The sequence below is a fragment of the Nuphar pumila genome, chromosome 2 (assembly GCF_984573655.1).
Source record: "Nuphar pumila chromosome 2, dmNupPumi1.hap1.1, whole genome shotgun sequence".
Classification (NCBI taxonomy): domain Eukaryota; kingdom Viridiplantae; phylum Streptophyta; class Magnoliopsida; order Nymphaeales; family Nymphaeaceae; genus Nuphar; species Nuphar pumila.
Window position 1 is genome coordinate 104006630 of NC_143250.1, and position 72089 is coordinate 104078718.

A 72089-nucleotide genomic window follows, 5' to 3' on the forward strand; every position below is an offset into this window, starting at 1 on the left:
CCAATCCACAGATCCGTTTCACATTGGATCAGTACAGGTAGGTGGCAAATCCAAGAGGTCGTTTCCATTGTAAACTTTAAAAGTGAAGTGCGTGTGTAACCAACCATTGACGAGGAATTATGGTTTGATAGTTTTCTTCTTTTGTCTAATTAATCTCACCCGGTCAATGAATTGGATACACCTGCACCAATTTTTCTATTAGGCGATCAAGCTGAAAATGGGCCAGTCATGGATCTTGAGAAAGATTGGACTTGATTGGAAAATGTGAAGTCAATTAACAAAATCGGCCCCAAGGGGGGTTGGGTAGTGCGGGGCCTTGGCTGCTAGACGGGCAGTCAAGGTTCGATTCTCGTGGGCATCGCTCCTCTGCACAAGCCAATTAATGCATAGCATAGGCCCCAGGGGCAGGGGTCCTAGTCTCAGAGTTTTACGAAGTTAGTATGACTATTGTAGGTATGGCAGGCAGCCAGTGCGATCAGGTCTTCGTGCCAGGTACAATTTTTTTGAGTTATAAATCTAAAAAATAAAAATAACAAAATCAATTAGATGGCCCTGCTATGTTACTTTTGTTTTCTTTCTTTTTTTAACAATCAAACTTGCAGAGATGATCTCGGTAGGATTTGAACCCAAGACCCCTCAGTCATGATAGTGCCGTTTAACCATCCAGCTATCTCATTCGAACCTTGAGTGATAGTGAGGGAGAGAAAAAAATGGCTTTCGTTTTATTTTACTTCCAATGTAAAAAAAAGGAGGATTTTATTGGAGTCATTATTAATTAGGTATATTATTTTACTAAGTGTGGTCAGAGTGAGTCTGGTTCATGTAATTCTTATATGATTCAGGTATGCTTTCTCTTATGGTAGGTCCGGTTGGTCTTGGGTTTGGACCCGATACCAACATTTCAAATCAGACTGGGGTTTGGTTCTACCTGAGTCCGCACCAAACCCGACATGTTGACACCCCTACTCTAGGACCTCTCTCTACAGCACCCTTGTGTCATTGTCCTGATGTTTCCACATTCAATGTTGTCGCCAATCAGAGGTGGGGTGCGATGTTGATGCCATTGTGTGGGTCCCACCACCAGCTGCCATGGTACCACCGAGAGGAAGTAGTGGCAAAAGAGGGCTTTTATCCGAAGCAGGTTATATGTTACCCCCCCCCCGAACAGGACATCGCATGCTCGGGGGTCCCAAAAAGCACCATGTATTTAAGCATGTGTGTCTCGTATCCCCATGTTTGTCAACATTAATTAGTGTTGGATTTTGATGCGATTGCAAAGACTTAAGTAGCCTCTCCTCCATTGGTGCAAAAAAAAATGACGATTCTAGAAAAAGAATGGTTGTAAAGACTTAAGTGCCCTGAAGATGATTATTTAAGACCCAGTCTTTGCACTGCAGAATTATCCGAGAAAAAAATCTCCCCTAGATGAGGCCATGAACAACAACCCTCTAACACTCTCTCTCCCTCCTCTTTCTGTTTCTATGCACATCTAGCAGAAGATCCTATATTGCTCCATCAAGCACCGACTGACCTGCACATTGACTGTTGTGGAGCCTGATTAAGAATTTTTACCCTTACAGAAGGAGGGTTTGGGGGCTCATCTCAGCGTGGGTAGCATCATTCAACTAAATGAGTTGTGGATCCTGATTCAGAGTTTTTGCCCTTACAGGAGAGGGGTCTGGGGGCTCCTCCCAGCGTGGGTAACATCATTCAACTTGATAAGTTGTGGAGCTTGATTCAGAGTTTTTGCCCTTATAAGAGGGGGGTCCGGGGACTCCCTCCCGGCGCAGGTCCTTGTATAATTTTTTTATTTTTTTTCCCTCTTTTAACTATCAAAAAGAACATTAAAGCGATTTATAGTGTCTTCCACAAATCACTATAGCGATTTGTAGTGTTATTCAGTAAGCAAATCGCTGTAAATCGCTACCCGAATTAGGACCAACTTGGCATGACCATATCTCCTTAACCAGAGGTTATATTCCAAATCTGTATAAAGTGGTGTCTTCGTTATTGAGTCTCGTTTATTCCTGTAAATTTTCAGCAATTTCTATGGTCATTTCATTTTCTATTTTAACTAAAAAATAGACCCCTATTATTCTGTGTTGTGCAACCCAAAAACACTATAAATCGCTATCATGATTTACGAAAAATACTATAAATCGTTGTTAAAAGACCGGATAACACTATAAATCGCTCTGAGGCTTGTAAGAGACCTGAAAACACTACAAATCGTTGTAAGAAGGCCCGTCAATACTACAAATCGTTGTTGAAAAATTGAATAACACTATAAATCATTATTGGGCTCGTTGGAGACCTGAAAATACTACAAATCGTTGTAGGAAGACCCGACAATACTACAAATCATTGTTGAAAGATCGGATAATACTATAAATTATTGTTGGACTCGTTGGAGACCTGAAAACACTACAAATCGCTGTAGGAAGGCACGACAATACTACAAATTGTTGTTGGAAGACCGAATAACATTATAAATTATTGTTGGGCTTGTTGGAGACCTAAAAATACTACAAATCGTTGTAGAAAGGCTCGACAATACTACAAATCACTGTTGAAAGGTCGAATAACACAATAAATCATTGTTGGGCTTATTGAAGACCCGAAAATACTACAAATCGTTGTAGGAAGGCCCGACAATACTACAAATCATTGTTGGAAGACCGAACAACACTATAAATCGTTGTGGGGCTCGTTCTGTAAGGGCAAAAACTCTAAATCAGGCTCCACAACTCATCAAGTTGAATGATGCTACCCATGCTGGGAGGAGCCCCCAAACCCCCTTCTGTAAGGGAAAAAACTATGAATCACGCTCCACAACTCATCAAGTTAAACGATGCTACAGTCAGTGTGCAGGTCAGTCGGTGTTTGATGGAGCAATGTAGGATCGTCTGCTGGATGTGCACAAAAGTAGAAAGAGAAGGGAGAGAGAGTGAGAGGGTTGATGTTCATGGCCTTCTCCAGGGGGAACTCTTTGCCTCCCTTGATTTCTTCTTTAGAGAGAGAGAGGGTTTTACAGTGTTTTACAGAGAAGGAAGAAGAAGAAGAAGAAGAAGAAGAAGAAGATGAGGATGAAAAGTTCAAACAAACATTTTTTATGGCTTAGGTTCGTTTCGTCGGATGACCATCGTTTCGCCGGATCACCATCAGCGAAACGATTAAGGTTTGTTTCGTTGTGTAGACTTTGAAGAGTCAACATCATCCTCGACTTTCTAGATAGATGACATGTTTGTCTTTTTTTGAATCATTTGTTTTTTCTTTTTTGAATGAAGGGCATTTTTGTCATTTTCTCAAACCATCGTTTTATGAAAAAAATTGCAAGAAAGGGTACTTAAGTCTTTGCAACCACACCAGACTCTAATGCTAAGTGATGTCAACATACACAGGAATAGGAGCCCCATGTGCTTGTATATGTGGTGCTCATTCAGATCCCCGAACACAGACGTGGGATTCAGTGAATCATCGGGAGAGAACATACACCACCCTCCCGCTTTTATCCCACGTTATGGGCTCAAACAAATGTTCTGTGGTCTGTCTCGTGAAAGAGGCTCTCGTTCACAGAGAAGAGGGCTTATATTAGAAGAAAAAGAGAGAAAGATATGTAGAAGATGGAGGAGGGAGAAACAGAAGGCGAAGGGAAAGCAAGGAATAACAACACTCAGGAATGGCCTCAACTGGGAGGTCCTCCAGCAATCAATGCTGCATTATGGATGAAAGTAGAATTTAATGGGGAGGAAGTAAATTCCCCTTCACCTACACCTCTGCCCCAAGTCTATAAGACCTGAGTGAACGTGGTCGAAGGAGATTGAAAGGAGTCTCAAAACCCTGTCCAGGTGATCCAGAGCCACACAAGCAATGGAAAACCCCGTATAGCTATACCAAAGACCCGCTATGAACAACTGCTTGAACCTTACAGGTGGTCGGCCATTGCAGGGATTCCAGAGAGATTAGGGGAGAGGAACCTCTCGTATAATTATATATTTGAGAAGTTACAAGCTTAGTGGATGATGATGCCCGAATTTACAATATCTATGCTTAGAGATGGGCTTTTCTTCATCTTAGTGAAATCTGAGGAGCACTTCCACACTGTTACCCATAGAGGAGCCTGGCGAGTTGCTGGCAGAACATTGATGACTAACTGATGGCATTTAGGGGCACCAATTCCGTTGGAAAGGAGCACCACTCTGCCTATGTGGATACAACTCCCCGACCTCTCCCTGGAGCTATGGTCGGAGGATGTTTATGAAAGCATAGTAGTTGCAGTCAGGGGTGAGTATGTGGATGTTGATGTCTACACCCAGAACAGAGAACATTGTCATTTTGCCTAAATCAAAATGAAGGTCCCGTTAGATTTTTCTCCGCAACCGGCGGTAGAAATCACGATTGAAGGGGGGAGGATGTTAGGTGTAAGAAGTGAGGAGAGAGAGAATTCAAAAGAAGAAACATGGATTGTTTTAGAGAAAGGTTGGTTTTGATGACGTGGAATAGTCCCACATTGATCGTGTTTGAGTTTGTTGTGGGATTTATAATCCACATGTAAACTCTTACACTTGTTCCTGAGAACAAGAGGGTGGGATGACTACCACACACACACACACACACACACACACGCACGCTCGTTGTGCTGTGCCGTGTCGGGTCGGGCTTGGGTTCGGGTAATTGGCCCTTTAGGGCCATATCTAATCAAGACCAAGTAGTTCATGCCCGTTATGGCTCTTCAGATTCCTTTAACAGATCTCGACTCTTCGATTTCCGTTAACGGGTCATGTCTCCTCGAATTTCGTAACGGGTTCCTTCCACGCTTTGTAACCGTTTGTGGGTTATAAAAGCGTGGTTAGGGTTGGGGTTACGACAGATCTAAGATGGTCTAATCTCTGAAGAAGAGTTGCGATTTTCCATTTCTTTGTTGCTCTCTCTCTCTCCTGAGTTATCTCGAAAGGGGTTTTTCTGCAACTTCGGTTCGTAGAGGTTGTTTTCGAAGGACGATCTGTCGGAGCGCATTGGTTTGATCGTCGAGGCTATTGTATCCTGGGGGAAGGACGTCGTACCCTATTTTGCACTGTATGTGGGGGCGAATCTTCTCTAAGGGGAGTACTTTCGTACGCCTTAGCCTTTTACATAGTATTAACATGCTTCTATTGTTTTTATTGTGTTCTGTGCATTTGTTTGTTCATTTGCATATGTCTGTATTTTGGTATATGGTGGAACCCTACATGCCTGTTACCTGTTCTTGTTTCGATCGTCTGTTGTTCATGATGTATATACTATTATATTTCCTGATTTATATCATGTTTTATACCAGGATGATGATTGCGAAACTGCGTGATATGAAAATCGATCTGACAGTCTTAGAGAAGATTTTAAGCATGTCGACCTCTTCCGCTTTTATACCAAAAGTGGACATGACCGGTATGCCAGAAAAGTTTGCCGGTCAGAATTTCAAGCGTTGACAGCAACGCATGAAAATTTGGTTCACTACGATAGGGCTCTTGTCGGTTCTAAAACTCAATTGCCCTTCAGTTTCTGATACTGACCCTGCTACGGTCACTGCGGTTGTAGAGTAAAAAGAAAATGACAATATATGCCGTGGTTGCATACTGTTGGCTCTGTCCAACACGTTGTTCAATGTGTACTGTTTCTCGTCTATCACTGCTAAGGGCCTATGGGATCAACTTGACAAGAAGTACAATACCGAAGACCAAGGTCTTAAAAAGTACTATGTTGCTAAGTTTCTGAAATATCAGATGGTAGAGGGCAAGTCGGTCACTGAGCAGGCATACGAGTTTCTGTTGTTGCTCCATAGTTTGGCTGAGGCTGATATGAAATTTCCTGAGAAGTTTCAAGTTATGACCATCGTGGAGAAATTTCCTAAGTCTTGGGTAGACTTTGGTATGTCTCTCAAGCACCGTAGAGGGAAGATTTCTCTTGATGATCTTATGGTAGACATCGCCATTGAAGAAGAGCATAGGAGCCAAAAACAGATCGTGATGCCAACTGAACAGCCTAAGGTGAACATGATGACCGAATCTTTTAAGGGCAAGGAACAAAAACTGAAATCTATAATGAAAAACCAGTTTAAATCTAAGGCAAAAATCCAAAAAAAGGCAAAGAACAAACCGTGCTGGAACTATGAGCAGGTTGGGCACTGGGCTAAGGAATGTCCTTCCAAGAAGGCCAAAGCTCATGGGACCACAGAAGGAATGCCTCAAGTCAACATGGTGATTGAGGTCGTTGGGACCAGTACTGGGTATGTTTCTGTTAATCCGCAAATCTATCACGTTTATGAGCCAACTGAGTGGCTGATTGACACTGAGGCTAATATGCACGTTTGTGCTGATAAGTCTGTCTTTGTATCATACCAGTCTGCTGCTGGCATATCCGTGACTATGGGCAATTCAACGGCTGCAAATGTGTTAAGGATTGGACACGTGGATCTGAAGTTTCCTTCAGGACGAGTTCTATCTTTACACAGAGTGCACTATGTGCTTGTAGTTAGAAGAAACATTCTAAGTGGTTCATGTCTTGTTAGAGAGGCTTATGCATTTAACTTTAAATGTAATAAAGTTGTTATTTTACATTCTGAAACCTTTATTGGCAAGGGGTATTTAGATGATGGTTTGTTTAAAATTCGTGTTGAAAATGTTTGCAGTGATAAATTAGAAAATAATGTTTCTTTTAATTCATTGTCTAATGTTGCATATAACATAAAATCATCTTATTTGTGGCATAATAGATTAGGTCATGTGAATTTCAATTCTGTGAAACGCATGATGAACTTGAAAATGATTCCTGAGCATTCCATTGATAAAACTAAAAAATGTAAAATTTGTGTGCAAGCAAAACAATATAGGAAACCATTTCATACAATTATTAGAGATTCTGAAATATTGGATCTGGTGCACACAAATATCTGTGAGTTTAATAGAGTGTTAACCAGAAATCATAAATAGTATTTTATCACTTTTATAGATGATGGCACTAAATACTGTTATGTGTATCTACTAAAATCAAAAGATGAAGCTTTTGATAAGTTTCTTATTTTTAAGAATGAAGCAGAAACACCAACTGGTAGAAAACTGAAAAGATTGAGGTCTGATAGAGGGAGAGAATATACCTCTAATAAACTTGATGAATATTGCAAGTCTGTAGGCATAGTTCATGAGTTTACTGCTCCATATTCTCCTTAATCTAATGGGATTGCAGAAAGGAAGAATAGAACCCTAACTGACATGATAAATACTCTACTTGGGAGTTCTGAATTACCTACCTATATGTGGGGGGATGCTTTGAATACGGCTTGCCATATTCTGAATAGAGTTCCTCAGAAGCATAAGGATAATAGCCCTTTTGAACTCTTGAGAAATAAGAAATCTAGCTTGAAATACTTTAAAGTGTGAGAGTGACTTGCAAAGGTACTTGTCCTAGAGCACAATAGGAAGAAGTTGAGTTCTAAAACAGTAGATGTTGTCTTTTTGGGTTATGTAGAGAACAATTATGCCTACAAGTTCTTAGTAATTAAGTCTGAGATATCTGACATAGATGTAAACTCTATTGTTGAGCTTCGAGAAGCTACATTCTTTGAGAATTTATTTCCCATGAAAGTTGGTGTACCTCATAATCTTCTTTCTTTAGATATACCTTCAACTTCTGGTTCCATTTCCGAACATATGAAAATGATGACAGATGTGGGGGTACAACCATCTTGTTCCCATCCTAGACCCATTGAGTCTGAGGAAGTGGCTGAACCTAGAAGGAGAAAGAGACCACGGATTACCAAGGATTTGGGAATCGATTTTATCACTTACCTTATCGAGGATGATCCTCCCACTTTCTGAGATGCAATGGCTTCACCTAAAGCAAAACATTGGAAATACATCATCAAGAGTGAAATGGACTCCATTATCTCTAATGACACTTGGGAATTGGTTGACCTCCCTCGTGGTAGTTCCACAATTGGGTGCAAATGGATCTTTAAGAAGAAGTTGAAACCAGATGGATCCATTGACAAGTACAAGGTGAGACTGGTTGCCAAGGAGTTCAAACAAAATGAGGGAATAGACTATTTTGATACCTATTCTCCGGTTACCCGTATGACCACAATTAGAATGCTTATTGCACTGTCTTCCATTTATGATCTCTCATTCCATCAAATGGATGTGAAGACTGCCCTTTTGCATGGCGAACTTAAAAAAGATATCTATATGGATCAACCTGAGAGTTATGTGGCTCTTGGTAATGAAAATAAAGTTTGTAGACTTGTTAAGTCATTATACGGACTAAAATAAGCCCCTAAACAATGGCATGAAAAGTTTGATAATATTATTTTATCATTTGGCTTTGTTGTCAATGAATTTGATAAATGTGTTTATTGCAAAGTTAACATTTATGGTTGTATTATTTTATGCCTGTATGTAGATAACATTCTATTATTTGGTTCCAATATGAGAATTGTGAATGAGACAAAGTCGTTTCTTAGTAGTAAGTTTGATATGAAGGATATGGGTGTTGCAAATATGATCTTAAGCTTAAAGCTGACTCGTTCGGCTGAGGGGATAGTCATTTCTTAATCTCACTTTGTTGAGAAAGTACTTGAGAAATTTGGCTATAACCAAGGGAGATCTGTAGCAACTCCATATGACCATTCTATTCTTCTTCATAAGAATACGACTGGTGTTCCTGTGTCTCAATTGAGGTGTTTCCAAATTATTGGAAGTTTGATGTATCTTGCAAATTGCACGAGACCAGATATTTCATTCTCCGTGACAAAATTAAGTAGATACACAAGTTGTCCAAATCACACTCATTGGAAGGCATTGGACATGGTACTTAGATACCTGAAAGGAATCATTTCCTAGAGTTTGCATTATAAGAGATTCCCTGCAGTTCTTGAGGAATATAGTGATGCGAGCTGGATAGCCATGAACTCTAGTAGTTATGGCATGACAGGGTATGTATTTACCTTGGGTGGCAGTACAGTCACCTGGAGATCAGTAAAGTTGACCATCTTGTCTCGGTCTACTTTTGAGGATGAACTATGTGCTTTAGATGTCACATGATTGGAAGCTGAATGGTTAAAGGGACTTCTTGAGGAAATTCCTTTAATGTGCAAACCAATTTCTGCGATATTTGTGCATTGTGACAATATGGCCACTATTACAAAGATTAAAAGCACAAAATATAATCAAAAGCAGAGGCGACACATCCAAGTCAGAATAAAGTTTGTAAGGAAACTGGTGTCTCAGTTAGTGGTTGTTGTGAACTATGTTGGATCCAAAGAGAACACAACTGATCCATTAACAAAAGGACTAGATAAGTCATTAGTCCTGAAATCCAGAGAGGGGGTGTGACTGAAACCCATCAGTAGTTCATCTGCAGTAGCAACCTAACCTATCTGAGTGAAGATCCCACAAAGTAGGTTAAATGTGGTAATAACAAGCTGTAGGGTGAACTAGATAGCACCTTATTTATGAGATACTATGTATCTGTGTCTGTTCCCCTGATTACTCTGGAAAGGTATTGTAGCTGCGAGTTAAGAAAGAGTTAAAACTCTGAATGGGTTCAAAGCCTTCTAGGCGAGATGTTAGTAGTGCATCTCTAGAGAAGCCCACCTATGTGAGTGTGTTTGTGTGGCCGCAGTATAAAGAATTGGGTTATTTTTGAAGTCACTCATGAAACAAGATTCGGGCGCATGACCTTTAACGCGCCGCCCCTAAAGATTACAACCATAACCTTTATCATGTTGTTGCTAATGAACACTCCTACACCAAAGGTTCAAGTTCAAGACTTCAGTTCACTTCGTTCCCGTGGGGGTAAAGTTAGTCAACTAAGGTAGTGGTTCAAACCGGATGGTACCATTGCTGAAAGCATGATATGTCCTGTTGCAGATTGTCTTATCTTGCATCTTGGTTTCCTCCTGTTTCATTCTTTGAATTTGTGGGAGAATGTTAGGTGTAAGAAGTAAGGGGAGAGAGAATTCAAAAGAAGAAACATGGGTTGTTTTAGAGAAAGGTTGGTTTTGATAACGTGGAATAATCCCACATTGATCGTGTTTGAGTTTGTTGTGGGATTTATAATCCACATGTAAACTCTTACACTTGTTGCTGAGAACAAGAGGGTGGGATGACTACCACACACACACACGCACGCGCGCGCGCGCCTGCTCGTCGTGTGCCACGTCGCGCCGTGTCGTGCCGTGTCGGGCCGAGCCGGACTCAGGTTCGAGTTCGGGTAATTGGCTCTTTAGGGCCATATCCAATCAAGACCAAAGTATCTTTTTGCCCAAAGTTTCTGTGAATATTTGAATTCTTCAACGGGTTATGAGAAATGATAATGGGTCACGACTCTTCGTAGTTCGTGCCCATTATGGCTCTTCGGATTTCTTTAACGGATCTCGACTCTTCGATTTCCGTTAACAGGTCACGTCTCCTCGGATTCCGTAACGGGTTCCTTCCACGCTTTGTAACCACTCGTGGGTTATAAAAGCGTGGTTAGGGCTGGGGTTACGACAGATCTGAGACAGTTTAATCTCTGAAGAAGAGATGCAATTTTCCATTTCCCTGTTGCTCTCTCTCTCATGAGTTATCCCGAAAGGGTTTTTTCTGCAACTTCGGTTCGTAGAGGTTGTTTTCGAAGGACGATCCGTCGAAGTGCACTGGTCTGATCGTCGAGGCTATTGTATCCTGGGGGAAGGACGCCGAACCCTGTTTTGCACTGTATGTGGGGGCGAATCTTCTCTAAGGGGAGTACTTTTGTACGCCTTAGCCTTTTACATAGTATTAACATGCTTCTATTGTTTTTATTGTGTTCTGTGCATTTGTTTGTTCATTTGCATATGTCTGGATTTTGGTATATGGTGGAACCCGACATGCCTGCTCCCTGTTCTTGTTTCGATCGTCTGTTGTTCATGATGTATATACTGTTATATTTCCTGATTTATATCATGTTTTATATCATGATGATGATTGCGAAACTGCGTGATATGAAAATCGATCTAACAGAGGACATATACCCAAGATGTTATCTACGAACAGAGCATAAAGCTTTGTGTTTTCTGTGGTTCAGTCGGTCATATCACTGCAAGATGCAGCCAAGCTCCTTCAGTAGGTCCCAAACCGCCGAAAGAACAACAACGCGGCTAGTCACATATTTCATAGGCAAAGCCTGAAATGAAACATTTGCGGGGGAAGACTATTGAAAACTTGACACAGCTTGGCATCATCATTGGGAGTAACCAAGGAGAGGGTCGATCTGCAGTGTCTCATGCTGATATCAAGATCTCATAATCCACTACTCCAGTTTTTCCAGTTTCTCATGAGCGTGTCCCAGTTCCTCAGGAGGATGTGGAGGACAATATGGGCTTTGGTGATGCCCGACCTCCCTCTATTCCTGAAGCAGAAGGTGCATCTCATTCAACAAACAGTCGACCTAGGCCAAGTCTTTGTGCTGAAAGGTGGAGTAAAAAATGCAGGGCTGCAGATATTCTTAGAGAAGCCCTGGCTCCTTTGTCTGTTGCAATTCAAAGCCTGTCAAAGTGTATTGTCCAAGACCAAGAACTTCTTATACAACAAAATGTAGCCAAAGAGTTGGAATCGCTTGGCCTTAGTGCCAAAGAGTACCTCTCAGCAGTCACGATCCTTTCTCAGCAAAAAAACATGGCTAATTGTTTCTTATGTTTGAAGCCAGAGATGAGAAAAGAGTGGATTCTAAAAATATTGGGGACAGACCAAGGGAGCTCTTGATCATTTTGTTAGACGTGAAATGTTGGTTCTTCTTTCACATAATGTGAAACTCTTTTCATTTTGTCTTAAAAAATTAACAGGAAACGAGGGTGGAGAAAACCATCGCTGGTGTTCAGGCACGAGAGATTGGGACCGTCTCGATGGTTCTCCTTCTTTTCGATCAATGAAAAATGAAGATTATGGTTCGGGAGGAGGCGGTGGGGTTAGTGCAGATCAGTGGGGAATGGAAATGCAAAAAGTCTTCTAGAACCTTAACAGACAAGAGGTCAGAGGTGAACCAAACAAACCCATTAACAAGGAGTACACGGATCGAAGCCCCCATTGATTTTTTCAAATCCACTTCTAGACCTCCCCCAACGAAGTTACTAACTTGGAATATCAAGGGCCTTAGTCATCAGTGGACCTGCCGATAAATTCTGGATGTGTTAAGGAGTCATAGAATTGATTTAGCTTTTCTTCAAAACAACGTCACATAAGATAAATTTTAGCATATCATCAAGGAGTTTGAAGGGTCCAATCTAGTTGGGAATTTTAACGCAACATAACACAAAGGTAACTTGGAAGAGAAAGAATGTAGTGGGTGGCATGAAATTCCCATACAGGTGGACCCAGGCGCAAACATAATATTGGAATTGATAGGGTTGATTTGCTGAGCACAATAATTTTTTTAAGGGGGTAGACCATTTAAGCCCTTTCCTATTTGCTATAGTGATGGATGAGCTTACGAGATCAATTCAAGAAAATGTGCCATGATGTATGTTGTTTGCTGATGATATTGTTTTGATTGATGAGTCTAGAGCTGGGGTTAATGCTAAGTTAAAATTATTGAGACAGACATTGGAAGCAAGAGGTTTTAAGTTGAGTAAGAGTAAAACATAATACATGGAATGTCGGTTTAGTAAGCAACGAAGTAGTGATGAGAGTGTAGTGAAACTTGGTGAGCAAGAAATACCGGTGGATGATTGTTTCAAATATTTGGGATCTATCATTTAAAAGTATGGAGAAATTGATGAAGATGTAAATCATAGGATAAAGGTTGAGTGGATGAAATGAAAAAGTGCAACTGGAGTGTTGTGCGATCGTAGAATGTCATTGCGGTTGAAGGAAAAGTTTTATAGGACGACTATTAGGCCCACTTTACTATATGGTACAGAATGTTGGGCTGCCAAGAGACATCATATTCAAAAAATGAGTGTAGCTGACATGGATGTGTAAAAATACAATAAAAGATAAGATTCAGAACGAGGAGATACGTAAGAAGGTAGGCGTTGCACCCATTAAAAATAAGATGAGAGAGAATCGTTTACGGTGGTTTGGACATATTCGACGAAGGCATAATGATGCTCAAGTTAGAAGGATAGAGAAATGGGAAAATATATTAGTTAAAAGAGGTCGGGGTAGGCCTAGAAAGGCATGGATGAAGGTGATAGGAAATGATATGAATGCTTTGAACCTCATCGAGGATATGGCATTGGATAGAAATGATTGGAGGAGAAGGATTCATGTGGAAGACCCAGAATGATTTTCTTTTTTGGTTCATATCGCCGACCCCAATTATTTTGGGATGAAGGCGTAGTTGTTGTTGTTGTTGTTGTAATAGATTAGTTGTACAGAAACTTCAATAAAGTTCTTGCAATATACCAAAATTACGAGCCATATTAGCACTAGGGGGCTCCAAAAGAGTTGGAAAGATTGGTTCCCTTTTAAGAGAGATTTATAAGTAATTGTATTGATGATTTTGTTATAGTAATGATATCCGATAGGGGTCTTCCTAGTCCCAGCTTGCCTTTCAAAAAAAAAAATAAGGCTTATTTTTCAAGAGGAGTGATATAAACATCTAATTGAGAAATATATGAAAGGCTCATCTAACAAATACAAAAGAACATTTTTTCTTTCAAAATGAGTTCACACATCTTTCCTTCCTTCCCGAGAATTCCTTATGATGAAAAGTAGCTTCTCTTGAACATGGCTCCTAAGAATTTAATCACACTAAACACATATGCATACCAAATTATGACCATGTGTTATATATGGAACATAGCCCCAAATCACAGATTTTGGCGATTGTGATATGGTCACGGTTTTTAGTGACTGTGATATAAACAAAAAAAAAATTGAGTTTCCCATGATCGACGGCTTCAGGCAGCGAGTCTCTGTGCATACCGGTAACCACTCTGATACTAATGTAAGAAATTTAGAATCTAAGTATGCACAAAAAGAAAGGAGAGAATGGAGAGAAGAGAAATGGGAATTGGTGAATTGAGAAACAACCTGGTGTCAAGGGGGATTCATTACTGTAGGCAGGACAAGAGGATATGTACTCTTCCTTGGGTAGCCATTTTTCTGCCCATTTAATGTATTTATTTTTCATTAATATATTTTTAATGCAACCATTTTGGGTTTCTTGTAAATTATGAGCCCACCATATATTGTGGTTCTTTGGATTCTTGTATGACTACACTGTATCCTTTATCTAGATCCAACAGTTAGGCTCTATTAGGAAACTGGTAATTGAGTTCGGAGAGTGTGCATTTTGATGAAAACTTAAGCTATTTTGGTGGTTGATGTTTGGAAGGTGACAAATGAGATGACAATTTATGCATTTGAGAGTAGGGATGACAGTGGACCGGGGGAAAGCGGGGCCCCACCTCGCCCCGTTTGGACCGGGGATGGAGGGTATGAAACGGGGATGGAGGCGGGGACGAAGGTTAAAATCCATCCCCGTCCGGGGGTGGAGGCGGGGATGGACTGGCACGTTCCCCCGCCCCGCCCCATCCCCGCCCCCAACCCTTTATATTTTTCTACATGTTTACTAACCCTAACTCCCTTCCCTAATTTCCTAACCCTGGAGCCGCCGAGCCGGGCCGTCGCCTCTTCCCCTTCCCCATCCGCATTATCATTGGAGCTGGGCCGTCGCCGACCACCGTTGGCCGTCGCCGACCACCGTTGGCCGACGCCGACCACCGTTTGCCGACACCGACCACCGTTGGCCGACACGATCTCTCCCTCCTTCCATGGCTGATGCATTGTTTGACATCTTCTAAGATCTTAAAAACAACTTTTGACATGGCTGATGCATTGTTTGTTTGTCAGCGTATGAACTATCAAAAAAAGAAGGTAAGGTTGGGACACCTGAGAGACCACTCTCCGATCTTGGTAATCTAAGTTATCGTGGCTACTGGACTAGGGTTTTGCTTGACATTCTGAAGAAGCATAAGGGCAATATTTCCATCCTGCTTTCTTTCTGGACCTTCATGTTTTAAATTTGTGTTGCACTCTGTGGTTTTGCTTGTGCTGTCAAATCTTCTCATATAGTGGACACATTTTTCTGTGATTATAAAGCAGGTTTCAATAGGTTAATTTTTTCATTTATAGTGGTTGTTTGATTTGACTTAATTTTTTTTAACATTTCAGATCAACTTATTTGCATATTCATTTTTCTAATTATTAAATAATATTCTCCAGTTCAGAAAAAATTGGAGGATGAGGAACTGAGTCCATTCAATATCTTCTAGAGCATGATCCATGGATGTTATGTATTAGTTTACTAGGTACAAGTAAAATTTAATTTTTGTCTGGGCTATGAAGGCGGGGAGATCCTGTTTTTCCATGTGGATGAATTCATTTATCATTAACTGAAATATTAACGTGAATGATTTCTAAGTAGGGATGCAATTTGACAAACGGGGACGGGGACGGGGACGGGGACGGGGTGGGGACGGGGACGGGGCGGGGGTGGAGGATAAAATTTTGAGGCGGGGCGGGGGTGGAAACCTTGTCCCCCGCCCCGCCCCGCCCCGCCCCACTGCCATCCCTATTTGAGAGAGGAAGTGACTGTCTCCTATTTGTATTTGCATCAAATCCTAAAGTTGGTAGCTACTACATGGTAGCTGCCAAATCTTGCTGCCACTTTATCAAATGCATAAACTCTATCCGACTGTCAGTTTTCAAACAGTCTTGGTATTGTCAACTAAAAATGCTCTGTAGTGGCTCACAAGGGATTCCCTCATCTGGAAGGGGCGACTTATTTCCTGTGAAAATCACCAAGTTGATGGGACGTCACAAATTCAAAACCCATGGGTGGTGTCCTTTGCTGCAAGAGGGAAGTTGGGTGTACTCATTGGTTGACAGGGAGGTCTTCAAGGATTCTACCAACCTGAGGCCAGCCAGTGTGCAGTCAGTGATGCTTTTTTTTCCTTAGTTTATCTAAAAAAAAACTCTATGGTGGCTCATGTTTGATAAAGCACAAATTCTGATGAAGGCATTTTATTTAGACTGGATCGTTCAAGGTCAACTCATACTTAGACTTGTGGTTCAGCTGGCAAAGAGCTTCATCCAACTCATAAAATAGGCTTAACACGCTGAAATGAACATGTGTTTCGCTTGTTTCGGTCTACATGGGCTCATTAAGTAGTAATGAACATATTTTGGATTTATTTTACCTCATATATTGCAGTGTATCGTTAATTATAAATGTTTAAAGTATCTGACTTGCAAACAATAGATCTAGAGTTTAAATCATATTGCTTTTAGCATTGAAATATTGTATTTGTTTTATAAATAAGTTTGATTGAGCTCAGCTTAATATGTTTAGAGTTCAGATCTCTTTACTTTTTTTTTGGTAAACTAGCTAGATCCAACTTAGCTCTTTTACCCCAAGCTCTCCACATGCTTCAATTCAGCTGGTTTCATCATAATAACAAACCAAACTTGAACACCTCAAGCTTGACTCGTTAGGCTCATTTACTAGTCCTACCTAGGATGTTTCTAATCACCCGTGATATGACAAATCTCTAGCCACTCAACATTCCTCTTAGACTAGACCATCTCAGTAGTTTAGCATATATATGGGTAAATATTGGTTACGAATGAAGGTAGGAAACTAATGAGCTAGAAATCATAGGTGCAAGTTGTATTGACTCAATGTAACCACATAGATACGGTCTGTTTGCTAAGGATCAAGCCATGGATGATGTTTTTCTGATGTAATGAAATTTTGACATATTATAGGCTGTGGATTTTTGGATCTTTTAAAAACCTAATTATTTGTCATAATCACATGATTTAAAACAAGTTTCTTGTTAAACAAACTATAACATTTGATCTACAAAATATTGAATTTTTTTTAATAAAAGATTGAATTCTACTCATTAGTTCCGTAGCTTCATTAGTAGTCAGTATTAACCCTATATATATATATATATATATATATATATATATATATATATATATATATATATATATATATATATAAAAGAAGGGTGTAATGTCAGACGAGTGTGTGCGCATGATCGCACATGCTATCGAGGGTGCATGAAAAAAAGGCCTTTAGTGCTTGCGAGCGCCGCTAAAGGCATTGCAATTATCACACGTTACAACTGCAATGCCTTTAGCGGCGATTGCAAATACCGCAAAGGGGACCTTTTTGCAAAAACAATTTTCTGCCGCTGATTGCGCACATGATCAGCGGCAGAGATTCATCCCAGTAATGTCGAACAAAAACCTTGTTTGACGTTACTCTTCAAACCTGTGCCCATTAAGAACCCGGTCAAAATCCGGCTCATTAGTAAATGAGCCGAGCCATCTCCGGACTGGGTCTGGCTGCACTTAAAACCGATGGGCCCGAGCTCTAAATGGGTTTTGGTCGGCCCGATGCCCACCGCTACACACACATACACGGACTCGATGGTTCAGTTGAACGCACCATTTTCAAACGCCGGACGCGACACTCGCTGATTCGCGGTTCAGTCCCCAATCGCAAAATTTGACTTTGCTTCACTGAAAGGTACAGACAACTGACGAGTCTGAGCGTGCCAACATTGCGTAATAGTCGCGCAAAAACTTTTTGGTCAAAGACCCCGCGCATGCATCACCGACTTCTCCTCCCTTTACCATCCATTGAATCCTTAGGACGCCCGTTCCCCACTGTCCACGTACCAACTACATTTTTCATTTCCCTTCCCACTCTCCTTTTCAGGCATCACCGCGTAAAATTTCCCACACTGCTCGTTTTCGTCTAACCGGCACTGCCCACTCGGATATCACAGAGCAGAGATCGACGCAAAAAAGATCGCAGACAAAAAAAAAAGAAGGGTATAGAGGAGAGGGGAAAAAATGGTGTTCAAGGGTAGATTCTTCGCTTCCTCCTCTTCCTCTAAGAGCGCCACCAAGCCCGACTCCCCCGACGCCTCCGCCAATGGATCCAGGAGCCCTAGATCCTCGCCCGTCGATTTCTTCTCTAGATCCGATAAGAAGAAATCGCGTCCGTCCAAGCCCGATCCCCAGATCGGCGGCGGCGCGGAGACGAAGCCGAAGAAGAAGGAGAAGCCCGGCGGCGATCCGGGGAAGAACGCGCCGATCGTGCCGTCGTCGCTGGGGTTGACTCGGATAAAGACGCGGTCTGGTCCGTTGCCGCAGGAGAGCTTCTTCGGGAGGGGGTTGGTCGTCGGGCCCGGCACGAGCAAGCTCTCGAGGGCGGACGCCTGCTCGTCTTCGTCGGCTGGGAGTTTCGCGAAGGGCGGCGGCGAACGGAAGGACGGCGTGAATGCATCGTGTAGTAGTAGTCGGGGAGGTGATAACGAGAGTAGCTGCGATGGCAGGTCGACGGGCGGGCAGTCGAGGGATAGGAGCCCTGGTGAGCTTCCGGGATTTCGAACTCGGATCGTCAATGGATCTGCCGAAACCGGTACTTTGTTTTGGTCTTTTAACCGAATGGAATATAAGCTTGTCTTGATTGAATTAACATTTTTTTTTGTTGATTCGTTGATTGTGTTCAGATTTTTCTGCTGTTAACGATCTCAATATGATTTGTACAGTTTAATTTTATATATTGACCTAATTTGAACATAAATGGAAAAGTTATGAAAGTGTGGAATTATGATAATGGAATAAAATGCAAGAAATGATGCGCACGGACATTTATATGCAACTCCTGCTTAACCGTTGTGCATCTCGATTTTGTGAGTGATAAATAGTTCAAAAAAGAAATGCTTTGACGGGTAGGTGCGCAAAAATCGAATCTGAATTTTTTTCATTTTTCTTTATCTGCATCTTACTGTCATTAGGTGTGGTTATCAAATTAAGCTACTCAAGCTCTTTTGTAGGAATTTCTTACTTAAACTTAAGAACCGAGACAAATAATGGTGACTAATTTCAGACTCCCTCTCTCTCTATATATATCTATGTGTGTGTGTGTGTGTGGATTAATATTTGGTGCTATTGAAGGCACAAAACTATTGAGCTGGAAAACATACGTTCAAGCTTTATCAACTAAATCTGACGATTCTGACCACATGGATGTGTTCAGCATGGATTGTTTGCTAAGGATCAAACCTTTGATCGTGTTATTTCGGTCTAAAAATATGATTTCTTGAGTAATGAAATTTTAGTGCACTGCAAGCCGATGATTTTTTAAGCCCTTAAAAACCCGGCTTACATGTCACTATCACATGATTCAAAACTCATTTTCTACTAAACAAGCTTGTAGATCACACCTATAAGGTCCAATGTACTAACAAAACCTAAAAAAATATGAAAAGCAGGTGATTTGTAATTGATAGTTTTGTGCCTTTAACCATGCATATACACACACACAGATCTGTTGAGTATAATCAGATTCTTTTCATTTTTTTTGGTAGATCGAACCTTACAAATGTGATCTACATGATTTGCTTAGTTTGAAATGAATTTTGAATCATGTGATTGTGATATGAGCAGGTTTTTGAAGGGCTTAAAAAACTAACAGGCCACAATGTACAGAAAGTTCATGACTCAAAAAATCAAGTTATTATGTTGAAAAAACACGATTGAAGGTTTGATCTTTGGCATACAAACTGTGTCTCAAACACATTTATGTGGTCGGATTGAGTCCATACAGTTTGCACCTGTGATTTCCATCTCAATAGTTTCGTACCTTCATTAGCACAAAAAATAAATAAATAAACACACATACACACACACACACATATATATACATATAGTATTATATGTATTTGTTAATTACCATTATATTTAACGTTTTCTGGATTAAGGGAGATCATGAATATCTGATTATGAATCATCTACTAAAGTTAAGAATTTGCAAGTTTGGAAATGCAGATGGTCACTATTTTACATTTACTGAATTAAAGGAAAATTGTAAATGTTTGATCATGGATCATCTACCAAAGTTAGTCTTTGCAAGTTTGGAAATGCAGAAAGCGACTAATCAAGAGCTTATGTGGCTGAAGTTCCAAATTGGCCTCTTAAAGCTTGAAAGTAACTGTGCTTGATGTGCTAGGCTTTGGACAAGCTTGAACTCGATACTTGATAACAAATCAAGCCTGAGCAATGCAAAGCTTGGTGGGATGCTACTCCTTTACATCCCTAATTGGCATCAAAAGCTGATGAAAATGGATGATACTACTGGTGTATATGGATGTTCAAGTCTCGTACTTTGGTATTTGCTTTTTAAAGTTGGCGTCATCTATGTTCTGTTAAGACCTCTGAGGTTTGCTATTATGGTTTGGATTGTAAGTCAAGTACCATATTAGAAACTTGTGTTTCATAATGTCGAGAACCTTCTGTTGGGTGCATTTGATTGTTCTATTATGGAATGAGTTAAATGCTCCATTTGATGAGGCAGTTAGAAATGTCTCACTTTGATTGGAGGTTGGAGTGCTCTTTGAATGTTGATGTGTATATCTTTTTCATGTGTTTGATCCAAAGGATTTTGGATCCTGATGGCAGTAAATTGGCTGTTGTTCTGTATTAAGATGCATGATCATCTGATTTGAATTTATGTTTCAGATGTGCGGTCTAAAGTAGTAAACTTACAGTAGCAATTAGCATCAAGATTCAAGTACCATACCTTAGTGAAAATTGATACAATAATCACTCCACACAAAAATACCACAAATAAAAATCAATTTTTGTAATTTGTATACATGCCGTAGATCGCATAAAGGGAGAAATACAAGGCGATGTGTATGTGGACCCAATAGGGGACAGTCTGAACTAACTTATTAGTCACTGCATCAAGACCCTTGGTTTTTTAGCCATTCTACATTGTTGCACTGTATCCAGGGGCACAATCTTTACTGAGGTTACATCTTGAACCTATGCCCTAGGGTTGCCCTCTTTTTTTTTCCTTCCTTTTCCTGACATTAACTGCTTATGTACTCCTCCATTGGTTTGACGATAAAACCTGGAGGCTCTATTTCCTAACGACCAACCTTGCATAATCTTTTATTCACCTTTCGTGCTATTCCCGTGTGATGTTTGGAAGGCCATCTGAGGATTTTTTCTAGAATTTTTATTTTTTCAAATTTATGATCATCTTATTGCTCCCAGTTTCGGTGTGGTTGACTTAGCTTGGTCTTTTTGACCTGATCCTTATCTATTTAATCTATTTAGATGTTTTTAGTTGATTTCATTTATTGGAACATGCAAGTCATCCTTGACTAACAAATACGTGTTGTTTAACTTCCGAGTTTTTACTATACTATTCTCTAACGTCCATTAGCATAATGCATTTATACAATGCAGGAAAACAGGGTTCTTCCTGGAATAAATCAGAAGACATTGGGAGTTCATCATTCTGTATCCCTGAGGTAGAGTTGTATTCTGAATGAGTTTGGCAATCAGATTGAAGAAAAGAAATAGTTGGTTAAATTTCAAATGCATGTCATGTCAAGCCCTTTCTGTTATGTTTCTGCAGACTCTCTCTGGAACTCCCGAAACACCAAAAGAATCTGAATCCCCTCGGTTTCAAGCCATACTTCGGGTAACAAGTGGTCCAAGAAAAAAGTTCCCTGGTGATATAAAAAGTTTCTCCCATGAACTGAATTCCAAGGGAGTGAGGCCATTCCCATTGTGGAAACCTCGAGGCTTGTATAACCAAGAGGTAACTGCATATACAGCTTTCTATTTGAGAATTCTGCTGTTCCATTGGGATCTTTTTTGTTGAGTAAACACATAAACTTAAAACATTTTGCTCAATGATATTTTTCTTCTTGAGACTTCCTGTTGGATCATGTCACCTACAGGTATTTACAGTGTGTAAGGATGACAAAATGACAATTGTGTTGCTAATTGATTCACTTTTTTTTTACTACACTTCATGCTTGATTTTTCTACAAACAGGAAATTGCTGTGTCCATACGGGCAAAATTTGACCGAGCCAAGGAAGAAGTAGACTCTGAGCTTGCCATTTTTGCAGGCGAATTGCTTGGCATACTGGATAAGAATGCAGAAACTCATCCAGAATGGCAGGAAACTATAGAAGATTTATTGGTTCTAGCACGACGTTGTGCCATCACAATGCCTGGGGAGTTTTGGCTTCAGTGTGAGAGCATAGTTCAGGACTTAGATGATAAGCGTCAGGAGCTTCCCATGGGTATGCTGAAACAATTACACACCCGTATGCTTTTTATTCTCACAAGGTGCACTAGGTTATTGCAGTTCCACAAGGAAAACGGCTTTGGTGAGGATGAGCATGTTCTTGATTTTCGTCATTCTGGGATCATGCCATTTATTCCAGAAAAACAAGCCCTATTTGAGAAAGAGAATGATAAAAGTCTTCATTTTGGAAAGAGTTTGAAATCAACCCCCTTAAGGAAGCCCTACAGCCAAGAGCAGCATGTCCTGAGCTGGAAAAGAGATGAAGTCCAACAATCTTCAAAAAATTCTCCATCTCCTGATGCAGATGAAGAAACTGGAAAAGGCTCTGTTTCACCTGCAAGCAAGGAGAGGATAGCTTCTTTGAAGAAACTCCCATCTCCAGCAGAAAAGTACCAGAGAGAGAGAAAAATGAAAGACGAGTCATTTGATGATAAAATGGATTCCTTAAAGGTGTCAGACAAAGAAAAGATGAGTCCAGATATACATAAGCCTTCTAAGGTTCCTGAAGTGGTTTTGGTTAAAGACCCAGTACAGGCATCCACTGCCTCCAGGCATCAACATAAACTATCTTGGGGTTACTGGGGGGATCAAGCAAACCTTTCTGATGAAAGTTCAGTTATTTGTCGCATCTGTGAGGAGGAAGTTCCAACTGCATATTTGGAAGATCACTCGAGGGTTTGTGCACTTGCAGATAGTTGTGACCAAAAGGGCTTAAGTGTTAATAACCGCCTTGAGAGGATCTCTGAAACTTTAGAGAAGATATTGGAGGCTTGCACACAGAAGGACTTACACAATGTGACAGGAAGTCCTGATGTTATGAAAGTTTCCAACGCTAGTGTTACTGAAGATTCTGAGATCATATCTCCGAAGTTGAGTGACTGTTCTCGCAGGGGATCCGAAGACCTGCTTGATTACCTCCCAGAGGCTGATAATTCCGTTTTAATGGAGGATCTGAAAGGCCTGCCATCCATGTCATGTAAGTCACGTTTTGGACCCAAGTCTGATCAGGGAGTGGCAACATCTTCAGCTGGCAGCATGACTCCTCGATCTCCACTTTTGACACCAAGAACTAGCCATATGGACTTGCTTTTGTCTGGAAGGAGTGCATTTTCTGAATACGAAGACCTTCCCCAGGTGTTTTCTCTTATTTCTGTACCTAATTCAGTTATTCTGCTTAAGACCCTTTTCACAAGGTTTGTGGTTGTACAACTGGAGATAAACTGAGTTTTTGGTATGTTAAGTCAAACTCCAAATATGTATCTACAAATCAAGGAACACTTTATAAGTTGGAATTAGCTTGAAACAGCTCACTGGGGATCAGGATAGCGAAACTTGGTCTGAGTACATAGTTTTCTAGGCTGATTCTATAAGTGAATATATCTAATTTCTTACCATGAATGTAGAAAACCAGATATGAGAAAAAATGCACCAGTAACAGGATCTGGTTACCTAATAAATTAGGCTGGAAACTGATCTTGTGATATGATGATTAACCACACAAGGGAATGTCCTCACATCATATTCATCTTGAAGTGTCTAATCTTGTCTGGTAGAGAGTTAAATTGTCAGAAAGAAATAAGCACAATTTGGTTTGCATATATTATGTTCATAAAAAATTTATCAGTTCCTATTGGGTAGTTTTTATCTGACACTGGTCTTAGAGTAGAAGGTGGTAACATGACAAGTCATTTTGGTCTATTGACATGATCTGATGAGTGATGACATTCTTGCTTGGACTATCAAGTATTAACTGTTGAGACTTACATGGATTGTTTCTAGAATGATTTGGTTTGTGTCTATTTTATGCACGATTCTCATATATTTGCTATTTCACATGGTTGGCATTCTCGGAACTTGGTATCATATAGACGACACCTGGCTCGGTGACTCATGCAAGATTTTATTTATTAAAAATAAATACATATATTTTATAAAATATAAAAACATTTTTTCAAAGAATATATTCGTTTGAAATATGAATTTCTCATATATACATATACAACAAACAACAACAACTACGCCTTCATCCCAAAACAATTGGGGTCGGCGATATGAACCAAAAAAGAAAATCGTTCTGGGTCTTCCACATGAATCCTTCTCCTCCAATCATTTCTATCCAATGCCATGTCCTCGGTGAGGTTCAAAGCATTCATATCCTTTCCTATCATCTCCATCTAAGTCTTTCTAGGCCTACCGCGACCTCTTTTAACTAATATATTTTCCCATTTCTCCATCCTTCTAACTGGAGCATCATTAGGCCTTCGTCGAATATGTCCAAACCACCGTAAACGATTCTCTCTCATCTTATTTTCAATGGGTGCAACGCCTACCTTCTTACGTATCTTCTCGTTCCGAATCTTATCTTTTATTGTATTTCCACACATCCATCTAAGCATACACATCTCAGCTACACTCATTTTTTGAATATGATGTCTCTTGGCAGCCCAACATTCCGTACCATATAGTAAAGCGGGCCTAATAGTCGTCCTATAAAACTTTTCCTTCAACCGCAATGGCATTCTACGATCACACAACACTCCAGTTGCACCTTTCCATTTCATCCACCCAACCTTTATCCTATGATTTACATCTCCATCAATTTCTCCATACTTTTAAATGATAGATCCCAAATATTTGAAACAATCATTCACCGGTATTTCTTGCTCACCAAGCTTCTCATATATACATATATGTATATAAATATATAAATATACATAATATTTTGTATAATAATAACAATAACAAATCTTGTTTTGGAATATTCTCCCCAAATATATATGTCTAGGTATTTTCAAGAAAATAAGTTTTTCTTGAGAAAACCTTGCCAAGTTAAGGGCATATTTGCTTTGGTCACAGGTGGGGATGAGCAATCACAGTTGACAAAATAGAAGCTGTAATTGTTGGTCACAAGGTCAATCTTGTGACCGTCTTTCGCAAGATTCAGGGCGAAAACAATCACAACTTGTACTTTTCTCATGTTTCACTAACCTTGAGAAAGTGTTGTGATTGTGGTTTACAATCACAGAATCTTGAGAAAATCCAAGAATCACAGGGCATTGAAAACATGCCCAAACAATTAAAAAATAAGGTTTCATAATATTTTGGGTTGCAGAGATAGCATGAAATATCACAATAGACATGTAAATAAAGATATGGGGCAGAGAGATGGCATGGGAAAAGTCCCATATTGAACATGATTTATAAGAATGACCTCCTCATAATCCATAAAAGGAGGCCCTCTCTCCTTCACACTTCACAACTCACAAGGGTCTGCCCACATCACATGGTTTGCTGCCTTTATGGCTCCATCTTGAGAAAAGTAATGATGGAGTGGAAGTTTTCTTCCATCTTGGGAGAAGTTAAAAGCCTTCCATCTTGTCTTGGGAAAAGTAAAGATAGAGACAAAGAAAAACAAATTATTGTATTTTATACTTTTGTGTTTTTTCGAAAACCGTGAAAAGTTACATTTCGTTTTGCTTGACTTGACTGAGTCACCATAAAATTTGGTTGACTCAGCTGAGTTTAATCATTACCGACTCAAACTGATTCTTTTTTACTTGTTTACCTGCTGTTACGAGTCAACTTGGCTGAGTCACGAGTTGTCTCGCTGAGTTTGCCAACCGTGCTATTTCATGCTTTATTTTGTGGAATCAAAACCAAAATAGTAAATCTGCTGCACAAAGTCGTATTTAAGGTAAAACTACAAGAAACTAAGATGACACAAGACTTTGGCGATAATCTGTGTTCAACATACATCAACTTGTTATGAAATGCTCTAAATCAATGACCTTACTGTCTCTGAAATGTACAGATAAGTGAACTTGCTGATATTGCTCGTTGTGTAGCAAATGCAAATTTGCACAATGATCAAGCATTGGCATATCTTTTATCTTGTCTGGAGGACCTTCAAGATGTTATTCATAGCAAGAAGTATGTTGCACTGACTGTACAGACTTTTGGTGCGCGCATAGAGAATTTGCTTCGGTGAGCCCTTTATTTGTAATTATCTTTCTCTGATCTGATTAATTTGCTGACATATATTAGATCCTTCCTTTATACAGTTGGTGCTTGAAAAGTTGTAACTTTCTATTGATTTTAGATCTTGCTGCATTTGTTTGTTTCTTTTGAAATTTCCAGTAACATTTCACATTCTGGGTACCTCCTTTTTTCCGTACATGAATCACATAAGATCTATGATTCTACAGGGAGAAGTATTTGCAGCTCTGTAATGATGAAAAGGTGGATGTTGCAAGTACTGTAATTGATGAAGATGGGCCACTGGAAGATGATGTAGTTCGTAGTTTGCGAGCTAGTCCAGTTCATTTGTCACGTAGAGAGAGGACTTCTATAGAAGACTTTGAGATCATAAAACCAATCAGTCGTGGGGCATTTGGTCGAGTTTTCTTGGCTAAGAAAATAACCACAGGGGATCTTTTTGCCATAAAGGTGCTCCTGTGTTCCACTTTGCCTTGTCTGCTAAAGTATAATTGTCTTTGCTTGTACTGGCTACTTTTATTCTTTTTGGTTTATATAAAAGAGGCAGTTCTATCTTCCTGCTCATGTATCATAGGCCTCTTTTCTGTTGACATTATTTTTTCTTTGAAGGATTTATATTCAAATTACATGTTTTGGAGACTTTTAAATGTGGATGTTTGATAGTTTGTAACATGAACTGGTAGTGTTGTGTGTTTCTTGTTCTTAATAGATGTATCCAAGGTTGGGTTTTGCGTTATTCTCAATGTTAAAGAGGTAGCTTGCCAATGTGAAATTATGAGCCATTTTGGGAGGGATATCTTAGAGTAAAAAGTGATTAGATGGAACTGATATTGATTGTTGAGTTTATAAGTTTGATACCTGCAAAGGATTTCTCCTATCTTGTGTGTTTGTGATGATGGTAGCTATAAAACATGAATATTTTGTCCTTCGAACAGGATAACTTGGTTCATACAAGGATAGATCCTCTTATTCTACTAACAACAATATTCCAGACAATTGTGAATGTTATTGTAGTTACCAATTAGACAAGTCTATTAAACCTTAGGTCCAAGCTATTGGAAAGGATATGCCAGTGTTATTAAAAACGCGCCTCAAGGCACAAAAAGCGCTCCTCGCCTTGAGGCGAGGGCCTTTTCTCCTTGAGGCGCACTTAAAAAGCGTAAAACCCTCAAGGCGTACACCTCATGCGCCTTGAGGCGTACGCCTTGAGGCGAGGCGCGCATTAGAAAATCTAATGGGCCCGGACCCGAGTCCGACCCGGATGCTCGAAGGTTCGAGAGAACCTGTCTTTAAAAAAGACACAGGCGCCTCTCTCGAACCTTCTCTCCACTCCGTCCCCTCTCTCGAACCTTCTCTCTCTACCCTATCCCCTCTCGTCCCCGCCACCGTCGGCCACCACCCGCCGCCGGCTACCACTCGCCGCCGGTCATCGCCTCTTCCACCTTCTTCTTTTCTCTGCTGAGAAGGCGTCGGCGACCCGCCGGCCACCACTGTCTTCTTTTCTCTGTTGCGAGGGGGCCAGCGACTCACCGTCACCGCCGTCCGTTCTGGCAACCTATGTTTCTCTGCGTTTTCTGGTGACGTCGAAGTCTCCGCCGCCAGGTAAGCCCTCTTCTTTACTTCTTCTCAGTGAGGGGTCGACTGACAGGGGGCAGAGCCCATTGTCGTCGCCTCTCGTCGGCAGGGGGTTACCCCCTCCTCTGCTTTTCTCTCTTGGTCGACCCCTCACTGAGAGTGCTTACTGGTGTTCATTTGGTAGTTCCATTTTTCTGCTAGACATTCGTGTCACTTCTACTTCTTTGTCAAACTTACGAATGGATCCCAAGATGCTTGGTTTAATAGCTCGAGAGAGTTGAGACATGCAAATTTTAGACTAAGCCCTGGTCATCTCAGATTCTACTAAACACTGTTGTGGCTGAAGACTATGATCTAGTGCGTAAAGATCTTCATTGATTGGTTCCTTCTTCATAGATGGAGAATGGAAGGAACCAATCAATAGGAAGCGTCTTCCCGTCATCAATCCTGCAACGGAAGAAACTATAGGTTGTTTTTTCACTTCTTTTTTGTCATTCAAGCCATTGGACCATATGCCCATTTGATTATTCTTCCTTTTTCTGTGATTTTATGCAATACCCAATTGCTGAATTAATGGTTTGGGAAAGTGGGTGTTCCCTGATTTTGCTTTTTATGGCGCCCACATATTGAAATTTTCCCGTGTTTGGTGGTTTTTGAGAGGTTTGCTTGGATTTAGTTCTTGTTGCTATGGTGGTAATGATGCTATGATAGGTGGGTGTTGTGGTGATATTCCATTTGGAGTTATGGTTTCTTGTTAATTTTCTCCTTTGTTGTGTTTTCTGCTTATGGGAATTTGAACAAGGGAAGTCTTTGGTACTCATCCCTTTGTTTTCTGTGTCTGTGAATGGTCAGATGATGGTGAAACAGTAATGCGTTTTTTCTTCTTAGCACTTGAAGACTTTGAGAGTGCTTACTGTTGTTTATTTGGTAGTTCCGTTTTTATGCAATTAGATACTTATATAGATCAAGTTGTTGCATTAATGTTACTTTTACATGTTAATCTCATATTTTTTTCGTATTTATTTGAGATTTTTTATTTCGTGTTGGTTGGCGCTTCATCAATAAAGCATTTCTTATTTATTTATAATTTTAGATAATTTTTATAGTTTTTTTAAGTTAATTTTTTTTTGAGGCTTACGCTTTGCGCCTCGAGGCTTACGCCTCGCCTCAGATTTTGGTGGAGCGCCTCGCTACGCCTCAACGCTTTTCACAACACTGGGATATGCACACTTCCACATTGGCTTGGATCATACAATTGTGAAATTTCTTCAGTTTATGGTATAGAATTCTGTGGAGGCTGTATTTGATGGAAGGCTATGTACAGCTTTGAGGGAAATATTTCATATCTTTTGAGATCCACACTATGATGGGGTCAAAAAGCCAAAACAAGTGAACCTTTTCTATGAGGTACTGCAGGAGAAAAAACTGCAAAATCCAAAATTCAATTTATTGTAATTAATTAGCTAATGTGTGGTTTGCCACTAAGCTTTCAAATTGCCTTTTAGCATCAAATGGTATGTGAATAACCCATTGCATCTTCCTCTCTTTGAAACAACAGCTGCTTCCGGTTCTATCCATTCTAGAAGTACTAAATTTGTTTAACATGTCAGATCACTTGGAAAATGATATTTAATATCCAAATCGCGATTGTCACTAGTTCTTAAGCTCTTTAAAGCTTTATACATTGGAACAGATTGTGGAATTTTCTCTTTGTCAAATGGTACTCTTTGGCTTCTCTTTCATACTTGTTACCCTTCCACCAGCATGATGCCTTTGCAAAGCTACTGCCTTTAGTTATTTGGTGCATAGTTTCTTTTTTTTTGGTTTGGTGGTATGTTTCTCTAGAAACTTCCTTTGTATCAATGTCATTATCATTTGCTGCTAGTTATTAACTTGATACTGATCATCCTATCATCTACTGTCTGAATGTCTGATCTATGATATTTGTGTAAATCTGATGGCACTAACTTTAACTGTGAATACCTATTATACACCAAGCAATTGCAAGTTAAAATTCTTTGTTTCATTGAAGATCAGTTATTGCATTAGGTATTCTTGATCATCTTCAATATTTATACAGGTTCTTAAGAAGGCTGATATGATTCATAAAAATGCAGTCGAGAGTATTTTGGCTGAACGTGACATCTTAATTTCAGTTCGCAACCCTTTTGTGGTGAGCGGGTCGTGTGCAAAGTTATTCTTTTCAATTATTATAGACAGTTCCTAACCAGGATGAGTCAATCCAGGTTCGATTTTTTTATTCATTTACATGCCGGGAGAATCTCTATCTTGTAATGGAGTACCTGAATGGAGGAGATCTGTATTCATTATTGAGAAATTTAGGTTGCTTGGATGAGGACGTTGCACGCATATACATAGCTGAAGTTGTAAGCACAAATTTTTGTTGATAGTATTATAGTCTTTCTTGGTTTATTTTCTGGTGCCTCTTTCTGCATTATCTTGTTATTAGTAATTGAGAAATACTACATGACATGCAGGTACTTGCATTGGAATATCTGCATTCTCTACGTGTTGTGCATCGAGATTTGAAGCCAGATAATTTGTTGATTGCTCATGATGGTCACATCAAGGCTAGTATCAATGATTCCTTTAATCTATTCCCTTTTTTTGCAGTGAAAACATGAACTTACAGATGAGCTTTTATAAAGAGTCATTGCTCACATGGACATGGGTGTGTTTTTGGATGACGGGGTATGAATATCTTAGGTTAAAAGTACAATGTCATCTCTTTAATGTGTAAGAAATGTCTGAAACATTTTTGGGATGGTAAAAAGTGTCAGCTGAACACGAACGAAGTTTTGCTAATGACAATTGATAACAATAACCTGCAACTTGAGTAGATTCTAGTATAATTAAATAAAAATAAAAATAAATGAAACATGATGGAAGTCTTGGATAAACGTTGATCTTGGGGTTTCTGAATTCCCTGCAAAGAGAAAAGATGACGATAGGGTTTGGGCTGAACACACACGATTCCCAATATGGGAAAATCGTGTCTATCACTATGATTTTATTATTGACTTTACAATTGAAATTACATCATGTTTAAAATACCCTCAACTACGTAAAATACAAAGGCATATTAATGAGGGGCATTTAAGGGATAAGACATAATTCATAGAATAAACATATTAGACCATAATAGATGTGATCCGGATCTGGGACGTTATTTGGATCTGGATCAAGATTCAGATCGATCCGATCCCAACCTCACACTAATATCCTCCCTCAAGTTGTATATGGTTATCAACCATGGATAACTTGCTTCTTAAGTACCAAAATCTTTTCTTGGTGAGGCCTTTTGTGAATAAATCAACAACTTGTTCTTCAGTCTTGATATATCGTGTCTCCATCTCTTGATCTTCCACTTTCTGACGAATAAAATGTTGATAAATTTCAATATGCTTTGTCTTCCCATGTTGAATAGGATTTATTGAAATCTTGATAGCACCTTCATTATCACATAGCAATAGTGAGTTGGGAATAACTTCTCCCAAATCATACATGTGTATGATCCAAGTCATTTAAGCGGTAACAATAGCCATGAAACAACATTCTGCCTTTGTATTGGACCTTGTGACAACCTTTTGTTTCCTACTACTACATGAGACTATATTTCTTCCAATAAAAACACAATATCCAGAAATAGACCATCTCTGATCAGGATCTCCCGCCCAATCAACATATGAGTAAGTTGTGACCATCATCATATCTTCATGTGTTGCCCTTTTTCTGTAAAGCAAACCATATCCAACAGTCCCCTTCAAATATCTCAGAATTCTTTTTACACCCTCCATTTGTGACAATCTAGGCTGATTGCATGAATTGCGATACCTGATTAACAACAAAAATGATATATGGACGAATAAGCATAAAATATTTCAACATTTCAACTGTGCTTCTAAATTATGAGGGATCATGTTATAATTCTCCTTTATTTGCTCCCAATCTCTAATGAATATGAATTGGAGTTGCACTCGGTTTGCAGTCCTTTATGCTCGTTTTACTTAGGAGATCCATCGTGTATTTATGCTGAGTTAGAATAAGAGAATCATCCTGTCGATCTACCTCTATCCCAAGAAAATACCTCAAACGACCAAGATCTTTTATCTTAAACTTTTTATTAAAAAATCTTTTCACTTCTTCGTTATGCTCATCACAACTACGGGTAACAAGTATATCGTTAACATAAATGAGTAATACCTCTATAAATGAAGAGTGAATGATCCAATGGGGACCGAGTAAAATCATAGCTTTGAATTACAACAAAGAAACTCTCAAACCAAGATCTCGAAGCTTGCTTCAACCCATGAATGATTCTCTTTAACCTGCCACCATAAGCCTTTGGATCATCTTCAATATACCTCGGTGGTTGCTCCATATAAACTTTTTCCTTAAGATGCCCATGTAAAAATGCATTTTTTACATCCAATTGACTTAATCTTCACCCATGATCAATTGCTAGAGAAAGAATGATCTGAATAGTGCCTATTTTAACATGACTGAAGGTTTCATGATATTCATGCCCATACTTCTGGTTGATCCTTTTGCTACTAGCCAAGCTGTGTATCTCTCGATGGTGCCATCAGGTTTATATTTTATTTTATACACCTATTTAGAGAGCCAACTACATTTTTATCAAGTGGTCTTTTCATTGTCTTCCAAGTCTGACACTCATGTAAGGCCTGCATTTCTTTATTTATGGCTTCTATCCACCTATTCGATTACATTACATGCTGAAATGTTTTGGGTTCCTGCTGCTTCCCAATCTGAGTGAGAAAACACTGAAAGTCAATGTTGAAATTTTCATAACTTACGCATCTTTCGATCGGATGTCTCACCCTGCTTGATCTTTTTATTGACTCAAGTTGACTTTCTTGATTTGATGATTGTTGGTTTTGCAGGACCGACTGCTAGTGGCTTTGATCACGTCTTGTGTAAACACATTCTTCTTTGAATCTACCTGATATGGTCTCTGCATTGTCTGAACTAGTTTCTACGTTGTAACTTGATTCAGCAGGAGGATCTTTTGAAACATCATATGCTTGATCAGAGTCATGATTTGGCTGCTGCACTCTATTGTTCATTGCTGAAAATAGGCTATCATCTAGCCAGGGCTGATATACTTCAATGTTATTCATATTCTGCAAAATATGATGACCGCACTGATCATTAGAAAAATTGCACTCGTCAAATACAACATTCTTAGTGATTTTAATTTTTTCTGACTTGGGATCATAGCACCTATAACCTTTTTAATCATCAGCATATCCAACAAAATGCCAAACGTGAGCCTTATCCTAAAATTTATTTCTTGGTTGTCTGTCCACATGAACATAACATATACAACAAAACACTCCCAACTCACTGTAATTTGGATGCTTCCCGAATAGCATAAAGTAAGAAAAATTATTATGCAAAAGTTTCATGAGCAATCGGTTTATAATATAAATAGTTGTATGAAATGCCTCGGTCCATAGTTTTATGAGAACTTTACTTTTATGAATCATGGACATCACACTCTTCACAATATGGTGATGCTTCCTTTTAGCAATGCCGTTTTGTTGAGGTGTTCGCGAGCATGAAACTCTTTGACTAATTCTATTATTCTATAAAAAATCAATAAATTCCTTTGATGAGTATTCACCACCACCATCACACTTGAAATTTAGAATATTCAAGGAAATTTGAGTACGAACATGGGCACAAAAGTTTTTAAACACAAAAAACTTCATATTTGTGCTTCAAGAAAATATCCAAGAGTAACGAGAGTAGTCATCAATAAACAAAACATAATATTTACTACCCGAAGGGGAGAGAAGTGGAGATGGTCTCCGTACATCAGAATGAATAATATCAAAAGGTCTCGAAGCCCTCTTATTGTATGAATTGAATGGCAAAACATGACTCTTACAAACTTGACAATTAGGACATAGACTATCGCCAGACTCTATATGCAAGACAGATTTGGGCCATAATTTATTTGAGACTAATCTTTCAATAAAGACTTAACCACAATGACCTAACATACTGTGCTAAACATTTGACTGAATGGACTTTGAAATACTGAAAATACACGCAGAGGACTCAGTCTTCGAATGACTATCCAATGTAGTTCGGGCAATCAAGGGATCTTATCTAAAGACATACATGATGCTACATCTTTCTCTTTCAATGAATGTCTTCCTCGTTTGAAGGTCCTTAACATACACAGAAGGAGTAAATTCAATATATGAATTTGTATCATCTACAAGTTTAGAAACATAAACTATATTCTTTTTTATATTAGGAGAACACAATACATCAGACAACTAGATGGGATGAGATTTAGACAAAGGAATGAGGATATCTCCGGAATGTGTGATAAGGTGGTGTCTACCATCTCCACTAACAATATTATTTTTACCAGAATAAGGAATCACTCTGTGTCACCTGTGATATGGCTGATAACTCCTGAATCAACATACCAAACACCCTGATCATTTTGTTTGAAGCTCAGTCCAAAAAGTGCAGTCAACAAAAGTTCCTTGTCAGGGTCATTTTGCCCTTTGTTTTTCCCTTGATCTCTAGGCAAGGGCTTACTTATAGCTTTAGGATTATATCTCGGATCATCCTTGAACCAACATTTTGCTTTTCCATGGCCCTTCTTTTTGCAAATATAGTATGTTGAAATGTTGTTATTAGAGACGCTTCTTCCTCCTAAAGGAATATTAGGAGTAAGAAGAATTTCTCGTCCTTCCTAGTTGTAACCTCTGCCTCTACCACGTCCACGGCCTGAAAATGATACCATAAGCAGTACATCATGTGAATTTGCTTCAACCTTTTCTGTATCTATCTGACATCCCCTTTAATGACATCTCATAGTTAAGGAGTTTGGCCTTTAGATTATCAAAATCAGGAACGGTCTCAGTATATTGTAGAGTTGTGGACAATACATGAAACTTAGATCTCAAACTAACTAGAGCTTGCTGAATTTTGTCTTTCTCAAATATTTGACATCCAATTAATGCTAACTGGTCTATGATGAGCTTAATTTTATTGAAATACTTCATAATATACATGGATACTTCCTTTTTCAACATTAGGAATTCTCTTTTTAGATAAATAATCTTGGCTTCTGAAATTTGAGAATTAGTCTGTTGCAATGTATTATATAACATCATGGCGGTGCAATCATCTGGTATTCCCACCAATACTTCTTGTAATAAGGTGGAAGTAATATAGGCGATCAAGGCTTGATCCTTCTTCATCCAGTTGATGAAATCTGAATTACGAACGGTCCTCGTTGCCTTGATAACCCCTTTGTCATTTTTAACTTCCTACACCAGAAACTCAGATGGAGCAGCTACTAATCCATCTAGGTGACCAGCGAGATCCTATCTCCTAATAAAAGGAACAATCTGTCTTTTTCAGGTAAGATAGTTGAAATTATTTAATTTTTTTAGAAATCAATTGACTAAAAATTGGCAAAGATGGATCCCAGAGAAGAACTTGAATCCATGAAGAATGAATCAAGGCGGCCAATGAGAAATAAGAAACAATATCACTCGACAAAGGGAATACAGGAAATCGACAACAATAAGAAGCAATAATTTGTCATGTTTTTTTTTGCAGAACAAAACGTGAACTTAACAATCAAAGTTAGTTGCCATAAATAAAACTTTTAGCAAGCCCACATATCAGGATCAACTTTGAATTGAATTTTCATGATTATCACAAATAAAAAAAACATGGGATTTAGAATGACGTCAATTTGATTCTCAAGTCTGATGGATCAGATTTGACTAGGAAGGAATAGAATAGGGAGAGACGAAAATCGTGACTCAAATATGATTCAACGAGGGTCCATGGAATAAACTTCCAACCCAAGAGTTCAAGAAAGGGAGAATCAAACAATTTGTAGATTTGATTTAAGAAAGAAATAACAAGAGAAAGAAGTGCAGATTTGAGGAAGAATGAGGAAACCAGAAGAAAAACATATTTGAGAAAGGAATGGCAAGAAAAGAAACACAAATTTAAGGATTAATGAAGAAACGAGAAAAAAGAAGAAAACTAGAAGAATCAACTACTACCTGAAGGAAAGAGAAATCAGATCTTGAAGTTCACCAAGATTTTTCAGCCTTGCTCCAGATCAATGCTCTAATACCATGTGAGATTTAGGGTTTCTGAATTCCTTGCCGAGAGAAAAGATGACAATAGGGTTTGGGCTGAATACACATGATTCCCAATCTGGGAAAATCGTGTCTATCACTATGATTTTATATTGACTTTACAATTGAAATTACATCATGACTAAAGTACCCTCAACTACATAAAATACAAAGGAATATTAATGAGGGCATTTAAGAAATAAGACATAATTTACAGAATAAACATATTAGACCACAATAGACTTGATCTGGATCTGGGACATGATTTGGATATGGATCAAGATTTAGATTGATCCGACCCCAACCTCACGCTAATAGTCTAACACATGTTTTATCTGTGATCACAAAGTATCACGTTGCGTCCAGTTTCTATGTTGGTGTGATATTTGCCTACTACATGGTAACATGTCACAATGGAAGATGGTGATTTCTCCAATCTCTCTCTATATATAGAGAAATGAAAACCTACAAGATGGGCACAGTGCTAAATGAAACATGCTAATGGATTTCTGGTGTTTTTTTTCGAAGTTCCAACCCCATAGATGTGTTCAACATAATTGATTTACTAGAAATCGACACTTGGATCATGCATTTTGGATGAAAGTCTCAAAAAATTATGAAAATTGTAGGTTGTTGATTTTTGAAATCTTATAAAAACCTATTCATGCATCTGAATCAAATGCTCTAAGAAGTGATTCCTATAAAAGTGAGCATATAGATCACATCTGAATGGTCAGAATTTCATAAAACACCGAAAATCCATTGCCATGTTTCATTTAGCATTGTGCCCATTTTGTAGGTTTTCATATATATATATATTAAATTTCTTATGTGAGTGATTAACATTTGGACCAATGTTGTAAAAAGTGTTTAGGTGTAGCATAGCGCTCCACCAAAAATTGAAGCGAGGCGTAAAACGCAAGTCTCAATTTTTGTTAAAAAAAAACTTAAAACAAAACCTTTAAAAATATCTACAAATACAAATAAATAAAAGAAATGCTTTATTGATGAAACAACAACTAATAAGAAATAAGAAATAAAAAATCTCAAATAAATACCGAAAAATATGAGATTAACATGTAAAAGTAACATTAATGCAACAACTTGATCTATGTAAGTATCTAAGAAATAAAATATGAGCATTCAATAATCAACAAAATTAACCATGCATGCTTTCACTGAAAAATAAAAATTCAGATTATATTGCAGAATATACATAATTGCATATATGTAACTGTATATACATATATATTCAATTACTCATAACATATCAGTATAATCAACAAAATATGAATTCAGCCTTTCACAGAAAAAATCACAAAAACACAATAACTATGCATATATCAACAAAATTAACATGCTTTCGGGTTTTTATAGAAAAAAATTAATCAACAAAATTAATTATTTATTCTTTCACATAAAAATAAAAATTCAAAAAAATAAAAACATACAAATAACAATCAAAAGAAGAGGGAGGAGGCGGGCTGAAGGGAGAAAGAGCAAAGGAGAAGAACAGGCGATAAGAAGGAAGATCATGGGAGAAGAGGAAGAAATAGTGGGGGAAGAAGGAGAAGAAAAAAATGAAGGGGATAAAGAAGAAAGGAAGGGAAGAAGAGGGGGCGATAAGAAGGGGGAAGAATGGAGTGGAGGGGAGGAAGAACAAGAGAAGAAGAAGAAGAAGAGAGAGAGAGAGAGAGAGAGAGAGAGAGAGAGAGAGAGAGAGTACATGCATGCTTTGAGCTTCTTCTTCTTCTTCTTAGAGACGAGGCGCGAGAGAGAGGGAGAGGCGAGATGGAGAGAGAGAGGGAGAGTAGAGAGAGAGAGAGAGAGAGAGAGAGAGAGAGAGAGAGAGAGAGAGAGAGAGAGAGAGAGAGAGAGTCCAAGAGGCAAGAGAGAGGGAGAGTGAGAGGCCCGAGCCTAATTAGGGTTGGGCCCAACCCCAAATAATGGTCAAATGAGGGCTTTGACCCCCATTTGGCTTGATTTAATGAGGCGCGCCTCGCCATAAGGCATACACCTCATAACCCATGAGGTGTGTGCCTTAGGGCTTTTATGCAATTTACTTGCACCTCAAGGTACAAAGGGCCTTGCCTTGGTGTTAGGCGTGCCTTTTGTGCCTTGAGGCACATTTTTAACAACACTGATTCAGACACATAAAAATGTCCAAAAACAGGGTCTGGTGTGCCAATCCAAGACAGATTTCCAAGAGGCTGTGTTGCGTGTACAACACTTGTGACATCATTTTATGTTATGGCAACAAATGTGAAACCATTATTTTTGGTTTATTTTCTCTTGTTTTGCATTTTAACATTGTTCTCTGTTCTTCATTGCTTTCATATTTATCACGGTTTCTGGAACATGATTTGAAGTATTCAACTTTCATTTCCCTGCTTTGGTTATTTGTATGTTGAGTGTTCTCTTCATTTAAATATTTGGCTTTTTTTTCCCATATCATGTTTATATTTCTTTATCATTGACATGTGCTAAATTCTTGATTTTTTTGCTACAGTTGACAGATTTTGGGCTTTCAAAGGTTGGTCTCATCAACAGCACTGATGATTTATCTGGTCCAGCTGTTAGTGGATCAACATTACTTGGAGAAGATGAGCCTCAATTATCTGCTTCTGAGCATGTCAACGAAAGGGAGAGGCGGCAGAAGCGCTCAGCTGTTGGCACACCTGATTATTTGGCACCTGAAATACTCCTTGGCACTGGGCACAGTAAGATATATGTGTTCACTTGAATTTATGCATTAGTCGTTTGTCATGTTTAAAATATGGCGGTTTCAGCGATCAGTTTTAAATTGTTACCAACTTATATTCTGTGAAAGCAAGCATGGACTTTTTCTTGCAGGTGCTGCTGCAGATTGGTGGTCTGTGGGTGTTATTCTTTTTGAGCTGATTGTTGGAATTCCACCATTCAATGCTGAGCATCCTCAGGTTTATTTTTGCAAGGGCTTCTTGGTTGTCAAATATCCTAAGTGTCCTATGCTTGTTATGCGCCTATCTACTGCATCTATACCATATTCTAATTTTGCAATGAATATACTTGACATTTCTAAAGAACCAAATCTGTAATACCAATGATTTTTTAAGAGACTGTATTTTCAATCTTCTTGATTTGTAGACCTTCAAATGTTTTTGTCGTTGCAAGCTTCCATGTTGTCATGGTTCAAAGAATGCATCATGTAAAAAAAAGAAGTTTCACTAAGAATACAGTTGAATGGGATATTCATTTTATACTAATTGTTGAAATTCTGCTTGACAATCAGCATTACTGTTGCATATCTGCTAGTGGACTGCTGTTAGTCTGTTTTTTTGTGGATGTCAAAATATTGCAGAAAATTAAGTCATTCTGATGGGTGCAGTTGAGTTTGTAATCACTAAGAACAATAATAAAACTCAGCGAGAATAGAAAGTAGGAAAGTAGCGGATCTTGCCTGAGAACTGGACGATATTCACCAGGATGACATCAGCAAGCATCTCTTTTTTCAGAAAAAGGTAATAAACAAAATTGATCACAAAGTGCAGTGCAAAGATCGGCTGCTGGTTCAAATTGATGACCTCAGCTGATGCCAGCAATATAATTTCTCTATGGAAAGATGTCAGATATGATATATTTCTGTCGCATATTTGATCATCTGAATAACAATCTTTCACTTTTTTGTTTTGGTATATCTATATACCTATATATATTTAGGGAAAATATATGGTGGTTCTGCACCATGATACCATAGTGGTACACACTGGAGTTTGTATGGGCCTAGCCACTAAATGTAAAATCTTACCATACAGATGCATTTAGCATCATTTATTTACTATGTTAGAAGGTTTTATAATATCTAATACACCATAAGATACTATTTTTGAGATGGTGAAAAATCAATGACACAATTTATGAAGGGTGGTTTAAAAATGGTATGGAACATCATGTTTGAATCAACTTTAACACATGGATATAGTAAATAAAACATGCTAAACATGTTCCAAAGGTTAGATTTTACTTTTGGAGTTTAAATCTATGTAAATCAAGTGTGTAGCACCGTAAGTTATGATGGTACAGTACCACAATATGTATATATATACATCATAGTCACCTGAAATTTCTCGGCGAGGGTACTTCTCGAAGAGATTTTCAAAAGTTTATAAATCTTTGGAGTTTAAAAAATTGAAAAATATATAAATAACAACAAAAAAGCTAAGAAAATAATAAGTTTTGCATTATTTTTCTTCCAAAAATATAAAGAAACATGTTTTAAAGGTTTTGAAATAAAAAGAAACAAAAAATAGGAAATGCAAACTTAAAATAAATAAAAAAGAGTTTTTTTCAAAAATATCATGATAATATCGCGATAATATCATAATATTTTGTCTTCTGGCGATATTTTGAAAATATTGCAAGCTATTACCTTTAATATCGGCTACCTTAAAATATTGGTATTTCTCGCGATATTTTCAAGATATTGCCGATATCAATGACAGTGATATATATATATATATATATATATATATATATATATATATATATATATATATATATATATAGAGAGAGAGAGAGAGAGAGAGAGAGAGAGAGAGAGAGAGAGAGAGATGCACAGATTTGTCTGAGCACAATCTGCACACTAATTCTTACCAACTTTTATTTATTTTTGTTAAATTCTGACCATAAAGATATGTTCTAAATGGTTGAATTAGTGTGAACTGGCTTCTTGAACTGCCTGATTCTGACCATATGCAGATTTTAGGGTTCAAAAAACAACAGTTCACAATTTTTTAAATTTCAAACATTATAAAATCATATTCTTCATAAAAAAAAATGAACCAAGGGGAGTTTCGAGCAAATGGACCATACCGAACTATATATATATATATATTTGCTAAAATAGTTATCAGCAACTTTTAGCAAGCATAAGTTTTTTTTTGTAGGTGAACGTACAAATATGATATAAATATATATCAACTTAGCTGTTTAAGGCTGAGGTGAAATTAAGCAGAAAGATCTCTCTATAGGTATTCATAAGGATGATTAAGCAAGATCAAGCAACTTTGAGTAATCAGGTACATGTCATTGGTAGATACCACATTTTGCCTAGAAGCAAGTTCTTCCTTAGAAGAAAGTGAAAAATGGCTAAATTTACTTACTTTTCAAGAGAATCTTTGGATGGGTTTTCACTAGGGGTGTCAACAGGCCTGGATTACCCGGACCCGATCCGAACCAAAACTTATAGGGTCCGGGTATGGTGATAAATAAGAAGACCCGATTAAGACCTGGGTCCGGACTTGAAGGTCCGATTAATACATGGACCCGAGTATAGTTTGTGAAATGTTATACCAGACCCGGATCCGACCCAAGTTACGATTAAGACCCACAAATTATCAATGTAAAAATGAAAAAAAAAATGGTTTTACCGGGTTTGGTTCATGTAGTTCTTATCAGGTCCGGGTATGGGTTATTCTTATAGTGGACCCGATTAAAACCGGGTCCGGACCCGTTACCATACCTGAAAATCTGGTCCAAGTCTGGTTCCACCTGGGTCAGAACCAAACCCGACCTGTCGATACCCCTAGTTTTCACCAGTTCCTTCCATCAAGAATTGGAGATGCACATAAGATGGATGAAAGATTTACAAAGCAACGCACCACTACTACAACGTTTCACCACATATTGGAGATTAAAGAGGGGAAAAGTACTTGAGATTCATCTATATATCGAAAAATAAAAATGGTAACTGAGAATATCAATAATTCCTAATAGATATTGAAGAACAAAGAACATTATAATAAGACCGAACAATTATAACCTACTGAATGCATTTGGAAAAACATTTTCAACTGTGCATTTTAGCAAGAGAAACACCAAAATGCAACTAAATGAAAACCAAACATCACAGCACACACTACTGACACTGACCAGATTACTTAAATCACTAACTAATCCAAGATTTAGAAATAAGTTATTTCATTGGCTCACAAATGGTCTGAGTTTGCACATCTGGGCCACCCACCCTGCATAAGGAGGTGTGAATAGCTTTGCAATATTTTGAGAAAAGACAGATTCATTGGATTTCACTGGCTTCCCAAAGAATTTATCACGAAATTGTTTGATGCAATAAGAGTGAAGTTGAAATAAAGGAAGCACATCATGATAAACACCTGAGATATAGGAACCTTAGTTGTCAAAGGCGCCGCCTGGGCGGCCTAGGCACAGCCCCACCGCCTGTGCGACCAGGTTTGGGCGGCAGGGCCCTATATTGCCGTCTAGGTTGTGATCACCTAGGCTTTTTTTAGAGCCTAGTTTTTTTTTTGAAGATTTTTTTTTGAAGACATCATTTGTTTTCTTCATCTCTCTCTCGAAGAAGGAGAAGACATGTTATTTGTCCATTGCTTGTATTATGTATTGTTGAGAAGAAGAAGAAGAAGAAGAAGAAGAAGAAGAAGAAGAAGAAGAAGAAGAAGAAGAAGAAGAAGACATTATTTTTCTATTGCTTGTATTATGTCTATTGTTGTTAATTTTTTCTTATACATGATTTTATTTTTTGTATATTGTTCTTCACATTGTTAATTGTATCGATTGTTTATTTAATTTTTAATTTATTCTTAATTTGTTTGAGCAAGTTAAGGTTATGTAATATAATTGCTTTAGAGTGTTCAACAACATATTATTTGTCTATTGCTTATTGTTGATTGATTTTATGTTGTATATATGTTTCTTATTATGTTTTTTATATATTTTTATTTTTTTTTATTTGGGGTACCGCCTAGGCCCCACCTAGGCCTTTTTAGGGGATCATCGCCTAGGTTCCGCCTAGCGCCTATGACAACTAAGATACGAACGAGTACCCATGAATAATTGGAGAGCTGAATTTCAATGGCTCCTCAATATAGAAATTATCATGGAAATTTCTGAAGCAATGAGAGTGAAGTTGAAATAAAGGGAGCACATCATGATAAATACCTGAGATATAAAAATGAGTGCCCATGAATAGCTGATGAAGGAGAGCTAACGAATCACAACTAAAATGAGATAAACATGAGTTTGAGAGGGAGAAAAGATGAGAACAAAGAAAGCTTACAGATTTCATGTCATTTTCCTTTGTCCAATGGTTCCTCCTTTTCTGATGGGGAAACTACACAACTCAATCAATAGATGATCCCTTCATCAACACATATATTGCTACCAATAATCAAGCACATGATGTTCTACTCCGTATCTTTAACACCTCTGCAATGAATGCAACACACTCTCTGAATCAGTATTTAAGAAACCTAGATGAATCAAGGCAACAACTCAAATTTGGAAATAGAAGAAGTGATCTAGGACCATCCAACCACAACAAACCATGACAAGCCAGCAAACCAGTTGGATCACCGATGAGTGACTGAACACGTCAAAGACATACGAAAAGTAAGATGGCATTGCTCATATGTGCCTTCATTGTCGTCCTCTTCCTCCCTTCCCTCAACATGCAGTCCCTATGCTTCCACCACCACCACCACGAAGGCACCATCAATGTCTCACCATCGCTCTAACTCATCCACCACCAGCACGCCCCCATCCTCATCTTCCTCGTCTACCAACAGCTCATCTCTGTTGTCCCTTCACTCTCTGATTCCCTCTTCTGTGGTTGATACCACCTCTACATCGTCCTCAAGTAACACATCGATTTATCCTCAACCTCTCCAAGCTCAAACCTAGCACATTCCGAGAGAGAGAGAGAGAGAGAGAGAGAGAGAGAGAGAGAGAGAGAGAGAGAGAGAGAGAGAGAGAGAGAGAGAGAGAGAGAGAGAGAGACCTTGTGTACCAGGGTCACTGGGCGAGACTGATGTGAAGAAAGAGAAAAAGGCATCATCCAACTAACCTTGTGTACAATAGATGTGTCCACTCAGACAGGCTTACAAAAATACAACATAGCAAGGCAAAAAAAAAACTATGAAAATTACTACATACCACATCCATAGAGGAGCCCTTGAAAATGGCTTGTTATATCTAAAAAAAGTACACAAATACTACAAATTCCTTAATACTACCCTTTGAAATGACAGCTTACACAAGTCTTAATTCTCATGATGAAAATGCTTACAAAAGCAGCAAAATTACTATGTTGCCATAGCAACATAACTGAAAACACACACCCTTCACTTAAATTACTGTCATACCACCCATGTTACACCCCTCAAAATCCGATAAATGTCAACAAAACTCAAAATGATGGGACTACCCAACATAAACATGTCATTTTAAAAAATACTGCAAGGAACCATATTTGTCCCACTAAAGCCATCCTTCAGTTCTTAAGAAGTGTATGTGTGTGTGTGTGTGCGCGCGCGTGAAGCTTTCCTTTTTTCTAAGAAATCAACCACAATCTGAAAAACAAACCATAAAAGGACTGGGAAAAGAAATGATTTTATTGCAGCATTGCATGAAATGAAAAGATTAGAGAAGAACACTAATAAGGAAATACAGCTTAGGTCCAGATTAAGTGATAGGATTGTGGTATATCATACTAAAATTTGCACACAAAGTTACTCTATAGCTTGCCAAGGAAATGCCTGAATTTCTTTGCATGTTTTTTGTTGTTTTCCCGAATTCATTACTTTAAGCCATCTTAGTCTTTCGAGTTATATTATTACATCCTAGGTCACCTGGGTACGGGTACCGGTGCGGGTGCAGGTACGGGTACAGAGGGTACGACACGGTAATTTCAAAAATGTGGGTATAGGAACACGACTAAACATATACTAAAAATATCTAATATATATCTAAAATATATATCGAAAATATATATTATATATCTAAAATATATATTGAAAATATATAATATAATATAATATAATATAGTATAGGACATGGAAAATGCCGTGTCTAGGTACCAATACCCATGTCAACACGTGTCGACACAGGTACGACACCCTAAGTGTCGTGTCCCGGCTACATAGATTACATCCTATTTAGAAAGAAAATCTTTTGTCTCAAATTTATCTAAGGCTTTTTTTCTTGGGGGGACACCTGAAAAAGCTTAGGTTGTTTCACGTAATTGATATGAGAAATCCAAAAGATATGTTGCATTTGTCAAAGGCATCTATCGGCTGCTTGTTTTAAACATTTGTTTTACCCAAAGTTGCCAGTCGAGAAAGCGGAAGCGAGAAGCGATTCATGAAGCCGGAAGCATGACACTTCTAAAATTTTAGGAAGTGGAAAGCGCAAAACGACTTAGAAGCGAACCAAAAATCGTCTCAGAAGCGACCTAGGAATCGAACCTGAAGCTAACCCAGTTTCAAAGGGAAAACAAAGAGGGAAGCAACCTAGGATTCGAGTGAAAAGCGAATAGGAATCCAACAAGAAGCGAAAACGTAATTATATTCTAGTGTTCCACTATGAAGCAAAAAACAAGAAGCCAAAACTAAATTCTTGCATCACAAAACAGAATTTTATTTATTTAAAACCTCGTTCAATTTTATATCTAAAAATGGCAAAATAAGAAAAGGGAAACCTCAAAGTAAATTAAAAAAGGCTAGAACCAAAGGCTTAATCTGCAACAGTCTAAAGTCCTGGTGTAAAAAGAAACACAATTAAGACTTGCAATATGTTCAAAAAGGCTAGAACTAAATGCTTAATTGCAACAATCTTAAGTTCGTTAAGATGTAGGTAGATGAAACTATATAACATGAGCACAACAAGATGGTAAATACACGCAAAGCAAGACAAAATAGAGAGAGTACCTGGCGACATCCATGGTCGTGGGAGGTTGTCGGAGAACCAGATAGAGTTTGGAATTGATTAATAGAAAAACCCTAAAACTCGTAAAACCCCTCCCCTGCCTTTCAAGTTTTAACATTTTTTCAAATGGCCATTTTGCCCTTTTAAAAACACAATGTTTCTTTATATTTTTTGGTAAAAAACAATTAAATAGGGGCAAAACTGTCCAAGCCACAAAATACAAGGAAACATGATTCCCAATTCTGGGAATCATGTTTCCCTTCAAAGAGAAGTGAGCTTCCCATTATCAAGGAAGCTTGCTTCCCCCAAATTGGGAAGCTCGCTTCCCATTTAAAAAGGGTGCTTCCCCCTAACGTTTTGGAAGCACCACATTTCACACTTTTGAAGCATATTTGGGAGAAGCACGCTTCTCCATGTCTATGGATGCTTCTAGTAACCCTGGTTTTACCACTCTTAAATTTTTTAGTTCTTCAAAACACTGCTGTCAGGAATATCATCATTCAGTGAAATTTTTGAAATGTTCAATCATATTAACTACTCTTATTGGTTGTGCAGACAATTTTTGACAACATACTTAATCGCAAAATTCCATGGCCACAGATACCTGAGGAGATGAGTTATGAAGCACAGGCCTTGATTGACAAGTAAGCCTTACGAGGGTCTTTATGTCATTTAGTTATGCTTCATCAAATGTTCTATTTGTAATGGGTTCTGCTATCATGATCCAAATTTTTTTAATTTTAGTTAACGTGCTATGGATTAGTTAAATAGAATAAACTGCCCTTGAAAATTAGCATCTGGAATGGAGTTCCAGTTCTGTATGTTGAACTCACATGTCAGATCTTCTTGACTAATGTAGGTTCATTCATTGACTATAATATGATGTAATGGAGTAGGATACATAACCAGTTGGAATTGTCAAGTAGGAAATGGGAATGACAGAAATAAATGGGGGAAAAAAGACAAAGCAACAGCATTGTATGTGCATGTAAAAAGTAAGAGCACTTTGGAAAAGAAAGAGAACATAAGAATATTGGGATTTAAATCCATTCAATTCTCGTGTATCTCATATAGGCGCTATGTTTCTACTTTTTTTACTTGGATGTGTGTATGTATCTTGATTGCTTTTCATGAAAGTTTTTTATTTTTTAGAGTTTGTAGACTATGTATGAATCTGTAAGCTGGGACAGGATCTGTAGACGTTCTTTTTATTTGGTTCAACGAGGAGATACTTTAGTATACAATATCTTGAAACATCATGCCTATCTCTATTAGGTTTACAATCAAGTATGACAGCCCTTGGGGAGCTCCACATAGCTGGGTGACAGTGTGCCTGACTGCCCATGGTACGAGCCATTGACAATCAGAAAAGTTATAGATGTGCTCTTTTTGTGCCAATGCACTTGAATGAAGTCCGGCCTCTGGACTCTAAAATTTCAGAATTTATGATATTTTGTTCAAGAAAATAAGTTCATCTGAATTTCGGATTGAACTTTCTTTGCTATATTTCTCAGTTGGTTATGTTCTGTTTGAAATCATGAGAAGCATATGAGGAACCTTGAAACTGGGGTACTGTTCTCGTGTTAGTATGCCTTCAAGAATTGGCTCATTAATTTTTCAGAATCCCAGAAGACAGAAGCCTAAATCCTTGGACATAATAAACTGGAATTCTGGTAGTCGCCATCTTTATGAATTTGAGATGATTTAATTTATGCATTGGATATGCTTTTGAATAGTACGTTGAAAATTCTTTCAAGTTTTACAGGCAAAAGCCTGTATCCAGAGTACATGTGATGATACAGCTGACTGCACATTTTGACATCTGTGTGGCTTTTTCTTTTATTTTTTGTATGCGTCTGTCCTTTTATTGATTGGCAAATTAGGATCATGTGCTGCTTCACAATTGTTTATACGATTTAGTTGGCACTAACTCTGGTTAGCCCATTTGAACTATTTGATTTTCTGGTGTAGCAGGACATGAAATATTGTGTCCCGGTGGTAGGTGCTATTGTAACTCTGTTTACTAAGATGTAACTATTTTTAGCTTTTGTTTCTAAAGTGCATTTATTCTTCATATCACAGATTGTTAACAGAAGATCCTGGACAGAGACTTGGAGCCAAAGGAGCAGAAGAGGTTTCCTTTTTTTCTTCTAATTGCTTGTCTCTGAACTAAAATTCTTAAGGACTGACACATTTAGGCCTTGTTTGGAAACTAGTAGCTGGGATGGGAAGTGCCATTTCAGGAAGTGGCAGCTGTCAATTCCATGCTTTAGTGTAAATACAATGCCACTTCCCATCCCAAATGCATTAACTCCCGTCCCAGCTACCAGTTTCCAAACAACCATCTGGTGGTAGTTTGACTAACTTTTTGCCAGATGCATTAACTCCTATCCCAGTTCCTAGATTCCAAACAGGCCCTAAAAGGAATTCTTCTTGTGGAATCCTCAAATATTTCAATGTTCATTCCATAGTTGGCAAACTTGTGACTCGGATTCGGATCGCCTGATCCTTGACTCTTGAGTCAGTGGGCCAACTCAGTAACTGGAACGTGTTGGGAGTCTTGGGACTATGTACTTTCTATTGTTAAGATATGAAAAAAAATCAAACTGTATACTGTATAATCACTAAATTTAGCACATGACATCAATGACTAAGCTATATAAGTATTCAACTATACATAATTTTTAATTTTATGATTTAAAAACATAAGATTCTTTATAACAAGTATCCTTTTATGAGCATTACACATTAAAACCACAAAATGTATGACAAAAAGCACATAAGAGACATGGATCGGTGGTCCTGAATCGGTGACCCAATTGGGGTCTGATCCAGATCGACTTGGGTGATTCCCGAGTCAACTCGCCAGGTTGGCCAACTATGGTTCATTCCAGTAAATGCAGGCAGGCAGTAGGGCTGTCAACCGGTTTGATTCATGTAGACTACCACCAACCTGATCTGCTTAGACTGGATTGGTGCATTGTAAACTATATATAACATACTGGATCAGGTTTGAAATTCCACTATAGGGATTCAACCTATTCTGAACCCAAGTGAAAATGTGGCAGAGTTGGGTGTCCCAGATTAGAAATGTTCCAAAGCCGACTTGAATCTGTCCCATTGGCCGACAGACTTTGCCCGACTCTCTGGCATTGTTGCCTGAGTGGTCCAAATCCAAAGACAGTTTTAGCTTACCTAGCAATGGAATTTATGCTGGAAGAGGCATCTTGTTTTTTCAGGTGAAACAGCATGTTTTTTTCAAGGACATCAACTGGGACACACTCGCCAGACAGAAGGTATGTCACATTTAAATGAATATTCTATGCCAGCAAGCTTGAGCAGTATGTCCACATGCACGTGAATAGTAGCTTGTAACCAATCTTAAAACTGCTTCTGGTTTAGGCAGCATTTGTTCCAGCTTCAGATAATGCCTTTGATACAAGCTACTTTACCAGTCGTTACTCATGGCATCCATCTGATGACCACGTGTATGCAACAAATGAATTTGGGGACACCTCTGATACTGGAAGTATTAGTCACAGCAGCAGTTCCATGAGCAATCGACATGATGAATTGGTATGTTGTGAAAGCAGAATCATTTTTTGCTGTCAAGCACCATGTCCATGTAGGTCTAACTCTTTCCATTTGGCTTCTTTTATCCTGTTGTAAGTAGGGTGATGAATGTGGAGGTCTCGCTGAGTTTGAATCAGGATCATCAGTAAATTACTCCTTCAGTAATTTCTCATTTAAGGTATGCACAAAATTTAGGTTTATCATCTTTTAAAGGCCTTCCTCTCTCTCTCTCTCTCTCTCTCTCTCTCTCTCTTCCCTGGCATTTTCCTTCCGGAAAGAATCAGTCTGATGCTATGTCACAGGGACTCGGCAACTAGGTGCCGCACCCGCATCGCATCCGCACCCATGCGGTCAACCTGGCCCTGGGTGCAGTCAACTCACCTAGGGCCATTTATGTCCAACTTTTGGACTATATATATATATATATATATATATATATATATATATATATATATATATATATATATATATATATTTTGCTGCACCCCGCACCCAAGTTTTTTGAAAGTGCCGCACCCCCGCACCTGCACCGTGTGACATAGGTCTGATGTGATTTGTAGTAGCACGAAAATTAGGACTTGGTGCTAATCCATACTACAGCATCTGACATGGTACTGTTGGCTTTTAACTGGGGCTCTGTGAGGGCTTCGGTGTCAGTGACTCCACCCAGAGTTTATATCACAGGGGACGGGCTCATTAAGTGACCCGGTTCTCGGCGAGGGTTCCTCGTCATCAGAAAAAAAAAGACATGTTTCTGTTGGCTTAACAAGGTTTGATCCTCTGCAAAAACTAATGCTTCTCAAGAAAATAATTATATCAATCCTTCCAGACCCCTTTATTCCAGCTTTCCTCTCGAATTCTTGGTCAGACTTGTGTTCCCCATGGGGAATGAGATGAGGCGTTATTAAATGGGTTGGTGCTTCCTTTGCCTATTATATCTGCTTGGCTTGACGAAGTGATTTGCCACTTCTAAAGCTAATAACTAAATCGTGTTCATACAATTTCATTGTTTTATCTTTTCCAATGTGATTATTACATCTTTTGGTTTTCTTTGTCTGCTCCAGTTTTTAAAGGCTTCATGTTGCTGTTTAGCTTCATTACATCTGTTTGTTCTTCTAGTGGTTTTGGGCATCTTTTCTGTACATCTGACTATTTTTCATCGATTTCTTCTTTTTCTTTCAGAATTTGTCTCAGCTCGCATCAATCAATTACGACTTGCTTACCAAAGGGTGGAATGATGAAATGGCTACAAACTCTGATACATAATGCCCACAAAAGGATGATGAAGCTTCCAATTAAGAAATCAATCAGAACACTCTGGTGTTCTTCCCTGTAAATATTGTAAATGTATGAGCTCATTCAGAATGTTTTCATTCTAATGTTTTCAAGAGCTCTCATTTTTATCCATAAGCTTATCTGGCTTTGCTGTTTTGCAGATACACAAAGTTTGAGCAAATTCTAGGATGTGCTCTTCTGGTTCAGCGGCCGCTCCATTCCGGAGCTCCAGTTTTAGTCATGAGATAATTTAATGACTAGTGGGTGATTATTTAGATTGAAGCCCTTAAGCCTTTGGATTGAGTACCATGTAAATCAATAGGACGGAAGAAATATAGGTTCAAGGAATTCTATCCACTGACAAAATAACTGAATTACTTTGTAACTTGTATGTAGCATTTTCCTGGTAGAAAAGAAAAAAGAGGGGAAAAAAGGTTTTCAGAAACATATTGCTTGTGTTATTACTGGATTTGCAATCTCAAATACACCCAAAACAAAACTTGAACGGATACAGCCAAATTCTTACATATAGAAAACTCCCATGTCGGATATGCATTTTGTGTGGTATATAATGCTGATAATCCGCACAATTGCTTTTGAGTTTTTCTTTTCTTTTGTTTTTTTTCTTTTCAATGACAATCAGGGGGATTCCGGGATTAGGTTAAGGATAGTTCTACTTGTCCAGCAATATATATATATATATATATATATATATATATATATATATATATATATATATATATATATATATATATATATATTGTCTATGGTTTACTCAAATCCGTGTTTCTTTAACCCATAGTGACACATTTTTATCGGCAATTTCTCGTTTTTCAAAAACTTGCAAGAAATTGAAAAAAATTCATAAATCTTGCATTTTTTTGGCAAAATCTTGGCAATAAAAAATAAATTAAAAAATATAAAATTTATTTTTTATAAGAAAATATTAATAAAAATTATTTAAAAATAAAAATACATTTTTTGTGTGATAAATAGATATTTAAAATGTAAATATCGTGTTTAAATTGTGGTATTTATGTTTTTTCATAAATTTCGCGATATTTTGAAAATCTCACAAGAAATTGTAGTTTTAAACTTTCAGGCAATTTCTTGCCATATTATGGTGAGATTTTCATAACTCTTTCATATTTGTCACTATGCTTTAACCAGCCTGGACAATGGTAATAACACTTGGTTAAGCTTATGTATATTACCCACTAAGAATTTATATTTAATGGATTCATCATTATCAAGGACGGATCCAGTTGGGACGGCCCCCCCTTTATATTTTTGTTTTATATATTTTTTTATTATAAATTTTTGTTGCCCCCCTTTAAGCAAAATTTTAGATATATTTTAGTTTTATATTTTATTTTATTATAATCCCCCCCCCCCCCCCCCCCCCCCTCACCCTTTAAGAAAGTTTTGAAATTTTTTATTATTTTATTATAAAAATTTATATTGCCCACTTTATGTATTATTTTATTATAATTTTTTTGCCTTTATTTTATTATAATTTCCCCCCTTTAGGCAAAAACTTGGATCTGTCATTGATCGTTATCATCATCATCATAATCTTCTTCCTTCGTCATGAAATAAGAATATATTAATGCCATAAATAAAAGCGATTATCAAGCTGTGTGTGTGAGAGAGAGAGAGCCGAAAAACGATCAACATTACTTAAAAGTGAAACTCAACAAAGTGTTGAGTCCCACAAGCACAAACAAAACAACAAAACATGAAAACACTATTTACACAAAAAACAGAAAAACCCGAACACAAAACAAAAAATTCATCAAGGACCACAGACATCTAGATAAGGATTGGTTGGAGGCAGAGGCAGGTCTTTGAGATATATGCGTAAGATAGCATACACATCAACCAAGACCCTTAAAGTCAAACGGTTAAGGTTGAATGGGACATCCCGAAAAGTAGCATCATTTCTGGCCATCCATATGAACCACCACACTGTAAATAACCAAACTCTCCAAATAGTCATCCACTTCTTTTCAAGTCTAATTATAGCAGTGCCGATGATAAGATCTAACGCAAAGCAACCCTCTCGCACAACAACCGATGGAGCCCTCCAAGTTTTAGAAAACAATTCTCGAAACACTTCACACGACAAAAAAAGATGTGTGGTTTCTTCAGCTTGTCGACAAAGCACACACCAACTGAGAAACTGAAACCCCATCCTCTTGATATTGTTATGGGTTTGTATCCGGTCACGAAGAATCAACCAAGCCAATAATTTGGTCCTCGGAGATGGTCCCTTCGCCCATAAAGCATTTTTGAGGATCCAGCTCGGACCTGGAGGTAAAAGAGAACGGTAGACCTTGTGGACTTGGAAAACTCCTGCATTTGAGACTGCCCATTAAAGCCAAGATCTGTCTACCCCCACGTCCAAATCCCTATCAAGAAACAAACGCAATGCCCTAAACCACATTTTCCTCAAATGCGATGTGTATGGTCCACGAGCCCCCCCAACGAACAACAAGTGAATCGATTAGACCATATTTCAGTCAGAAGAAGTTTGCACATGCATCCTGTGAAGTATGAGCCAACCAACACTGGTTCACAACCAATGCCACACTCCTTTTACGCAAAGCAAAAATTCTTAAGCCAGCCATAGTCCTTGGCATAACAATGGAGTCTCATCCCACCAAGTGCCTCTTATAAGGTCCATTCACACCATGCCATAAAATACTTGACAAGCCGTGCTTAAGCTGTTGCTCAACGTTGACTGACATGACAGAAACCGACATGAAGAATTCTGGAATCGCTGACAAAACATGCCTGATCAAAGTAATTCTGCATGCAAGAGACAAATATCTGGCACACCAAGACTGAAGCTTAAGACACACCTTATAAACAACCGGTGCCCATGATGTTTTAGAGGTTGACTTGACTTGTAGGGGGAGCCCCAAGTACTTGATCGGCAACGACCCTAAAGCGCAGTTGAAAATTTTTTCTGCTGCGTTTTGACTGGTCGGATCGCCATTCAGAAGCGTGACCGAACACTTATTTTCATTGAGCCTCAGCCCGGACAAAACTGCAAAAAACATGAGAATAAGCCTTACGCGAAGCATTTGCTACAGTGAAACCCTTCCAAAGACTAGAATATTGTCTGCATATTGTATAATATGCCCAAAAAAATCGTGGATATCCAACGACTGTACGAAACCCCTTGTCTGCGCGCGTCTAAGAGCCACCGCAAGTCCTTTTGCCACTGTATTAAACAAAAGCGGAGATAACAGACATCCCTATCGTAGGCTGCGCCGCAATGAAAATTGCTCACCCTTTACCCCGTTAATGGACACCATGACTTGTGCATTGGTAAGGAGCTCTGACACCCATATGGAAAAATAGTTGTCGAATCCCATGTGATTCACCACTTGCAAAAGAACAGGCCAGTACACAGAATCACATGCTTTATTAAAATCAAGCTTCAACACAAAGTAAGGAGTACGACTCGCGTGCATGGAATGAATGACCTCTGAAGCCGAGATATATGATTGTTGAACTCTCCTATTAGGAATAAAAGCAAACTGAAAATCAGAAAATAGATTAGATGCCACCAATTTTAGTCTTGATGCTAAGACCTTTGTGACTAAACGATATAAGGCTCCCATTATAGAAATGGGACGGAAGCACATAATATCCGTGGTGACGCTTTCTTTTGGAATAAGAGAGATTAATCCGACATGACACTGCCTAGGCAGTCTAGAGTTACGATGAAACTCATCAAACACTGTACACAAATCACTATTCACTATTCTCCAAAAAAATTTGAAAAAAAACTACAGGGAAACCATCTACTCCTGGTGCCTTCCAACTCGACAAATCTTTAATTGTGTTCTTGATTTCTGCTTCCGAAAACCTACATTGCAAGGTTAAGACCTAATCCAGTTGAAGAGAAGAAAATAACTCATGCCCAATATTACCCCCCGTATTTGGCGGAATAGAATAAAGCTTCTCGAAATAGTTAGAGACCACCAGCACAAGATTCTGCCCTTCCCACAACACCCCGTCAATTGTGATTGATTGAAGGATGCTTCGTCTAAACCGATCAAAAGCAAATGAATGAAAAAAACTAGTATTTTCATCCCCTGCCACCAACCATTTCACCTGAGCACGCTGCTTCCATTTCAACTCCTCTTTTATCCTCCAATGTTTCAATAATGTCGTCCGATCAGCAAGTTTGCTTTGCAACCCCTTCAATTGTGCCTCCGACAATCCTTCGGTAAAAGATAATAGGGTGAACAGTGATGAGATCTCTGCCTCCCATTCAGTCATCTCATGAAACTTACTCACAAACCGCCTTTGCAACCAAAGTTTAATATCCTTAGCTAGGCGCAAAAGCTTCTTTTGATATCACATAGCAGCGCTGTCTTCATGAACCCTCGAACTCCATGACCCCTCAACCACTGAATGAAACTCTGGTTCAGTTAACCACCATTGCTCGAAAGAAAATCGATGAACTGATCTAAAGCCTCCTTCCCATTGCACGATCACTTGACCATGGTCGGACACGGTTGGGGAAATAATCCACCCCTTTTATATCTAGGATGATTTGGAGTAATCCAATTGAAATTAAGACTCTATCTAGCACCCTACAACATGGTCGTGCCCATTGGTTAGATCAAGTAAACCTTTCTCCAGACAATAGCATGGGCTATAATTGATTAGCGGCAACAAAATCTTAGAATCCTCTGATCGACGGATTGAGCCTCACTAAATTGTTTGAATCTTGAATGGACAATAAACAGTTAAAATCTCTCAATAGAATATGGCAATCACCAGCAAGAGGGAGCACTCGATTTAGATCCTCCCATAACAATAATCTCCTAGAAGCCCAATTTGGGCCATACACCACAGGAAGCACGACCATACAGTTTAGAGCTTGTACAGTGAAAGCGATGGAAATCGAAAACTAACCGAAGTCCACTTGAACCGCCCCCAATGAAGACTTTCACAAAATTAAAATACCCCCAGCATGATTAACAACCGCTTTAAAATAAAAACTTGCACCCCTCCACAACTCTGAAACTGAAGCAATAAAAACCTCTTGCATCTTTGTTTCACAAATACCAATCACATCCAATTTTTTTTTGTCTAATCCAATTATACAAGAATGAGAGAGAGAGAGAGAGAGAGAGAGAGAGAGAGAGAGAGAGAGAGAGAGAGAGAGCAACTCTTAATCTGGGGTGCGGCCTAAATTGAGACTCCCCCAAGTTTGAAGGATCCTCAGTCCATTATAGCTGGTAAACCAAGGCGAGATCTATGCGTTATGGTTTTAGCAACAAACTCATTAAACAGACTCACTCGTGCAAGTCTAGGTCCGAGCCTAAGTAGGACAACGTTAAGTCCCATTGGCAGCCCTAGCCCAAGTATGGTACCATTTACAAGGACAAAACTTTGAATGACACACACTGATACCGAGGGAAAAAATGAGCATTTCTGCTTGGGAAGCCTTCTCTTTAACATGTCAACGACTCTTTAAGATGTTCATGTAGTCATAATCTTAAGTGGCTTTAAAAAGGCAGACTTTTTTTTTTACTTGCCACGCATGTTGGGGAAGTTCTAGAGCTAGGCAATACTGAATGCCTAACTTGGTAAAACTGTAAGCAGAATGATAAGAATCATCATGCTAACCAAAATACAACCGATTCCTAAGCTTTGTTGCCATGAACGAAGAGATGACAAGAAAAAGTGGCAGTTCACAACCAGACTGACATAACGTAGAGGAAAGAGAAAACATACAACTTCACATAGCTTAAAACTCTTGTGAACCATGACTTCACATTATATGCAACATCCCTCCACCATGCAGCGACCTGCCAAACAACCATCCATCTTGTCATTTCTCGAGATGAGTGTGATGGCCATCTCGAGAAATGACAAGATGGATGATCAACATCAGTAGAGATGCAAGGTAAGCATGAAACACCACTTCATAAAAAATGACCTCTATAAGTCATCAATTGCCCATTAAATATCCTAAGCAAAAGAAAAGGAACTTCTTAAAAAGAAAGATATTAGAATGGAGTCATCATGTGAGCAAAACACCACTAAATATATCGGGACAATACCTGGCCACTTGGTTGAAATTGGTTGGGTATTATTGCTTCATGTCTAATTACATAGTCGATCCTTCTTAAGCAGATTTGTGAATGAAGTTGCCCTATTAGAGAAGCCCTCGCTAAATTATAGCCTTATAGTAGTTGACACCGAGGTGATATCCCATGTGGTAAGTGGGGTCCTGTGCCAAGCTGAAGGCCCAGGTTCGAATCCCTTTGCCACATAGGGCTTAAGAGATATCTGGTAGGTGTTGGCCTAGCCTCAGATTGCCTTTCAAAAAAAAAAAGGATTGTAGTTGCTTCACATTTCTAGTATCTCTTAGTCCACAACTTGTACGCTTGCTATTTTGACATATCCAACTAGACTCTTATATGATGAGTATTATTCATTTATAGATAAAAACTTTGACAACAGCCGGGTCTAAAGGGAAGTTGTGAGCATTATATTCATGCATTGATTGAAATTGAATCCGTTTAGGTTGAATTCCATGAAGATTCAAATAAAGAAAATAGTTTCATTCTTGAGTTGTTTTAATGAGAAAAGAAATTAAAAGTCCACAACTATATTCATGTAGAGACAATAGAAAAAAACTTTTACTAAAGCCTTTTATTTTAGGAGGCAACACTCTTCACCAGGAGTGTAGTGAAGTTTGACCACTACTACCCCATGTTACTGCCACACACTAGTCATATTCACTTGCTTCTTGTAGAGGTTGTAAGCTTAGCGGGTTGAAACAAATGTTGTCAATATCGTTGCAAATCAGCCGCTTTGCCCCGGGGTCAGGGGTCCTAGCCTTGGAGTTTTACGCAACTGGCATGATGACCATAGGTATGGCAGGCTGAGCCATTTCCACCAGGTCTTCATGCCAAGTACGATTTCTTTGGGTTATAAATAAAAAAACAACAACTAAGTTGTATCTTATCGGAAAAAAAAAACAGTTTATTTTTTTAATAATTTTAAAATGGGTTAAAATATTTTAATATTTTCTTGACATATGTAATCTGCAGGTTAAAAATTGGTCGAATCAGCTTGATTTCGGTTGAGAATTGAAATTGGCCAATTCTCTGATTCGTTTTGAAAATTGACTCAAGGTCCAATACAATTCTACAACTTTAGACCTTGACTTGATTTGAGGAATCGTCTGATTCCAACTCTCAACCAAATCGATCTAAATCGGCCAATTTTTAACCAGCAGCTGAAATAGATTAAATGTTAAAAATATTTAAAAAGTATTATGAAAACCACTATAAAACCAAACCAACCATAAGATAAAAAGAAGAAGAAAAAAGACGAGATTTATATGGTTTAAAAACCTACTGGTGCACATCCATTGCCACAAAGCTGGAAGTACTCCCTAGCGTGCAAGGTGAACCTAGGGTCTTTACACCAATAAGCTCAAGAGTGAGTGAAGTTATTATCCAGAAGGTTCCATCAAGATCTTCCTAAGTAAAATCTTGCATAGCAACAACCATCTCCAAGACATCAGAAGGTTCCTTGCAAGGGCGAATCCAGTGAGAGCGAAGAGGGGCCCGCGCCCCTCCTAAAGTTTTGAAGTTTCTTTTATTATTTTATTATATTGCCCTCTTTTATATTTTAGGTTTATATTTTATTTTATTATAAATTTTTTTTTGCTCCCATTTAAACAAAATCCTGGATCTGCCACTAGTTCCTTGGTGATGATGTTCTGATACCAATACCTCTGGGAATTGTGTTCTTAGTCTGCATTTTCTTGTGGTGCCGCTTACTAAGATCCAACTACCAAGATTATTCTCGTCGGATCCATGCCCACATTTTCTTACGACACCATTGACCAATATTGTCAGAATCAGTGTCAGTCCTGAACAAATTTTCATATCAATCCAGAGAATCGACCGAATCCGATTCTAAACTGAATCGAACTGAATTTGTCAATTTTAAACAAGTAGATGACATGTCTCAAAAAAATATTTAAATATTTTTATAATATTAAATATATTTTAAATTATTTTTAAAACATATTTAAAAATAAGTTGAATTAGTTTTGTTCGTATTGAGTAGGATCCTTCCACCGATGTCAAACATGTATCAGAATATGTATTTTTCAAGTTTATGAGTCAATCCTGTTTAGTGGGTGCATTTTTCTTTGTAAACATATCCGATATGCTTATACTAGTAAGAAGTTTACCCTTAACAAAGAATTCCTTAATAGCCGCACATACATTTTTTGGCAATAATGTACCAAAAAGAAGTGAAGAAGCTACCTGAGAATCCATGAGGACAGAGGGCGCTATCTGTTGGGTCTAGCTCTATCCCTTATTAATGATATGGGGAAGTGTAATAGCCACCTACTGCTTCTCATTAATGCATGAGAAGTTGAAGGGCCAAAACCCCTTCGGTTTCTGGAATGAGTCTAAAAGGCTCACATCTAGAAGGCTCACATCTAGAAGGCTCTTTGCCATCTATAAATAGGGGTGCAGAGGTTGTGTGCTAGGTGTAGGAGGGCAGAATGTTGTGAGCAGAGTGACAGTGTGCAGAGAGAAAAAAAGTAAGAGAAATAGTAGAGAAAAGAAGAGGAATGAAGAAGGTTTGTCACAACGCATTGATTCTCAGATAGAGGTGTTGGCTGTGGTGTGGGTTTTGACTCGGGTTGTGCACCCGGGAGGTAATCTTGTATCCCTCTCTTCCTATGATTCCTTTATTGTTATTCTCTTTAGCTTTGGGAAAGCTATTGGATGTTGTACTCTCTACATTATATTCTCTACTTTTATTATAGTAGATTATTCTCTCCATGCCTCATGGATGTAGGTCGTGTTGATCAAACCACGTAAACCCTTGTGTTGTGATTTGATTGTGCTTTTATTAGGTCCTATATTGCTTTTGCACACTTTTTGTTATCTTCATTTCTCTACAAGTGGTATCAGAGTCAGGTTTGTGAAAAATCATATATGTTAAGTCAGTTAGCTCCAAGTTTGAGGTGGAGAGGTTTGATGGCAAATAAAACTTCTCCTTATGGCAAAGAAGGGTGAAGGCTCTACTTGCACAATAAGGGTTGCACAAGGCACTTGTCGAAAAGGTGAATAAGCTAGAAATCATGATCGATGATGAATGGGATAATCTTGACTTGAGGGTCGCTGGTGTGATTGAGTTATGTCTATCAGATGAAGTCATGTATAACATGATGGAAGAAAGGACAATGACGGGATTGTGGTTGCGGCTAGAGAGCCTCTATATGACCAAGAACTTGTCCAACAAGTTACACCTCAAGAAACAACTTTATAGTCTTCGTATGAAGAAAGGTACTTCCATTCTTGACCATCTTACTGTGTTTAATAAGATTATTGTTGGTCTGTTTAGTCTGGATATTAAACTTGAAGATGAGGATAAAACTTTGTTGTTACTAACCTCATTGTCACCATCTTATGAGCATCTTGTGACAACCATAATTTATGGAAAAGAAACATTGAATATGGAAGATGTCACAAGTACGCTCATTTCAAATAAAATTAGGAGAAGACATCACCGAATGAGGATTCTGGTGAAAGATTGATGGTGAGTTCATCCAAAAGCTGGGGTCGATCAAAGGACAAGAAAAATGACTGCAGATATATAAGCAAGTCTAGGTCAAGGAAGGACATCACTTGCTACAATTGTAGAAAGAAATGACACTTCTAGAATCAGTGCAAAGAGCCAAAGAAAAATCAGAAAAAGGAGAAAGAGACAGAATCATCAGAAACCAAAGAAGATACCACAACCACAGTTGAATGTGAACTTGTGATTTTGTCTACTACTAATAATCCATGTATCTGTGTGTGTCAAAATACAGATTGGGTCATAGACATAGGAGCCTCGTACCATGCCACACCACGAAGAGAGTATTTCAGTACATACAGGACCAGTAATTTTGGTGTTGTCCGAATGAGAAACACAAGAACGTCAAAAATTATAGGGATTGGAGATATTCATCTCCAGACCAGTATTGGGTACATTTTGGTGCTAAAAAATGTCAGACATGTTCCAGACTTGAGGTTAAATTTGCTTTTAGTAGGAAAGTTTGATAAAGAGGGCAGAAGCAGTGTTTTTAGCCAAGGATAGTGGAAACTCAGCAACGGGTCATTGGTTCAAGTCAAAAGAAAGAGATGTTGTACTCTTTACAAGATACAAGATAAGGTATGCAAGAAACAGTTGAATACAGCTAAGGACTCTTTTATTGATTTATGGCGCAGTCGGTTAGACCACATGAGTGAGAAGGGCTTGCAGATTCTTGCTAAGAGAGAACAACATCCAGAGTTAAAAGGTACACATCTAAACCCGTGTGTTCATTGTTTAGCTGGTAAACAACATAGAATATCTTTTGTTAGAAATGTCTTTTATAGAAAATCTCACATTCTGAAGCGAGTTTATACTGATGTTTGTGGTCCTCTGAGAACAAAAACTGTTAATGATTTTACTGATGTGAAAACTTTCAGTGGTGCACTTTATTTTGTTACTTTTATAGATGACTTCTCCATGAAGGTTTGGGCATACCTTCTGAAAACCAAGGATCAGGTTCTTGATGTATTCAAGCAATTCCATGCTATAGTTAAGAGAGAAACTATAAAACAACTGAAATGCATCAAATCAGATAATGATGGCGAGTACACAGGTCCATTCCATGAATACTGTAAAATTCATGAAATTTGCCATGAGTTGACAGTTCTAGGTACCCTACAACACAATGCAATTGCAAAAAAGATGCCAAAGAAATTATGGGGCGAGGCCTTAAGGACAACAATTGATGTGGTCAACTTGTCTCATGCTCATGCCTTAGCAAATGATGTTGCAGATAGGGTGTGGTCAGGAAATGATGTGTCCTACAAGCACCTGAGGGTATTTGGATGCAGAACATTTGCACATATCCCCAAGGAGTAGAGGTCCAAGCTTGATGATAAGATGAGGCAATGCATTTTTATGGGATATGGTGATGCTTAATTCGGCTACAGGCTATGGGATCCAGAGAAGCAGAAGATATTCAGATCCAAAGATGTGGTATTCTTTGAAGACAAGACACATGAAGATATCAAGAAAGAGGTGCCAATTTAGACTTCTGTAGGTGGATCTATCCACTTTGATCCAGTTACTCCTCCAGTGGCACAAGTTGAAGGAAGAGCAGTGTAGGAAGATGATGCAGAGGCTGATGTTGATTTACCTGTAGGCCATGTTGAGCAGGAAGAAGTTGGAGAGCAACCTCTTCCAGAACCTCAACTGAGAAGATCTTCTAGAGAGTCACAACCTTTCAGAAGGTATTCTCCACATGAGTATGTAATGCTTACTGATGCAGGTGAACTAGAGAGTTACCAGGAAGCATAGGAGTGTGAGCAAAAATAGCAGCGGCTAATAGCTATGCATAATGAGATGGATGCATTGCAGAAGAACCACACTTATGACTTGATGGAACTACCAGAAGACAGAAAGACCTTGAAGAACAAGTGGGTTTTCAGGTTGAAGACTCAAGAACAATGTTCTCAACCAAAGTACGAGGCTAGATTGGTTGTGAAAGCCTTTGATCAAAAGCAAGGTATTGACTTTGAAGAGATTTTCTCTTCTGTTGTTAAAATGTCTTCTATTCGTGTTGCTCTATGTATTGCTGCTAGCCTAGATTTGATGATTGAGCGGCTAGATGTGAAGACTGCTTTCCTTCATGGTGATTTGGAGGAGGAGATATACATGGAGCAACCAGAAGACTTCAAAGTCAAAGGTAAAGAGAATTTTGAATGCAGATTGAAAAAGAGCTTGTATGGGCTGAAACAAGCTCCAAGACAATGCCACAAGAAATTTGATTCATTTATGGCTGAAAATGGATACAATAGATCAGTTTCAGATCATTGTATTTACATAAAATGGTTCAGTGAGAATTTTGTTATTCTCTTGTTATATGTTGATGATATGCTTATCCTTGGAGAAGATATGTCTATAATTGACAGGCTCAACAAGGAACTGAGTAAGACCTTTGCAATGAAGGACATGGGGCCAACAAAGGAAATATTGGGCATGCAGATCTCTCCTGATAGAAAAACCAAGAAGATATGGTTATCACAGGAGAAGTACATCGAGAAGGTGTTAGATAAGTTCAATATGAATAATGCAAAGCCAGTTGGTTCTCCTTTTGCAGGTCACTTTAAGCTGAACTCGGAGCAGAGTCCATCAAGTGATGAGGAGAAGGAGAAAATGAAGAAATTTCCTTATGCTTCAACAGTCGAAAGCTTGATGTACGCAATGATATGTACGAGACCAGACATCACATATGCAGTAGGTGTTGCTAGCAGATTTCTTGCAAATCCAGGAAAAGCGCATTGAGCAACAGTAAAGTGGATATTTAGATATCTCAGAGGGAGCTCCAAAGTTTGTTTAAGCTTTGGGGGTGGACCACATGTCTTGACAGGTTACACATATGCAGATATGGCTGGAGATATTGATACTATGAAGTCTACATCGGGTTTTGTACTCACTTTTACAGGGAAGCTGTGTCATGACAGTCAAAATTGCAAAGGTGTATTGCTTTGTCTACTACCGAGGCAGAGTACATTGCTCTTACAGAAGCTTTCAAAGAGATGATGCGGATGAAAAGATTCTTGAAGGAGTTGGGTTTAGGACAAGACAAGTATTTGGTGTCCTGCGACAGTCAGAGTGTCATTCATCTCGCCAAGAATCCGAGTTTTCACTCAAAGTCAAAGAATATAGATATCAGGCACTATTGGATCCGAGATGTGTTTGAGAAAAATTCGCTTCATCTTGCAAAGATCTTCACAAATGATAATGGTGCAGATATGCTGACAAATGCCTTATCGATGGAAAAACAAAATACATGTCAGCAACTGGCCGACATGGACTCCAGTTAATTAGATGTATTGGAGTACCCCTTGGGCTGGAGGGGAAGATTGTTGGGTCCAGCCCTACCCCTCATTAATGATATGGAGAAGTGGAATAGTCACCCACTGCTTCTCATTAATGCAAGAAAAGTTGAAGGGCCAAAATCCCTTCGGTTTTTGAAATAAGTCTAGAAGGCTCACATCTAGAAGTCTCACATCTAGAAGTCTCTTTGCCATCTATAAATAGGGGTGCAGAGACTGTGTGCTAGGTGTAGGAGGGCAGAGTGCTGTGAGTAGAGTGACAGTGTGCAGAGAGAAAAGAAGTAAGAGAGAGAGTAGAGAGAAGAAGATGAAGGAAGAAGGTTCGTCACCATACATTGATCCTCAGAGAGAGGTGTTGACTGTGGTGTGGGTTTTGACTCGGATTGTGCACCCGAGAGGTAATCTTGTATCTCTCTCTTCGTATGATTTCTTTGTTGTTATTCTCTTTAGCTTTGGGCAAGCTATTGGACGTTGTACTCTCTACATTGTACTCTTTACTTTTATTATAGTGGATTATTCTCTCCGTGCCTCGTGGAGGTAGGTCGTGTTGACCAAACCACATAAACCCATGTGTTGTGATTTGATTGTGCTTTTGTTAGATCTTATATTGCTTCCGCGCATTTTTTGTTATCTTCATTTCTCTACACTATCTCCATCAAGATCAAGTGGCTTTATTAATTTTCTCATGAGGATAGAACATCCTCATTTTCTTTTGTGCTAACACCAGGGTCCACGGGTCCTCCAAAGCAATTGGAGCTCACATTGGTTTTGGTAAAAAGTTGAGTGAAAAAAATATGTTCTTCCTTGAGCATGGACTTCCTATCAGATACACAAGATCAATCCTCTCGTTGAAGCCAGTGAATCTGTTTTTTCTGTATGCTTTTGTTGGTAAGAAGATGAAAAAAATGGGAATTGCTATCCCTCTCTCTTTGAACTATCTGCATCAGGATTTCTAATGCCAATTTGCCTCATGTAGGCACGGGATGTCCAGTAGTTCTTGCATGTTTTAACTTTTGATAGTCTTGACATGTTAGAACTTCGAATGTACAGTACTTCTTAACAGACATCAAGCAAGCTACCCTGAAGAAATGATGCTATTCCCTTAAAAACATCCCTGGTCCAGCATTCGGTCGACAACCCTGAAAGCCTAATTCACAAAGGGACTCTGTTGGATGCTTGAAGCTTCAAGTCCATACCAAGGAGCCATTGATGTGCCACCAAGGTGTGTCCCAACACCATCCATGGACTTCCTTGCAGAATCCTTTCGTATTGTTTAATCTGATCAAGAACAACCCATGAGCGCAGAGAATTAATTGAAGAAGCAAACTTCCAGAGGGATCTAAGTTGCTGAAAAGCGTATAGAAACTCTATATGCCTTTGGGGGTTGCCGCCCGAAAACCCAGCCAACAATGTCTATCTAAAAGGAAGTAACATTTCATCGTGCCTCTCCAGATGCATATGATCTCCATGCTGCACTATAGCAGCCTTTGGAGAAGAGCCGCCAGCCTTGAATCCCTCCACCACGCTAGCCCAAGAATGAGGCGATGCCGCTCCCGGACTATGAGAAGCATCATGACGTTCGTCGCCCTCCAGAAAGAGACGGGGGTTGCTTGGGGAATCACTCACCATCGCTCTCTCTTGCGATACTAAAATTCCACTGTTGTCTGCTGGATCATAGTTAGCACAATACGTGAAAATGGCAAAAATCATTAAATACTGAATTCACTTTTAAAAAAACGGCATAAAAGAACCAATTGCAAAAATATCAGCAAACAATAGGTACAGGTTTAATTCTGTTTTAATTTTTAAAACTAAGTTAAAAAAAACAGACATGTAGGCGAGTGTTTTCTATGAGAAACAAGTTAGGATATAGAAACAATTAAATTCAGATTCTGAACCCAAGATCCGATCTAATTAGATCCACAATTGAGTTCTTTTGAAAACTATTTTGTTTAAACATAGGTTTTTGTATTCTAAATACTTCTCTCAAAAGAATGAGTTTTTTTTTTTTTGAAGAAAACAGAGGTTTTATTTTTTTTCCTTTTCCAAAGTTTTATGAAAAGGAACGATTTTTAAATGGAGTTTTACTAACACCCATGATCTGGATTTCACGGGCTTGGCCCAAACAATTAATTGGATCCTTTTATTGTTATCAAATGCTGAGTCGCTGACTCTATCCACTACAATCTGTATTGGTCGGGTCAGGGTTGACGCGGATCCGCCTATATAACTAATAACTGGGTCAGGTTCAGGTTTTGTCAGGTCACGAAAATAGAATCTCATGAACCTGCATAATTTTAGAAATTTATATATATAATAGGTTGGGTCAGCAAAAGATCTGGGTCAGGTACTTGTAGAAAATCATGACCCAAACCAGGCTAAGATATTGCTTGGGTTGGGTTCGGATCGATCCGAATATTATTCGGGTAAGCACTTTCCATGTTTCGGGTTCGAGTCGGGTCGGGTACCCGATAGATACTGGACCGTGTGCGGGCTCCAGAGAATTGGGAGAGATAATCTGCCCCGCGACGGACGGAGAAGAATCCACTTAGCCACATAGTGAGGAGAGCGGGAGCGGGCTATTCTTCCACGTACGCTAAGGAGCACCCGCGTGGCTTCCCGTCGCTAAGGACTCAGAGAGGATGTCGGTGGCACGCACGGTCTCCCTCTCCTTCTCCTATTCCCTCCGGTCCTCCTCCTCCTCCTCCTCCAAACGCCTCCCCCTGACCGCCGGCTTCCTCCGCCCTCCTCCCAATTCGGCCTCGCGCCGGAGACTCCACGTTGTGGTGATGGCAGCGCCCTCCGAGCCGCTCCAGGTCTGCGTCAAGGCCGCCGCTACTTCCCCCCAAAAGCTCGGCGACTGTACGCTTCTTCTCCAACTCCTACCATTCAATCAGAGAGAGAGAGAGAGAGAGAGCTTAGAATGGTTTGTTGATTGCAGGCCCTTTCAGTCATAGAGTCTTGCTGACGCTCGAAGAGAAGAAGCTCCCCTACGACTTGAAGCTGATAGATTTGGGCAATAAGCCCGATTGGTTCGTTTCCGAGCCCAAATTGAATGAGACATTTGCTCATTTTCTGAGTCCTTTATCTATTGTTTTCGGGGAAAGGAATGGATTCGATTAATGTTTTGGAATTGGGCGCTCAGGTTCGTCGAAGCCAACCCGGAAGGCAAAGTCCCGGTGGTGAAATTCGACGAGAAGTGGGTGCCGGATTCGGATGTGATTACGCAGATGTTGGAAGAAAGATTTCCGGTGCCCCCTCTCGCTGCCCCTCCCGAGAATGCCGCTGTGTATGGCACTTTCGCTCTTTCTTTATTCTGTTTTTCCGCCAGTTTTTCTCCAATTTAAAGGGTTCATCTAGTCGAGGATATTTCTTCCGTATTTTTTCAACTCAATTTTGTGCACGAGTGTTCTTTTCCTGCTTTTGAGTCTTTTCCTTGTAGTGGGTCGACGATATTCTCCGCGTTTATCGGTTTCTTGAAAAGCAAAGATCCCGATGATGGAACGGAGCAGGCATTGATGAACGAGCTGACTGCTTTCAATGATTACATCAAAGAGAATGTGAGTGTTGAATTTCCTTTTCTTGCATTTTTTGTTCGTTTATTTTTCGGGAACATGTAAAAAGCTGTTGGATTTCCATATGATGACCTTCTGGTACGGCAAAGTGGGTCAATATTTTCTTGCATTCGCTAAGGTGCGATTGGAGTACAATGTATTGCATAGATGACAGATGCTAATATTTTCAGGAGAGTAATTTTTATCTGATACTTTCTGTGCATGTCTAAGTAGGTCTGTAAGTAGTATAATTTCTTCTATGCTCAGTACTCATGAGAAAGAAATTAATCTCTCTCTCTCTCTCTCTCTCTCTCTCTATATATATATATATATATATATATATATATATATATATATATATATATATATATATATATATATATATATATATATATTAGCTACTAATGAAGGTACGAAACTAAACGACTAGAAATCACTTTTTTCTTCAAAAAATATTGTTTTTTTTGTAAATCAAATGTTATGGATGTGATCTACATGGTTTGTTTAGTAGAAAACTTGTTTTGAATCATGTGATTATGGCAAGTAATTAGGTTTTTAAAGGGGTTAAAAAATCAACGGCCCACAATGTGTCAAAATTTCATAACTCAAAAGATCACATTTTTATATCACAAAAGCATGATCCAAAGCTCGATCCTTAGCAAACAAACCATGTTAAACACATCTGTGTGGTTAGATTGAGTCTATACAACTTGCACCTATGATTTCTAGCTCATTAGTTCCATACCTTCATTAGTAGCCTATATATATATATTCACTAGAATATGAGAACTAATGTGTGAACCGCGATTTTCATAGATTTTTTGTTCTTTTCTCTTGAATCTAATCGTACTGATGTGATCTGCATGCTTGGTTTTATAAGAACCCGCTCTTGAATCATCCGATTTTGATGCATAAATGAGATTTTTTTAAGGCTTTAAAATCAATGGATCATAATCTTCATAAATTTTCAAGCATTCAAAAATCACATTTTTTCATCAAAAATACACAATCCAATGGTTGATTTTAGCAAATTCACCATGTGAAGCACATCCACATGGTTGGATTTGCAAAAAATAGTGTTGGAAATGCCCATATTTCTAGTTTTCATATTCTAGTAACTATATATATATATTTATATATATATATATATATATATATATATATATATATATATATAGAGAGAGAGAGAGAGAGAGGGAGAGAGAGAGAGTAACCCGTATCTTCAAACAGTTAAACTGTTTGAAGATACTTTGGACGTAGCATTGCCGTTGATCGCGTGCAATCAAATGGCAATGCTGCGTCTAAATTTTTTGCGCACTATGGACTTTTAGAGATGGTCTTGACCCGTTCGAAGTCCTGGCAGAAAAACTGGCATTTAGTGTGCGCGCGTTCGAACTGTTCGAAGGAAAACCCGTTCGAAGATACAGGTTTTCCTATATATATAGTATGTAGGCTCCAATCAAGCCTGCTTACCCTAAAGACTGCCCAATATGTGCTCAAGTGGGTGCATCGGGGAGGCGGGGTAGATCTCCTTGTGTCTTCACACCTAGAATGTGATCTCCATATCATAGATGTTGGATCACCAGGTCATTTAGGATTCCTAAGAGAGTCCCAACCCAATGAAGAGTCCAAGTTTAAGTTTTTGTCCAACTTTCACATATTCGTATGATGTAGTGACCTGTATCTTCCCATTTTATGTTATATGGTATACCAATTATCCTAACAAGGAACTCGTATTCCTCTTTGTATGGTCATAAGGGTATCAGGATTTTCATGATTGGCTAAAGCTTCCAATGAACTCTGCTTTGCACCGAGTATTGATAACAAATGCATATATGACCATCAATCGTGGTCAGTTGTTCTTATATAGAAATTTGCAAATGATACCCTTGCTACAAACATACATTGTGGGATATCAATGGAAAGATTTCCTCAACAGCTGTTATGAAATATATTCTCTTCTCATCCATCATTTATGGTATATGGTATAAAATTACCCTGACAAGGAGCTCATATTCCTTTTCGTGCACTCACAAGGGAGTAGGATGTTCGCCATAGACTGGCTAAAGCTTCCAATGAACTGTTTTTGCACCGAGTGTTGGTAGCACAATGCATGCATGACCATCAGTCATGATCAGTTGTTCTGTGCTTATATATAAACTGCAAATGAAGGCCTTGCTACGAGCGTGCAATGTGAGATACCTGAAAAGATTTCATCAGCAGCTGTTAGGAAACATATTTTCTTCTCATTCATCATCTATACTGTATGCGGTTTAAAGCTTATGATTGGATCATGAGGGCAATGGAAGAAAATCACAAAAAGAAAGAAACTAATCACTTTATCAAGATTGACTTTTGAATTACTTTTATCTCTTAAAATATCAAAGCAAGAGTTTCTGGTTTCTTTTCAAGCATTAAGCTTGTTTATTTTTGTCCTCTTGCTGCAATAGCGATTATCAAGTGCTGGACTTTGCATTTAACAATATCTACATATTCCCATGAGCAAGGGTGTGTTTCCTGTAAAATGTTTGATTATGTTTTCTATTCATTTATTTAGTGATCCTAAGGATAACATGTCCGCTGTATGAAGGGATCCAAGTTCTTTATGATAATACTCCTGGGAATATCATGGATGTGTTTTCACTGGTACGGTTTAGCATGTTTTATCCATGTCTGACACAGATAAACATTGAAAAGGGTATGGGTCCCAACTCCCAAGTTCTTTAGAGAGAGAGAGAGTCACCTGGAACCAAGAGTTGTAATGCGGTTATTAGCTTGAATTGAACAGTAAGCTTATTCAGTTTGTGGAGTAAGCCCATGATTATGGGATGATCTGTAGAAGAATTAAATAAAAATCAGTTTGAGTTCATTTTTTGGTTTTTTAAACAGTAAATGTAGTCCCTAGTAAGATGACTATGTTTCCCCTTTTTCCAAGAAAAAAGATAATCTGCACATCCTGAATATGGGTAATTACTTGCAACTATTCACCAAAATTAAGCGCTAGAGATGGTTAAGAACTTCAGTGATTGCTTGGCATGCTTGCTATTTTTCAAGGCTTTTATGTCCTCGATTAATTGTGACGTGAAGAGGCAGAGTTCCATAAGTATCTGAGCACACCCTGGCCTTCAGAAACTCTTTTTTATGAAGTTCTGGTTGCATTATGATCTTTTAAATGCTGTATTGTAACTCTGTTTGCTGTCATTATTTTTAAATGGCCTTTTCTAGTGTTATTACTTGAAATTTGAAAAGCAATTCAAGTACGGTGATAAAATATAATTTGGGAGTTTCATTGGTATTCTCTGACACTGTTAAGTACAGATCTATTGAAGTCCGGTTAGTTGTTTTTCTCTTGGTTCACATGGGTGGTGGTAATCAATTGCACGCATGATTCTATTAAGATTTCTAATATTCCCTTCATTCTGTGTGTATAATACTGTTTGGATAATAAATGCTATGCGAACAAAGGCTAAATTCTGTATCACTACATTGTTTGAAAACTTTGTTTCTCGTGGACCAGGGTCCTTTTGTCAATGGAAAGGAAATTTCAGCTGTGGACCTGGCGCTTGGACCTAAGCTTTACCACTTGGAAGTTGCCCTAGGTCACTACAAGAATTGGTCCGTAGCAGAATCTCTCTCTTATTTGAAATCATACATGAAGGTATGTCTGCGAGGTTTCTTGAATTGGTATATCAGTATGACAGTGTTATGTGCATTGCCACTCTGAAGCATGTTTTTCTGAGGAAGGGATAAGAATCAGACATAAGCACGTGTGTGTGTGCGCATGTGCCCGTGTGCACGCATGCTCGCGTTTGTGTGATGTGATGCACTACAAAATTCTCAAAGGGTCATTTTCATACAAAACTGATATTAAAGTTCATGCATCCAAATGGATCCGGCTATGCCCCTCTTCCTAACATGAATGTTTGATTGTATTGCAGTCTATTTTTTCTCTCCAGTCGTTTGAGAAAACTAAGCCTGATGTGGAGGATGTTATTGATGGATGGAGGTCAAAGGTCGTGGGCTCATGATGTTAGTTGTTTCTGATTGACTTACAAAAACCTTTTTCTTTTTATCTTTTTTCCTTTTTTGACTGGGTGGATGAACATTCTGTTCAGTTCAATTCATCTTCACGTGGGGTTTCAATGGCAGTTGATGTAAGATGTAAGCTTTTTTTTAGGATGATGAGGAACCCTCACTGAGAACCGGGTCACTTAATGGGCCCATCCACCTGCAAGGTAAACTCTGGGTGGGGTCACTGACACCCAAGCCCTTATGGAGCCCAGGCACCCGCACAACCGGTGAGAGTCAAACCTGGGACAAAGGGGTCAGCAGACTCAGCCCCTTTTCCCAGGTCCGCTGCCACTCGGGCGACCCGGCTGGGGTGTATGTAAGTTGAAGTGTTGTTTGTACAAGAGTTCTCGTGTGCATGGAGCAACAGATTTGTGTGGGTTGGTGGATATTGGTGTGTGTGTGTGTGTGTGATGTTTACCCGTATTTGGTATTCCTTTTGCATTTGGATTCATATTTTGGTTTGTTAGTTATGTCACATGGATACTCCATTTTGGATACCGTTGTGTTTCTTCTAATATACTCGTCCTATTGGGAACTTGATAAAAATGGGTATCCTTGCATCGACAGCCGGATCCATGTGACATGGTTTGCTCATCCTTGAAAGTTTGTTGGGATGTATGTTTGGTTGCTAATCAAATGTGATTTGAAGTCATGGTTTTAAATCACATATTCCACCATGTGAGTCACTTCAAATGCGACTTCAAATCACATTCCTTTTCTTATTTGCATGATATTCCCAATCACATGTTTGGTTATATGTGCAAATTAGATTCATTCTCTCAATTGCATGGGATCCCAAATCACATGTTTGGTTAGTTGTGCAAATGAGATTCATTTTCTCATTTGCATGAAATTTTAAATCACATTTGAATGCTACCAAACATATTGCATTCTTGTTAAACAAGCAGTTGCCATATCCCTTCATATTTCCAGCCCTAGGTCGTTCTAACTTCTGCTCGGGCTCTCATTTTATCAGCCATTTTCTTTCTAGTTACTAAAATTTACACAAATCGCGTGCTTTCCTTTAGAGAGTTGCGGTAGTGCGTGCAAGCTTATATTCTAGTAAATTCGTTGTTC

At 38.6% G+C, this 72089-nt stretch overlaps 2 protein-coding genes across 2 annotated transcripts; both read left to right on the plus strand.

The window, feature by feature from the left end:
* Positions 1-17738: 17738 nt before the first annotated feature.
* On the plus strand, positions 17739-50885 carry LOC149846505 (Protein kinase superfamily protein). The gene is made up of 18 exons (XM_089996375.1): positions 17739-18438; positions 21279-21343; positions 21451-21636; positions 21876-23267; positions 25945-26117; positions 26339-26579; positions 29785-29877; positions 29951-30091; positions 30203-30295; positions 38385-38595; positions 38729-38814; positions 46148-46236; positions 47675-47726; positions 48832-48888; positions 48995-49168; positions 49266-49343; positions 50348-50512; positions 50602-50885. The coding sequence occupies exons 1-17, from the start codon at positions 17868-17870 to the stop codon at positions 50429-50431; spliced, it is 3786 nt and encodes a 1261-aa protein (XP_089852501.1). The 5' UTR covers positions 17739-17867; the 3' UTR covers positions 50432-50512; positions 50602-50885.
* A 15064-nt stretch (positions 50886-65949) lies between these two features.
* LOC149846506 (glutathione S-transferase DHAR3, chloroplastic-like) lies at positions 65950-71084 on the plus strand. The gene is made up of 6 exons (XM_089996376.1): positions 65950-66249; positions 66329-66419; positions 66533-66676; positions 66830-66947; positions 70459-70599; positions 70880-71084. Exons 1-6 carry the CDS (start codon positions 66030-66032, stop codon positions 70967-70969), a joined length of 804 nt encoding a protein of 267 aa, XP_089852502.1. The 5' UTR covers positions 65950-66029; the 3' UTR covers positions 70970-71084.
* The last annotated feature ends 1005 nt before the right edge of the window (positions 71085-72089 follow it).

Coding starts and splice junctions, on each gene's coding strand:
- LOC149846506 (XM_089996376.1), top strand. CDS start 66,030: ATGTCGGTGGCACGCACGGTCTCCCTCTCCTTCTCCTATTCCCTCCGG. Junction 66,250..66,328: donor CCCCCAAAAGCTCGGCGACT/GTACGCTTCTTC, acceptor TGTTGATTGCAG/GCCCTTTCAGTCATAGAGTC. Junction 66,420..66,532: donor TTGGGCAATAAGCCCGATTG/GTTCGTTTCCGA, acceptor TTGGGCGCTCAG/GTTCGTCGAAGCCAACCCGG.
- LOC149846505 (XM_089996375.1), top strand. CDS start 17,868: ATGGTGTTCAAGGGTAGATTCTTCGCTTCCTCCTCTTCCTCTAAGAGC. Junction 30,296..38,384: donor CTCATGATGGTCACATCAAG/GCTAGTATCAAT, acceptor TTTTTGCTACAG/TTGACAGATTTTGGGCTTTC. Junction 46,237..47,674: donor GCACAGGCCTTGATTGACAA/GTAAGCCTTACG, acceptor TTCATATCACAG/ATTGTTAACAGAAGATCCTG.